We start from the raw sequence: 71,420 nt of genomic DNA, 5'->3' as shown, positions 1-71,420 counted from the left end.
TCAGTGCTATCGGCTCAAAGGAAATATCATCTCCAGAGAATGCACTTCCTCAAACCAGGCATCTTGGCACATGACCACCATGAGACTGATGCTTCTTTTTGTGGAAACTGAACACTCAAAAGAAGCCATGACTGGGGATCTGAATGATTTCTTTATTCATTTTAGAGCAGAACCTGGCCACGTTCAGGCTTCTAAGGAGCTCCAGTTCTGCACGTGCACTGTGCATTTTAGGAGTATCTATTTCAGCTGCATGCTGTGAGGACAGCAGCATGCCTGAGTGCCAAAGATCAGCAAATGGAAATGCAGTCCTATGGAGGCACATATCCAAAGGCATTTGCCTTGTGGAGCAGTGCTTTCAGAGGAGCAGATAGCCCACAATGTCAAGCTTCACCACAGCAGAAACAAGAAGCCTCTGAGAGGCTCCCCAGAGCATCAAGGTAACAACGAAGTATTTAGGAGCATAAAGACCTTTACAGCAGAGTTAAAGGATTTATTAATATCAGTCTGCACCACAGAGAATGCTGGGAAATATTGGCCCCAGATGTATTTTTTCAGGCTCAAATTGTAGACAGTGAGATGTTAAAACATGAGGTGTTGAACAAGCTAAAGAGCCACAAGCTGCTAGGAATGAAAGGTATATACCCCAGGAGAACTGGAGGAATTTAGGGAAAGAGGAGCTGAGTTGCTAACAAAAATATGCTGCCTCTCATTTATGTCATATCTGTGTTTTAGAAAGAGCTGATCCTAGGATGGGGGACCAGCGAGCCCTTCTCCAGTGCCAGCTGCATTGGCTGAAACTAATCAAAACCAGAAGTTAGTTGGATGAACATGACAGAATGGGGACGACTCAGTCTGGATTCACTGAAGGGAAATTGTCTCTAATCTAGTTTTTCTAATACATTGCCAGAAGAGTGGATGTGACTTTCTTAGACTTTCAAGAGACATAGGACAAAGTCCTCCACAGGAGGCAATCTGGGAAAAAAATACCCTGGTATATGAGACCAAATATTGTCACGGACTAGAAATTGCCTAAGAGAAAAAAAAGATCAGTTACAACAGGCCAAAGAATGTACATGAACCTTCCCCTACAATATTCTTAATAGGACTGATGAGTAGTATTTTTAATAAGGAATTAAAGAACTGAGAGAACTGGGAGACATGTTGGATGTGCTGAGGCTGTGAGTAGGGTCCCACCATTGGGATGTGCTCTGTCTCCTGCATAGTGGGGTTTGGAAATGTTCCATGCAGAACAATACCACTAAGCAGCTACTTGCAGGTTTATGTGACACCTGTGTTGCAGAGACAAAATGCCAGCACAGCAGTTTTTTAATCCTTGTTTTCAGTTGCTTCGTAACTGAACCTGGTTTAAATTAGTTTTTGTCACTTCTAGGAATAAATACATCTTGCAGCCCTTTCTCAAAACCAGTGCCCTGTTAAAATCTCCATGCAGAATTCACCTTTCTTGCAATCCCATTGACATACATGCAATTATTCCATGCAGGAATAAGGACTGCAGCTCAGTGGGGTAGCAGGATTAAGCTGTGATTCAGCTCTTACCCTTCTGAGCTGCTGTGCAGCATAGTTAACATTACAATTCCTCAAGCTCACTGAGTGGTGCTGGACATTGCATAATTCCCCATCAGCAGCAAAGTGGCCCCTTCATCTGAAGTTTTTTGTATTTCTTCCATCTGAAAGATCTTGAGAACCAAGCATTAACAGAGCTCTTGTTTAGGAAAAGGAGCCATAAGTCATCTTTGAGTTGAGTATCAGGTTCAATTTCTTGATAAGGATTCTGCAGATGTCGTATCTCCTGTTCCCAGACACTTTTCTCTGCACTGTGTTTTGTGTCTAAAGGCCTTTTTTTCAGAAAGTATTTTGTTTACAGTAGATAAACAGGCACAATGAGGGTTTTCCAGGTACTAATTCTGTAATTAGCTAACTTTGCCAGTTCTTACAGTCTTCTACTGTTCAGACATACTTTATTATTCCTTTTGTGGTATCTCCTTCTCATCCAGAGATACTGGCAAATTAAAAAATGGCAGAGAAGTGCCAGTAATGAAACAGATGACTACTTTTACCATGGTTATAAATACATTATTTTAGCAGTTAAACTGCTCTGGAAACTTTTCCTGTGAAGGAAGTCTAAACTTCCTGAGCCATTAAGTAAGCAGAAGAGAAAACTGTATCTTTGTGAAAGAGTAGCCAGATTCCACCAAGTTTTTTATTTGTGAGCTTTGACAGGTCAATTTGTATTCTCAGTGAAAAAAAAAACCCTAACCCTGTAACCACCCAAGTTCTTTAGGCCAAACAACTCATTTCATGTCTAAAATACAACTCTACTGACCAACAGTATATAAAGAGAGATGATAGAATCATAAAATATTTTGGGTTGGAAGTGACCTTTAAGGATCATCTAATCCAACTCCCCTGCAATAAGCAGGCACATCTTTCACTAGATCAGCTTGCTGAGAGCTCTCTCTGATTTTTCAATATAAAAGGCCTCTGATTAATGTTCTTAAATGGATCCATGGATACATTCTCAGCACCTCATCAGCACCAGCACTGTGACTAGAGAGAAAAGGACCTTAATATTTTTAAGATACTTTTGTTTTCCCTGGAGATCTTCAGTGAGCTCTCATATGCACCACTCACCATTTGACTTCTCACAAATATTTGAATTAAGTAGATTAAAGAAGAAATTTGGTTTTACTTTGCCTAATGCTCAATCACACACACACACACACATATGCAAATACACACATGCACACACACACATCTACAAGACTTAGGTTCATATAGTTAAATTGAGTAAGGCCAGATCAATTTCTGTTGTAGTCCTCCCCCATTAATTCCTCACTCTTTGTCAATTTACAAGGTACCTTCTTTTTTTTTTTAAGACTGAGTCATTGATAAAATACTAAACTTGATGAACTCAAGAGAAGTATTGTTATCAGCATTCACAGGCTTAGGACACCTTATATTTTTGTGCCTCCTGCAAAAACCTAGGCAGTTTTGGGCAATGGAGATGATACTCATTACAGACACAGAACCCTACCCAGCTGGGTTTTCAGTTCTTTTATGCAATAGCAGGACTGTACAGGAGCCTTGCACTCTGGTCCCATAACAGGGGTGGAGATGAGTGGTAGGACTGTAGTTTTTAAATGTGTTTATCTCATTACAAAGGGTCACTTATGGTGCAGGAGTGCAAAGGTTTGCACATCAACCATCACTCTTGAGTTAGGCAAAAGAGCGTATTCTCTCTTATGCTGTCAAACACAAATCATCATGAGAGGGCACTAAAGAGCTGTCAATAGCAACACACTTTGAGACAAGGGTTGTAGTGAGAGGTAATTGTCAAGTATGAAATCATCAAATATTTCCACTGAGATCTGAAATTGTGTGATTTCAAAATGTCTTCAAAATACAGGGAAGCTGAGCCTTTGAAGATCCGGTTCTCAAACTTGAGCCTATGAAATATCTGGTCTATCAAGATGAGAGGGGATTTGTGAAAAAAGTGGACAAGCTCTTTTAATGATGAATTTCAAATACTTCCTGTTTTGGAAAATATTCTGCTTGGGAGACTAGAGATATCATGAGGCCTTAGAACACCTGGCAGCACAAATGAAAAATGAATGAATGAAATGCAAATTGGACATCTTGACTAGTAAAAATGGACTATTTTCCTCCAAACTCTGAGTTGTGAATTGAGTGCCAAAGCTGATGCAGTTGGATTCAGCAGAGTCAACCCTGACAAATTGTAAAGAAAACCCTATCTCATAGACAAAGCAGAGGATTTTCAAAATTAAAATGGGCTGTTTCACAAGTGACTTGTGAGCATTCCTGTGGGACAGTGCTGCTAACAGATGTCCTCAAAATTCTCACAGGCCCCCTTGAAATGGAATGCACATATGGCACAAACTGCAACCAGACACTCGGCAGCACAGTGCAGCACAGGCTGATCACTAATTTTGCAGTCCTGGTCTAAATCTGAGCAACTGACTCAATGAAACAAGGTCACTTGACATCTCCCAAACCCCAGGAAAGCCAATAAGAATGTGTTTGGGATTTAGATTAAGCATAGCAAAACCAATATCTGCTTACTTGCAAAATTAATTTTCCTTCTAAGACATTTCTATTCCTCTTTAGGGAACATTTGAGGGAAGAATATGAAGATGGTTCCAAGACAGGGGCATACAAAGACATGTTTGATTAAAATCCAGACTCCAAATTTGTTTCTCATAAGGCCAGAACTTTGTGACCCTAGTCTTCTAGTCCAACACCTCCCCTAAGGTGAGATGTGAGCCTTCTCAGAGTTCTGTTCCAGCAAGACTACCTTCTTGGAAAAAAAACCCTTTCTCTTGATCCAAAGACTTTAAAGACAAGAAGCAATGAAATATGGCACATATTTTTTGTCAACTGTTCTAGTTGCCGGTTTCTATCACAGGTAGAAACCTCTATTCTGAAGTTACCTGGCCTCAGCTCCTCGTTGTTGGACCTCCTGCACCTTTGTCCATAAAAATGAAGTCCTTTGGTGTCAGACTTCTGCTAGACAGTGATCAAAAAACTCAGTCACCTTCCATTTTTTTTCATAAGTCACAGAGATGGTTTTTCTTATGATTGTTTTTCCAAGCCAAATGCTGAGTCAACTATTCCTGCCCAAAATTATTGACACTTTCTTGGATTTTGGACCCCAAAAAGGAGATCACCAAAGCAAGAGACATCTGGCATGGACATTCAGTCCCATTTGCCTTTCTAATCACTGCATCAACCCATAGGCCATGGCTGGCTAAACAGCTACTGCTGCTTTTTAATGCTTTCCCAAGGCAGTTTTCCAGAGAACTGTGTCTTGGGTTGTAAAAATTTCTTAGGCTCTCTCACTCAAAGTACAGTATTTGCATTCAGTCATGGTAGAAGTCATCTTGTCCACCCAATTTCATGTTTGCTCAATACCTCCACTCTGTGGAGGTGCTTCTCTGGGCAACCTGTGCCAGCACCTCACCACCCAATGAGCTATAGAAACACATAATAGCATGGGGACAAGCCCTGTGCAGCCTTGGTAGAAATTTACTTCATTAATTATGATTCTTGTTATTCTGAGATTGTCCAGTTTGGCCAGTTTGCCTCCCTTTCAGTGTATGCCGAGTGGATTTTTTTAATCTTTTCCTCAAAACTTTTAAAATGATCTTTTGTTTCTATTGTCAATTGAAATTGTATTTATTCAAAAATGAACTAATTACTTGATTTTGCTTCTGAGTAAGGTTTTCAGAAGCTCTGATTCTTGACTGCAGGGTTATGAATATTTCTTGACCGTTTTAAGACAAATCTTTAAAAGCTTGAGCTAACAATCATATTTTCACATGCTTCTTTCCAAGTTATTTGGATTATCACTGTTTCTATTTGTAAAACACTTCTCAAAGGGATTGAATATATGTATCAGTTCACTACAATAATCATCTGGGCTTCATTTTGCCTGTATACAAGAAAGCCAATTAAGTATAACCGTTTGTATCAAAGCCATCACTAAAATTAATTCTGTGGTCAGTTCTTCTTAGACTGTCAAGATGAGCTTTAATACTCAATTTCCTGGATTAGATGTAACAGTTTAAGTAAGGAGATTAACTTCTGCAATTTTTAGAAATTCTAAGGCTGTTTAGTTTTGGCAGAAGATTGCCTCCAGCATGTATTAGAATAAGGATCTCCTCCCTTTCCCTCCAGCTACATTTGATACTCGTGAATTGTGTATCTACAAGCAGATAACTAAAGTGTGAATGGCTGGTGTGTAGAAGACACCTACTCTTACCCTCTTTACTGGTTAGGACTCAAATCACTGACTGTCAAGGACTTGTTTCTGAGCTGTCAGAAAGATCCCAGCAGTTCTGATCATGTCATTGCCTCTCCTTTTGGCCACTTTCTCAATATAATTCTTCCCTTTGTATCTCAGATAATTTGACTAATTCAATTCTCCATATTTTGATTTTCTATTAAATGATTGCTGACTGTTTCCTCACTTCTCCCTCTGCTTTTCGGTATGAGTTTTACAGTTAGTGCAGTCAAACCAGTTCTTGGAAAACTGCTTGTCTTCTTCCTTCAGTCTGTTCTTTGGATGAAGGATTTGGTGCTACAAAGTCATGGCCCTTGGATTTCTAACACTGGCTTGGCCGCTGACTCACCACCAGTTCTTCTCCATCTTGCATTGTTTACAGGAGAGAGAGGTTTTATGACATCTCCAGGTGTTCCTGTCCATTCAGACCCTTTCAAGTTCCCTGAAGTATTGAGAACATTTTCTCCCTGTTCCATTCTGAGGATCTGGCAATTTGGGAGAGTTTTGAAATCCCACTGTGGCCTCCTTTCTGCAGGCTAGAGGGAGTCCAAACCACAGGTGGGAAATGAGTGTGGTCTATCGAAAGAGGCCTGTCCTTTTAACCACATCATAGAGAAACAAAGTTCAGTTTTACATTTTCCTGCCATCAGGAGTGCCCTCACATCCATGACATTCCCTCAGCAGCATGCCCATTCATTGGCATTAGTTTAGCACCAAACCACCAAGGGCTTTGTTCTGTCTCTTCAGTCTTTTCATTCACAGAGCTAAAATTATAGCTTTGTAACAATGAAAAGTCCCATGAGGTAGATTTTGCATGATTTACAGACATTAAATGAGTGAGTTCAAATGCCTTCACTATACACACCAGGTATAGTTCTGAAGATATAATTCTTGATTTTTCTGAATTTTCCAAGCTGCTTCCCCACAGCCATGATCCATGCCCACTTCACCTATCTAAGTCTTTATTGGTTGCCATGTTTTTAGTATCTATTATAACCTTGCTTTTCCTTATTCAGTCTTCCTGTTATTTCATAGGGATATAACTCAGAGCAGTCACTGCCAAGGACATTCTGATTTTTATCTATCTCATTATAAAATTATATTTGTCCTATTTCTTTTTTCTTCTTATGTACACTTAATATAGAAACTAGTAGAAGAACCTTACAATTAGCAAGGTGAGATGATTAGGTTGGTTAAGGCTACAATAACGTATTATTTTGGTGATGGTTGAATGAAGCTTTATTGTAGGTGAGGAATATAGTATTTGTTCAAGCCAGGTGGAAGAAGTGGTCAAGCTCTGTTTAAAAAGAGCAAATTAATACAGCCTTTGGGCAGTCAACCCCTACAGCTAAAGTAATCTCTCATCAAATAACATTGTGTTGTATGGTTACAAGCTTTTGAGTCCAGATTGAATCTAAATGCAGGGAGTTTGGCATTTTTCAGATACTTGAGTGAATGAGGAAGAGAACTAGAGGTCTAAGTCACAGAAGCTGATAGAAAAGGCAGAAAAACTGGTTATTTTAAAAAGAACAGTCAGAGAAGCTATAGAAGGAAATCTAAGAGATGTTAGTGGCAGACTTAAAATCATAGCTTGGAATACTGGCAGCTGGTGTATGTCCAGGGTATTTTGTGTGTTCATGTGCACTAACAAGATTATCCCAAAGAAGGTTATCCCATGGAGAACAGCACTTAGGATCCCATTTATAAGGTATCTGCTTGCATCAACAGAGTCATAGTCAAAGAAGAACATACTTTAAAATATTATGCATAATTTTGCCTGGATAATTATTTTTCCCTCTAATCCTACATAGTTTCAGTTGTGGTTAGACTGTTGCTGTTTTTCAACCCAAATTGCACCAGCATCATGGTGAATAATTCCCATGGGTATTGGAATTGTGTTGGAAGCTTTCCAGACAATGCTGCCCCAACTCTTCCCAGACATTCTCTGCTCTCAAATGTCAGAGTAAGCTGCAGCAATGACTGAATGTGTGCATATTGCTCTCACAGAAAAGTAACCCAAAGTCTGCCTTTGTTTGGGTCTGTAGGTGACTCATGTTCCAACTTATGTTTTTACTCCACATTTCAAACTGCTTCATGAACCCTGTGCAGGTCATGGACCCTGGGTGATTCTCACCTGCTCCAGATTTAAAGAAACCAATACTGTAAACCAAAGATTACTATTATTAGCAACACAACTAATTAGTAACATATGTCATTTCCTTAGTGAGCCTTTCCAAGGGAGTTATAAATGTCCATAGAAGATGGCACACTATCAACCTACAGGGCTTCACATATTTTGTCTATGCATATATGATTATCACCATGCCTTTGGCATGATGTTGATTCTAAAATTAGCCAGGCATTAAGGGGTATAAGGCATGGTAAGATGCAATCAGAGGGAGCAGAACCAGGGTAGTGGGAGAAGAGGCCAGGAAAGAGAGCAGGGAACATATTTCACATATCAGCATTCACTTGATCCAATTTAGGAATGAGCATCACCCTGCTGTGGTCATGGTCATACAGTATTTATAGAATGCCATCTCCTGCCTCACAGACATCTAATGGCAACTAAGCATTTACTCCAAGAGTAAATTTGAACCAGCTGGCCTTTGGGACCAATGGGATATTTTAGAGAAAATCAAAACAATTTGTTTACTTGTGTGATCACCTCCTAAACCAAGTGTTTAATCTTTTAGAGTCATTAATGGAAAGCTCATCAAAATCAATATTATTCCCTGGCTCAGGTCCAAAAAGGTACTTAAGTGAATACCAAACTTCATGTATGGAAATAATCCCTCTGATGAGTGTTCCTGATGAATTGGGACTTTCATTTTAGAATACTTACCACTTTTTCACTCTATGGTGCTCATCATAGCGTTATTTAAGTCTCAATTTAAATTAGCATATACATTAAAAATACTGCTCTCTGTTGCATCTACTCTGTATAGCCTTTAGAAGAAAAGGGAATTGTGATTGCATGCAGGTTTTTGTGAAAAGCAACTAGGTATGCATGTAAAAAATTAATCTTCAACAGCATCTGGAAACATAAGCCCATCAGCCTGCTAGGCAGGCTCACAGACCAGGGAGGACATTTCATTTTCAAGCATCACATCACATTATTTCAGAACTGCCATTTTCCAAGAATTTTCAGCTTGTGAGAAGCTTCAGACAGCTATAGCTTCAGCACACTTCAAACCACAAACTAATTTCCAGTGAGAACATCGAGGCCATTTATCATATGCTAGAAATTCTGCTTTCACATATGGTCTGGTATTCCAGGAGCAGCCCAAGGTCTCTGTTAGGGTCAGAGAGACAGCCACTGTGGGACTAGGCATCTTTAACACCTTCTATAGCTAAGTTTAGCTTTTGGGATCATATCTGGGGGACACCTGAGGTGGAATTAACTGAGCAGTTTTCACCAGCATTGCTCTGCTTCCTTAGGAGGTAAATACCCATATCCATACCCTGTGCCATTGGGTGGGGTGACCCAAGGCTCTGGCAGGACAGTGGCCTTTGCCTGCCAGCCTCTCATTCTGTGCCCTGCAGAGAGAACTGAGCACCACCTTATGAAAGTGCTGAGCATGAAGCTCTTGTATTTTAGTATTACCTTTTCATACAAGGCATGAGGGCTGGCTGAAACACAGTCTCCATCCTGGCCCTCCCTGGCATTGACTCTTCACCTGGCTCTGAGCACACCCCTGGAGCTGCTGCATGAACCAACAGCAGTGCAGACCTGAAAAAATCTTCATTCTGCCCAAGTGATGTTTTCCAGCTGTGGTGCCTCCCTGGGAAAGCTCTGGGACTTGCAGCATGGCTCCACACAGGCAACAAAGAGCACATTTAGGGAAATGCTGGTTGAGAGACTGTGGTTTTGCTCTGCAAAGGAAAGCAGGAACTAAGGTCCTTGCACTTCAACAGAAGTTATCTCTGTCTTCTATTAATATCTGTTCTGTAGCTGTTGGATAAAAATACATTACACTCTGAATATTAAGTGTACCCTCAACCAAACCCACAAATTTACAGGTTAGTCATTGTGGATACAGAAATGAGATTTTGTGGAGAGGGACTCCACAGAGAGAAAACTAACAAAGCTGCAAAACATAAAATACTAGAAATGCTTGTGATCCAAGGCAGAATACCAAAATCCAATGCAAAGCAGGATGCCATGTAATGCCTTTGACTGAAAGAAGTAATCAATATGATGGGGTTTTTTTTAATCTGCTGGAATTACACTATCTATGCAATATCTGTGTCTACTCTTTAGGAAGCTGGCTGGGGGAGTATAAATATAAGCATAGGCTCAAGGTTTCACACTCTCACATAAAATGTTTGGTATCTGGTAGGGGAGACACAAGAACCAAAATGTTCATGGTTACAGATTTCAGATTATGGTGCACCAAATTAAAATATTCTGAAGTCATGAATCAGACTTCTCTAAAGCTTATCTCAGTGTGACACTGAGCAGTTTCTGTGGAGGAAATCACCTATAATTGCCATATTATAAGATTTACAAGAGTCTTTCATTTCAAGACTGATTTCAAAATAATGAGATACAGAAAGAAGCATTCTTCCAATTTATCTTACCGTTCACAAACCATTGGGATATTTTAGATCTGAGTTTTAAATTTGCTTGTAACCCAGAGGACTAGAAACTTATTCTTTTGAATAAAATGTGGCATTCTTATGTAATCAGTTGCCCTGGAAGCAAGATCTTTAAGATAAATGCTGAATTTTATGAAGCTTCTGATAAGCTCCCAAGAATTGGAGTCACTAAATCAAAGAATAAAAAATGTAATCACAGGGTCATACTATAGGGCCTGTGAGAAGGAATTGAGTGATGTTAGAAAATCAAAAAAACAACTTCATCTTGCAAAATTACAATTATGGGTGCTTTCATCCATACAAATTGTTCAAATGTCACAATGTTTCAAGAAGATTTCGAGATGTTAAAAGAGTACCTCAAAATGTCCTTCTCTGAAAATATTCTAATGGAGCAATTCCCCCTTGGAAAGAGTCAGTTCAGGTGACCAGTGATAGACTTTTCAAGGCATTTGGGTGATTAAATTACAGATAATCATCGTCCATCCATTTGTACTGAGGCTGTCCTACAGTACAAGCATAGGAGTCTCTCTGCTGTGTTGAGGTCTACACCTTTTCTGACAATTGCACCAGAGTTGCAGGTGGTTCTTTTTGCAAGCCTGGTGACTCTGTCATTCTCTGTTATTCTGGCCAAGAATGAAAAATTGACATGGCACAATAACTGGTGGGGTTTTCAGCAATCATTCCTGAAAGCTGAGGGACTGGCATGAAGGATGTTTTGGTGTTTTGGTGTTTCGGTGCCATACATAGAGGAGTGCTGACTATTTCAATTTGCACTGGACAGTCTACTCTTCCTCTCAAAGTATTTTCCAGACTTGAAGTTTAGCATGACTGGAGAGGCTAAATTCAGGCAGGCATTATTGAGTGGAAAATATATTCTGGTGATGTATCACTTTCTTTCCCAGTTAGTTCCACACATACTTAGCTGGTTTCATCATTCTAGTGTGCTGACAGCTCCTCACAGGAGTGAAATTATTTGTCTGATCTAGTGCCTGGGCTGATTAATTGGTTCACTATGCAAAATGGCCCTACTGAGATCTGGGTTTATTGAGAAAGAACAGGAGGCTCATTTTGTCCCTGTTTCTGCAGCAACAGATTTCTACAAACACTACTTGTGGTGTTGGTAGAGAGATTCAGAATGGTTTCTGCATCATTCTTTTGGAACCATTTCCCTGGATGTTTCCTGCACCAAAATGAGTCTGTGCAGCACCCTGCTGGGGTTATCAGCCCTGTGTTTGTGTACTTCACTGCTTCTCACATTATCCTCCTGCCTGGAATGGCAGCAGTCAATCACAGCCTGAGGTAGGCACTGCCTCAGTGAGCTTGTAAACTCAGCCTGGGAGCTCAAATCCAATGCACCTAATACTGATTTACCCTTTGCAATCAGTTGAATTTGGTGCTTCAGATAACCTGTGAGGAGAGGCTGGTTTTCCCTAAAACAGTCTTTTGCCTTTTTATATTTATTAAGTAGGGAACTAGGCAGCTCCAGAACGTTATTCAGTCCACGTGTATTAGACATACACACAACATACATCTTCCTAAATGTGTCATGAAAATCAGTAGCTTTGAAAGTGCTTCCCTGTGGATGTACCAAGGGGTATTGGAGCTGCAGATTCCCATCAAAGTGCTGTTGAAAGTTTCTGGTGCCATATCTTCTGGCTGTCATTTCCCAAGGAGGTCTTTGGGAGTCTGAAGAAGGCCAAAAACCCTGCTGGTCTTCACAGGGTGAGCCCATCACACAGAGCTGATGGAAGAGGGGTTGCCTCCGTGAGATGAGTTGAAGGCACTCAAGACTGAAGATAATTCAGTCTGAAAGGGATCCCAGGAGGTCTCTAGTCCAACCTTCTGCTCAAAGGAGGGCCCGCTATGAGGTCAACCTGTTCCTCTGCTGTCCTCATGACAAAAGAATTTCTCCTTTTTCCTCGTCTGAACCTCTCTCATATCAGCTTGTACCTGCTGCATCTCATCCTCCTTACATGCATGGCAAAAAGCTTGGATGTAGTATAGCTGAAAGCTGGCTTTGAAATGTACACAGAGCATAAGGAGAACAAGTAAATGTAATGCATGAGGAGGACATTCAGATATTCAGTATTTCTTTCTCTGTTTGCACATTACTATTAATTGTTTTGTTGGCTAAGGAATGATAAGGTGCTCCCTGTCAGAGACTCATAATAGGCTGAGGTGCAAACACTGAACAAAACCAGCATTTTCAAAAATCTGAACCTGTTTGTCAAATACAGAAATATGCAAAAGTCATAACTGACATTTTAAAACTAATTGACTGTAGTTTGGAAGCAAAATATGACTTCTAGAGTTTGAAATATATAAGTGCTTTCCCTAAGCATACAATTTTTTAACTACAACAACAATTATTCCTGGGAGGACCTCAGACCTAGCTCATTACCTTGCCATGTCTGATGGTCACTTCTAACAGGACCTCCCTCTCTGTCTGTCTGTCTCTCTCTCACCAACCCTGTCTTGGTGAGTGAGAGTCCTGCTCACTGCCCCTTGTGGAAGCCCCGCTCTTGCTGCTGCCTAAAACAATTTGAAATGAAAAAGTCTGATTTTCATATGCAAACATCATATTTTTTTAAAAAATCAGCTGTTTGCTTCTAGTGAACCCAACCTGACTGGTCACATCCTGAGCAAATGACATGGCTTGAAGATTTTGTTTCTTGCTGTTGGGCAAGAAATCTTAGATCGAACTCAAAAAGACAGACTGGATGTTTGAAAAACTTTGTTTTCTAAAAAATTTAGATCTGAGGATGAAATCTCCATCACTAAAGGGTTTCAGGTGTAGGTTTGACAACTAACTGTCAGGAATGCATTAAGTTGCTTTTATCCTGGCTTTGGATGAGGGGATGAACCCTTCTGGTACATTGCCATTTGGTTATTCAGTCACTATAAGGTAGTGTCTACCTCTTATTTGACTATAAACAGAGACAAGGAGTGAGACTCCAAACTTGGGACCACAGTTCAATGCCTGGAGCTAGGTGAGGAGAGTTCATACTTTAGCTGCTCATCCTGAGCTCACTAGTTAGTGAGTTACTAAATCTGCCACTTGAATAATTTTGGGTAGGAACAAGAGAGATGGTGTCTGGTGATGGCCATTCACATTCAGCTCATGTTTGAACTTTTCTAGCTGCACCTCTGGATGATCCAGTTCACCAGCCTGTTTCATGGATGTCAATCCTGATCATTGGGATGCCTACATGAACCACAGGCTGTAACTTCCAGCCCTATTATATGAATGTATTGGAGAATAGGTGAAGGCAGGGGAGGAGGAGGATGTGATCATCAGCCTTAGGTTCTGTTTTAACTTCATTCTCTGCTAATTCAATAGTTTTCCAATTGATCTCAGAGAGAGCAGACAGAGATCATGTTTAAGAAAAAGTCCTCTTGCTGATGTTTATGACAAAGTGGAACCTCTGGTGGTTAGCTGGACCCAACCTAAGTAGTTCATCTCTCCACTTCAGAGCAAATCTCAGCTGTTTGCAGAGGCCATTTTCATCATTCCCTTAGGACACAGAAATGACAGGAAGGTTCCTGTTGTATGTGTCAGAAAGCAAACCCAGCTCCTCTGACAATACTTGATCAATCTTCAAAACACCATATTGATGCTACCTGAATAAGTGACATTGCTATTTATCAAATTTCTGCAGCCTGCATAACACAAATTGCTGGAAGACTTTAATACGTGAGGAAACCCATCTGATCCTATGGGCAAGCAATTTGTCTGAGATTTCTAATAGCAGGGAAGCTCTCAACTTTTGCCTCTTTGCACTCACCTAATTACCTGACTTTCTGCACCTAATTAATTTGCAATGCTGTCATCAAGGGAATCCGTGATATTTCCAAACAATTTTGTGGCAGCCACAGATAAACCCTCTATAGAAAAGACACAATCTGCTTTTTAATTGTTGTGTCCATTTTTCTATATTCCCCTTCTGTATTCTCTTTCAAAAGAATCTGAAGTGAGGAGAAACAAAATTGAATGAAGGGCAGAAGAAATGCCATGTACTCCTGAGACAGCATTGTGTAACACTGAATCCTAAAGAGATCATATGTACATGAAATGTAGGTTAAATTCCCTTCACCTTTCATTGCAGCAAACAGCTTTTGATTATTTAGCTTCCCTTTACATCTGATGGATTTGACCAGGGCATATGAATTTTCACATCCTTTTTCCATCCTTCCAAGGGTGGTTCTTGAGATGATGTTTTCTTGCCTGACCAAAAAATTTCAAGAACAAACTCCACTTGACATCTTCCAGGACACTTATGGACTTTTATACTTGAGTGTAACATTGGGAGTCAGGAGTTTTGGGAACTATTTCTGTCTCTGGCACTAAACACTAGAGGAGGGACTCAACAAAAGGCTCTGACCTTTTAAAACAGAAGGTTAAACTCAAGTTTTCACGTAGACCTCCTCTGCTGGAAGAAGGAAGAGAAATACACTTGTGGATGTATCATTCCACACCAAATAAACCTGTTTGGGTTAAGTAAAGTAACTCATCTTCAAGGTAAATACTGACTGTAGTAGTGCCTCTGTACTGCAGTGATATTCTATGTGAAATGGAGACAATAAGGTTTATTAGGTATGATATGAGGGCAACCATGAAATTTTAGCTGCTAATTTATGACATATATATTTTAAGGCCCTGTTCAGGAAGCTGAATTGAATTTATTGCCATTTTTACGCAAAAAAAAAGAGAAAGCAACAACCTGTGCAAAACTTTTCTCCAATGAGAGAGATTTCCAGAGGAAAACTACAAGTACCTCTTCTGAGTCCAGACAGTGATTATTCATTTAAGCAGGGAGCAGGAGGATGGAGAGCTCTTGTAACTTATGCACAGCTGTGTAGGCTGTTCATATTCACTTAAAGGTGTCAGCATTGCCTTGCTCCCATCCATTGGTGAGCATCAGGTGATGTGGGTGGCAGTGTAGTTAATCCAAATGCTGTGTCACGCTCTCAGAACTTTCCTATTTTCACTTTTTCAGCATTTTAATTCTGGTGCATTAATTTTGCTGCCCGTGACAATGGCTTAATAAGTGTTTGTTCAGCCTTCTCAGCATTAGCCTTTATTTTTCTATCTCTGCCACCTCTTTGCCTCTCACACCAATTTGCCTTTTTACTCTCAACATTCCTCTTAAGACAAGCTGGGTGATAATAATTCCTGGTAGAACTGGACTCTTACAGTAATTTTCCCATGGGTTTGTATTAAATCTCTCAGTCTTGGCTATCCTGAACATTTTGAGCCAACATTTTAGCTCCTGGCTGGGCAGTGGTAAGTAAACACAGCACCAGTCTGCAATACTGTCCTTGCAGCTATCCATGATTAATCTCTTTCCATGCTAAGAATTGCCCATTTGTTCCTACTCTTTGCTCCTTATCTCTTCTCCAGTTTTTAATCCATGACAAGACTTTACCTTTCACCCCTGGCCAAGTTTCTCAATAGGCTCTTGTGCAGGACTTTATCAAAAGCCTTTTGAGAGCCCTTTGAGTCCTGACTGCTCTGCAGCTTTGTTAACCCCTTCAAGGGATTCAAGTTGTAAAACAATAACGTGAGAGAAGGAAGATAATGGCTCACAGTTTGCTGGATGACACATCTATCACCATTTTTGTGTTTTCTTGGCTAAATGGATTCCAGTTGCAGGAGGGATGTGAACCTGCTTTTAAATGAACTTGCTTTTCTTGGAGGCAGTCTGGCTGTTTGCTCCTTCACCACATTTTGGGAGGGAAAGGCCACTTAAGATTCTATCTTAAATCATGGACTTATTTTAGTCTCTATATGTTCATGTCAAACTCTGAATTGACAGTCCCAGATCCTCAGTCTTGGAAACAGATTTGTATGTATCCTGTCATGCCAACTGTGTATCCAGTCTAAAGGTACAATTTGGCTGCTTGAATGTGGCCCAGCACCATTTAGGATGGCCATGAGTAAGTGGTTGTGTGCATCATGGAACAGCCATGTAGGCAGGTACCAAATGGGCACCGTGGGAGATCTGGGCAGTGCTGGACAGACAGCTGGAAGTGGGCATTTCTGCAGAGCCAGAGTACACAACTTGCAGCTTGAGGCTGGGCAAGAGGCCTCCAGAGGTCCCTTACTACTCCATTTTCTTGCATATGCTCCAACACAGTCTTGGGATCACTTGGCACTCCCTGGCTCCTTGCCTTCCCCCCAAACCCTTCTGCAGAGTGGGGCAGCAGCTCCCAGGCCTGCAGGGCACTTCCCATTGTGCAGCCTCAGCGGGTGACTGGTGGGGCTGGCAGAAACCAGGCCCTTTTCTCTGTTCAGAAGTTTCTATTTGCCCCACATGAACTAATCCTGGTCACATTAGTGTCCAGTCCTCAGCCAGCCCTGAACAGGCTACCCTTCCTGCATATTGTTATCACCATGAAACTGAGAGACAGAAGACAATATAGGCAGTAAGAGACTCTCGGTAGGTCTCGCTTTGCTTGTGAGAACCATGACCTTTTCCTTTTTCCCCTGCAGCTGTGATTCTTCTGCACTTGCTTCCTGCATCCATGCTCCTGGGAGTTCAGTCATACATGTTACAGAAGTATTCATTTTGTAAAAAAAAATCAAAATTGTAAGTGCATCTAGACAGCAGTTTGCTGGGTCCTTGGGGCAGACAATGGAAATTTCACCATTTGCTTCCTTGGTTTTTTACTTGACTTTTTTTTATATCTACTCCTGCCTGTAATATATACATAAAATAGTAATACAAAAAGTACTTTGACTACAAATAAATATACAGTTTTGCTTTCTGCATCACTGTCACCTTACAATGAAAATAGCAGGAGTTGCAGACCCCATACTGAAATCTCTAACTTTTTTGAGGCATCCCACAATTCCCAGAAGTAAAAAACTTTTTTAAAAAGGAGAAATACAATAACATTTTTCAGTCACTACCTGTAATCCTTAGGGGCATCAAAAGACTCAGGAGGGATCTGCTATATATACTGAAGACTCTGAAGAAATACTGTCATCAAGAAATCAATTCCCAGCTCGTAAACAAGCAGATAAAAGTTCACAAAGGAACACTTTCAACAGGGATATATGACAGTCCTACAAAGACAGCTACCTCTCCTGAGGCAGCTGCATTAAGAAAGCTTTAACCCTTCAGGCAGTGATCAGAAAACCCAGCCAGTCTTTGGACATGTTTTTGTTAACCATTTTGCCTGCTTAGGAAGCAAACACCATAAACGTGTTTCTTGGGAGAGAGCCAAGGGCTTGCTGAGGACAATGATTTTATCCCAAAGCTCTTGTTCAGGATTCAAAGAAACACTGATGTTGTGTAAACACCATTTAAAGTTGTCATAACAAAAACCCTGACAACAAGAGACAACATAGTATAATATTATATAATTGCAATGTAATAGCAATAATAATATAAATGCAATGTCATGCCCTCCTGTTTGAAAAGAGGCGAGATGTTCAAATCACTGCTCATTCCAGGTTGATTCCCCAAAGAAGAGCAAATCTATTATCACCAGAGCACAGGGAAGTGCCCTCTACAACGTGACCTCCTTGTTCCTTCACCTTTTGTCAGAGTTTGACAGCTTTTTATTAAATTTTGGCACTTAGCTATATTCATGTTACAGTTGCCTTGCCTTTCTGAAACACTGCCGCTGACCAGGGGTACAGCAGGTCATCGATTTTGCAAAATACCTGCATTTTGGTAGGATTTTTTTACAGGAAGTTCTCTGACAGTTGTAAAAACAAATTGTTCTGATTATGCTCTAACTTTTCTAACAGAATCAAAAGCGTTAATCTGGAAATTCATTTGCATACCATAGCTTCTTGAAGCCAGGAAAGAATTAAACAACAAGGTATGAAACCTATAATGCTGTACTTACCCTGCTAGTGAAAGATTAGGAAAAAAGTAGGTAACATTTCCTGGAAGGGGAAAGGTTTTATACACAATGGGGAAACCAACCATCATTTCCTTAAATGTCAGCAGAGTGAATAATCACATAAAATAAAACTAAAAAAACCTCAAACTCTTCTGCACCTGAAAAAATAGAATACTGCTGTGAGATTCCTGCAGGAACCATATGACTTGGGGTTAAATCTGAGTAAATCAGATTTTGCTCAGCTCAGCTTCAGAGCATCCAAAGAAAAAATGTGCTGCTTTCTTTTCCATAAAAACACAGCTTTTCTTCCATTTAATTTTGGGACTAACAAAAGAGGAAGATTGTATGAGTCAGAAGTAAATTGCTATCATATGAAATAATTTTTGTTAATCTCACTCACCTCAACTGTTTTCATTTCGCTTTCTTAAGTGCAGCACAGAGAAACCTTATCTAACCTTGATGCTCTGGTGTCTCAGAAATTATATATCAAGCTCATTTTAAATCACAGATTTAACACATCATGTGTTGGCTTTCAGCACCTGATAAATGTTAAGGTTTTCCTAATGAACCTGCAGAATTGGAACCACCAATCCATTGGTTCTCCTACTGTTGTTTGACTATGTGGCATTAAAGGCTGAATATTTTATTAACAAAAGGAAAACCACCCTTAAATTAAAATAAAATACTCTACCCAAAAGCCCAGCTGCATAATGCTCAACCTCACATCCAATTTGTGCTCCTAGCTGCCTTCAGAATACGCAAATTGGGTAGTTTTAGCAACTGAAATGGTTTTCTAGCAACATACCAAAGATGGATCAGATTCAATCACCTGCTACAATCTAAGGAAAATAATCATAGCAAGAGAGTTTCAGAAGCTAAAATAATTAAATGCTGAACCTGAGTGGAAATAACCCTAGAACTGTGGACACAGTGGTTGGAAGGGAGCTCTGGAGGCCTCTTGCCCAGCCTCCTGCTCAGACAAACAACTGACAGCTCTAGATTAGGTCAGATGTGGCTTTACTACTAAGATTTTGAAAACCTACAAAGACAGAGGCTGAGGTCCCTCTCTGCAACCTCTTTCGGTGCTGCACTACATTCCTCATGAAATTATGTTTTTCCTGCTGTCCTTCCCAAGCTGCAGACCACCCATTCCCCTCTCTTACTGCCCTGTGCTCCTGAGAAGGTTTTGTTTCCATCATTTTTATCATTGTCTATCAAGGAATTGTGAACAGCTGCTGAATTTCTTCTTTCACTCTCTTTTTCCAGACTAAATGAGCCCACAAGGGAGGAGATCCCTGCCCGTGTTACTAGAAATGTGTTTTGGCATCGGGGACCCAAAGAAGCTTCCATTTGGAATGCAGCAGGCAATACTGGTTTAATGCATGGGCAGAAGAAGGTCCCATAGTCCTTTGGAGATCTGCCCACGATGAAAACCTCCAACAGGCCAAAAAAAATTGCACAGCTTTTTCTGCAGAGCAGGAATGAGGTTGCCTAGTAGAGAAGGGGAAGAGGAGGGTTTGACAAGGCCATCTCCTCAGGAGAAATTGCCTCCTGCCAAACCTTTCATTTCTCTGAAAGCTTCTCAGCCCAATTAGCTTGTAATTTAATCTCCTGTGTTTCATCTCAGGGTGTTTCAGCTGCTGTGGGTTTTATTTGCACATACGTGGTTTGTAGTTAGAGGGATGCCAGCTCTCTCTCTCCAAGAGGACTGAGAACCAGCTGAACATTAGTCTGGTGTAGGCAGGCACCTGCAGCACAATAAATGCATCCCCTGATTTTCTAAAACTCCCTCTTTCATTCCCTGCTCTTTCCTCTTTCCTCACTAATTTTTCTGCATTTCTTTTTTTCTTTTTTCTTTCCTGGCTCTGTGCTCCTCTTTTACAAACAAGCCCCTCTTTTTCCATTCTTGGTTCCTTTCCCCATCCTCCCTGCTCCCTCCCTCCACAGCTGTGCATTAAGCCTTGATGCCAACATTTGAGCCAGCGTGCGAACCCGTGCAACTTCACATCCCAACTGCACTTGTGAGCCACAGGAAAAACTCCCACTCTCTGCAGCAAGCCTGTCAAGCTGAGGTGGATTTATAAGGAAGGTCTATGAGAGCTAATGACAGAAAGCACTTGCTACATGTGCACAAAACATCACAGCAAGGGAAGGGCAGCCAGCTCTCTGTGTTCCTGGGGACATGCTCTCTGTCTCAGCCATGGTGGTATTTGTAGATTGCAGCACATTTCTCCATAATTTACACATGTCAGGCAGCCTGACTGGGGCACTTAATCTTACCAGGCAAGCAGATGTCCAGAAATCCTGACATACCCACGGAGCATGGGAACATCTGTGCTGTAGGGTCAGAGCACTCAGATGGAGACTCCGGGAAGCCACGAAGGACCTGGGCTGTGGCAGTAACATCAGCTACTGAGTGACCCCAGCATGGAGGGTCTGGAGGGCACATCCCAGTGCTCCTACAGCCTTTTGCAGCTATAACAAGCAGACAGTGCCAGGGCAAAAAAGGAGACGGATGAGATTTTGTTTGTGCCAGAGGCTTGTCTTGTTACTGTGGATGTCACTGCATTTTTTGTGCCTGGGTTTGCTACTTTCAGCATGGAGATTGTGTTCCCTTTCTGCTTCTCTATTTAGATGATCAACAGTGATGCTGAGAATTTCTTGGTGTCCCTTAGCCCAGCAGAGACACAATCTTCAATTGAACATTCCCAGAGTGATGAGGGAAATCTGCAGCGCAGTACGGAAGTACATGGCATTCCTTCTTTTTTCTGGACTGAAAATAAGCAGGTTTATTCATATAGATCTGAGGCCTTTTTAACCATTGTGGAGGAAGAAACATGTCCCGACTCTAAATTTCACCAAATCCCAAGTAATTGACACTGAACAGAGGCAACATAGTTCCAAAGCCTCAGGACTGCTCTCAGAGTCAGTGGCACTCACTCTTTCTGCTCTGGTGTCCTGGCACCAGCAGCTCCTGTGCAGCAGGATCCTCACTGCCCTCTCAGTCCCTGCACAAAGCAATCTCACATCTCTAAAACCAGAGGGACAGAATGGAGTCCTCATCCCCATCCTGTTGTCAGTTTTGACTGAAGCTTTCAGATGTGGGGATTAGGATATGAAAATCCCAGTACTGACACTGACACCACATTTACAGGATCTAAGGCAGGGCCAGTCTGCAAGGCACTGTGACATATTTACCCAATAGGGACAGCAAAGCAGAGGAATGAATGCGTTGTTACCCTGTGGCTTCCTGAGAAGAGTCATGACAATAATGGTGACATTCTTACAACCACATATATCTGTTTCCCTGGGGAACCAGGCAGCTAGGAGTAAAACTTCACCATATAGCAGACAACACACAGGGAGCAATGCCCACCCCAAACTTCCTAAATCCAGCAGCTTTGATCCTCACAATGGCTGTCACTGGAGAAGGTGGGAGACAGACCATGACAAGGGCTAGGGGACACTGTTTCAGCCTTGCCAAGTGTTGTCACAGGCCATGTGTATCTCATGCTGTCAGCACAAATCCAGTGCATTACAACGCTCTGGGTTAGACACATGTCCAGGACAAAGAGAAACTGATCAGGTCATCTGATGCTGATGCCTCTGCTGTGATCTCATTACTGGCATCTGTCAACACCATACTCTGGGAAGTCCCTCACTGATTAAAGGTCTCCACTCCCATCATCCTTCCCAGGCCAGATGTGAAGAATCCAGCCTCCCCAGATTGGTTTCCTTGTTTAGTCTTCTACTGCAGTGGAAGAGGTTTTGCCTCCACAAGGGAGCACTGAAGGGAGCCTGGGTGGCTCTCCTTATGTTGAGGAGCTCCCCAGCAACTCCTAAACCAGGGAGAGCTAAAAAAAAAGGCATCTCCAGTTGGAGACAAGCACTTCTGTTTTCTTACCTGGGCTTCACAGACAGGCAGGATGCTCTGACTCTGACATGTAGGGTCCAAGTCTGATCCAGCTAAAACTCTCTTTTAACTGGCTTAAAGAAAGGGTAGTATTTATTATAGATATAGCTATTTTTATTGTAGATGAAAAGTTAAATGTAACTTTGCCAGTGTGGAACAGTAAACATGACTTTGCCCAATTTTTTCTCTCTGCTTTTAATATTCAGCATTTTTTATTCTCTCTGACTCTTGGAAGAAGAGGGAGTGGTTGTCCTGCATTGTGTCCCCAGAATTTTTGTGACAGCATCTTCTGTAGCATATTTGGCCCTCCTTGGAGGAAAAGTATCACATGAAGGAAATCACCTCAGATAGGACTTTCAGAAAGATAGATGTGCCACTCTTGACAATGCCATATTAATAAATAGTCCCTTCCCTTCCTAGTCCCAGGGAAGAGCTCTTTCCTAGATGGGAAAGCAGCTTTCCGTGTCACAAGCAGAAGATCCGAAATTAGCTGAGGGGTTTGAAGTCTTTGCCAGCAGTGCTCAAGCAGCATTAACTCCTGGCAGGGTGCCTGGGCCCTCTCTGTCCCTGCTGGAGAGCCACAGCTGGCAGTGGCTGTTAACCCTTGAGGCCATTCCCCACTCCCCCCTCCAGCATTGGAAGTGATGGGGGGCTTTGGCTGGAGAGGTGGGCCAGTGTAAACCTCCTCAAGTTCAGCAAAGCAAAGTGCAAGGTTTTGTATCTGGGTCATGGGAATTCAAAGTTGATAAGAGGAATGGAGCAGCTCCCCTGCAAAGACAGGCTGAGAAAGTTGGGGCTGCTCAGCTTGGAGAAGAAAGTGTTGCATGGAGATCTCATAGGAACCTTCCAGTACCTGAACAAGGCCTGCAGGGAAGCCAGAGGGGGACTTTTCGTCAGAAGCTGTAGTGATAGGACAAGGAGTAATGGATAAAAATGGAAAAAGGGAAAATTTAGGTTAGACATTAGGAGGGAACCACTTAACATTCTATGATTCTGTGTCCTCAGTCAAAGCCAAACCTGTCCAAGGAGCCCTGTGGAAAAAAAGTTAAACCACAACAGCCCTCCCACACAGCAGCTGTGTGGGAGAGGAGCCCACAGACATGCCAGGTCCCAAAAGGCCACACCAGAACTACACTGCAGTCAGAGAGGCCCCAGAGGAGAAGCAGGTCTGTGCTGCATTATGTGCTTTAGAGATGCAGTCCAGGGAATTTGTCATCCCAAAGACTTTAGCATTCAAAAGGAACTTATAAGTACTGCTGGGATCTCAGCTTCACTTGATTATTTTTTTAAAGGATGAGGATTCTCCACAAGCAGCATAACTTGAATCAGTGAGTACATCCTCAACAGCAACTAGAGATTGCAGGAGCAGTGGGGATACCTTTTTTCTTCCCTTGCAGGGATATGGTTGGGATCTCTGCTCTTCAGCTGCCTTGGCTCAGTCACTGTTCCTGTCCCCATCTGGGACTCTCTCCATGACTCTTTTGCCTGGCAGGATACTAGGCCTGACTGCCATGCACAGACTCCATTCACTGTTCAATAATGCTAAATATTAGCTCATCTCAGGAACTGATTTCATTCCATGCTTGACTTCACATCTCAGACCCGCGAGAAGCTCTGCAGGTCTCAGAGCTCATCAGAAACCCATGATCCTTTCAGATGTCTAATAACAAAAATGACAGCCTCTGTCTTGTTCCCTGACCAGACATTTTCCTCATGCACCAAAGTTAAATGCTCCCTTTGAAATACATCTTTATGAAATAAACTTCCAAGTGCCACTAGCTCCTAACTCCTCTGTGCTTCTGGTTCCCCCAGCCTTGCTGTCCTCCTCTGATGTATCCTCCTTTTGCTGCCACAGTCAGAGCAGGCTGGTGGAGGTGTTGGCCTGACACTGCTGGGCAGGTAGGTGGGCTGACACAGACACTTCTTAGCCCCACTCCTGGCTCCCTTTTCCACACTCATCACAGTGACAGGTTGATCTGGTGTGGGTGGGCTGGGAGACAGCAGCACAGATGGGAGACCCAGACAGCCCATTTAGGAGCACAGCAGTAGGGCAAGAAACAAGAAGATTCCTGAAGAGTGTTGAAACTGCAGGGGAACTGCAACCACAACTGGGAAACACAAGTGAACTTGCATAAATCACTCCACACGCCACATTTATTCCTCTAGTGCTCACAGAAATGGCAGAGCCTAGCTACCCTTTGGAGTTTATTGGATTGCTGCTGGGCTAACAAGATTCATGGGAAAATTAAAAATTGATCAGATGAGCTAAAAACATTGTGTTCTGCTGGAAAAAAAAGTTGGCTTCGAGTAATTTTGCAAGCTGCAAAAGTATTTTTTTAACCACACTTGACATTGCTGAACACATATTGTTTTGCAGCTGGAGTGGGGTGACAGGCGATTGCTGTATTCTTGAAATGGAAGTGAAACATTTCAGTTGCACACTCTGGAATCTTTCTTCAGGTTTACAGCTGGAAAACACTTTGGTGATTGTGGCTTTTCATGGCAACTCATAACAGATTTATTATTCTTTTCTTTGACACCCTAACAAATTTCACAGGGAGAGAAAACCACACTCTACTGAGCTCTGGCTACACACGCTTGGGGGTCAGGCATTGTTCTGCAGGGAAGGCTGTAGTGTGTGCAGCTAAAACAAGAGCTACCCAAATCCCAGTTGTGCAGCTGCCTGTTTAACCTAAACAGTCACAATAACAGTCAATAATCAGATCAACTGGAGCTGCTCCAGTCTCAAACAATGACATCTTGGAGTCTGGGTACAAGTGGCCCCACCAGGCACTGCCTACCTGCACCAGGGTCTGGTTTTGCAAAGCACAGCCAGCATGGGCCCCATTCAGCTGCCCATGCAGAGGCACAGAGCACAACTGAGGGTGTTCTGTGGACACTGGACCATCTGTAGGGGAGTGGTAGCTGTGACAGGGGGCATGGGGCAGGTTCCTCCCCATGCAGAGCAGCTGGAAACCAGATAGGCTGTGAAATGGCATCACCTTCCTCTGTTTAGGCAAGAACACTATACTGTCCTCATCTGCTTAAAGAGAAAATATTCTCTACCCAAACGTTACTGGGAGAATGAGATCATGGCTGCATTCATACTCCTGCTTGTTGAGCTTCTCCCCACTGCTGAGGCAGCCAGGTCTGGTGGGTGGATGCCAGCCCTTTCCTGACATTAAGCACCATGATTAAACTGGACACGTAATGTAAGACCTCTAAACTCAGACTAAAGTTCTTGCAGAGCTCCAGCACCTTAACATTCTAGCAGTAGAATTCAGTGGCTGACAACCTGATCTCCCCCACACAATGAGCCAAGGCTGGCTCAGGAGGAGAGGCAAAGATTTGCAAAGTGCCTTGGGGAGAGAAGCACCAGCAGTCTTGGAATATCCCCTGCATTGGCCACCTGCCCCTGGGCTGAGGAGATGGATGTCCCTGGAGGAAGCAGTACCTAGCATGATATTTACAAGGATTTACAACCAGAATTTACAACAGAAATTGCCTCTGGTAGAAAAAACTCAGCATTATTAGCAGTACAGTAAAATACTCTGGGAGTCTCTGAGGATCAGAGCAGGGCACAAGGGAAGCAGGGTGCTGGGTCCTTCAAACAGGTCCTTTACTGTGAGGAAAATTGGTTTTTAAAATTAAGGCTCTGACTTGCATTTGCTGTCATCTAAGTGACTTGCTGGGGTGGCTCAGTTTTGGTTTGATCTGCTGGAAGGGACAGGCAGGCTGGGACCAGCTCTGTTCAGTCTTACTCATCTGGCATCGCGCTATCGCGCTTCTCTCCTGGCCGGACCAGCTGTTCCCTACAATCAGCCCCTCTGAGATAGCAAAACAAGCCAAACGTGCTGTTCCCAGCGTGTCCCTCCAGCCTACAAACTGCCTCATGCCTGCCACAAGTGATGGAGGGAAGTCCCTGAGCAGGATGTGGATTCCTCTTGGGGCCTCTGAGACATGCAGGGAATTATTGAAAGCAGAAATGAAGTGAAACTTCTCAAAACTTGTCCTCAGCACTGGGGACCCAGGGGGACTTCAGTGTAGATCCAGCCATAAGGAATTCAAACCTCACCTTGGTATGGATGTGATGTCTGGGGGCTGACTTGCCTTTTGTTCTTCTCCTGTCCTCCTTTTCCCAGAAGGTGCTGGACATCTGGCCCAGGTGGCCTTCTGTGACAGCACACCAGTTACATAAGCTCCCACCTATAGAGAGGAAAGGAAACCTCTGGGAAAAGCCCAAGGAGAGCAGATTTCTACCTTCTCCCTACAGGAAGAGGAGAAAAGTATATCCAGGCATGTTTCCTCAGAAAGATGTACTACCAGCCCAGGCTGCCTTGCTCAAGGAATGTTGCACAGGCTTTCACACTGAGCAAAGACAAAGCAAAAGCCTTGAAGATTCTGCTCCATTTCCTTCCCTGTCCCCAGCACCAAAGCAGCCAAAACCAGCAGCAAGTTCAAAACCAAGGACACAGGTTGTGTCCTTTCCTTAGAAGCCTCCTGAAGAAGTTGGGACTGCCACTGGGAACCAAGGCAGACACACACTGCAGATCACAATGGTTGCAATAAGGAGATGAATCTGGGTTTCAAATGGGTCTTGGCTTGTTTAGTCTAGAAAAGGAAGCTAAAATGCCAAAAGAGGATAATCATCCAACATGGAAAAGATTGCTGTAGAGCTGGAGATGGTCAGACATTGTCCCTCAGCTCCTGACAGGGGAACAGATAATTGGAGTAATATCCAGCAATAGTGGCTCAAGTTAGACAAGTAACTAAAGGAGATTTAAACACCAGACAATAAAACAGAGATAAAAATGCTGAAGAAAGCTTCAGACTCCCCATCTGTAAAGGTTTCTAATGACAGATCAGACTTACTTTGCCCTAGAATAGTATGGAGATACGCTGTGCTTGATGAAGGAAATCTTCATAAACTCTGGCATCATCTCAACCAGAAACGCTGTTTTAGAGGCTGAACATGGGCAAACAGATGAACAAAAATAAAAAATAAAGCTACTTGGAGAAATCACTGCCCACAAGAACAAGTCACTCTATGAAATATGACATCCCAACATTTTTCTCTTTCCTTACTTCCCATCTCCTGTATTGCAGTTATGTATATTGGTCAGCCACTGACCCTGTCTTTCTATCCTCCCCCCTTTCCCAAGCCCTGGCCATGCTTTCCCCCAGGGCTGCTACATATTTAATAGGTATTTTTAGTACATGCATCCCTATGGCATCTCCTCCCACCTAAAGAAGCTGAAGTCAGTACCTGGTCATGCTGTGATGTGAACCTGTAGTTCCCAAGTTCAAGGGGGCATGAGCTACTGAGCTGCACATTCCAAATGACACAATTTACTGAGACTTCAGGGCTAGACTGATTTATGGATGCTTTCTTACCTGAAGCCTGCAGGTATGGCAGTGACCTTGTGCTGGTAGCAAAGGCCAGCTGATCTTTCAAGGTGCTCACACTCGAAACAGGTGGACGAAATCCATCCTCACCCCAGCAGAATAGCTGTAAGCACTGAGCCTGTTTCAAAGTGGCAGCCAGTGACCTCCTGGTAACCAAGTGCTGAACCAGCTGAAAAGGTCAATAGCATATCAGCCAGAACAGCTGGATCTAATAGAAAAGGAGTCAAGATGATACATAGCTGGCATTGCAGAAATAACAGATGTCATCTGGGCCGGTTGTACCAGCACGTTGATGTGCTAAAACAACTGAAAAGAGACTCACATGACCACAGCAAATCACCCTCTTCCCAGCCATTGAAACTGAGATGACCCACAGATGTTGCACACAGATTTTCTGGAGACCAGGTTTCTGTACGTGGCAGATACAAGGCAGATCCCATGGCGAAGCATGGTCTTGAGAAGGGCTATTTGCAATGAGGGATACAGAGATGGAACAGATTGCAAGGTTACAGATATCACCCACAGTTTTGACTTACATTAGGACTCTGAAGTTTTCAGTCCCAGGCAACATTGCTGCCATCCTGGATCAGACATACCCAAACCCCACATTTTCCATTTCACCTTCTCTGCTATAGTTGAAGAGATGGTGATGTTTGCAGATTTAAAAATAATAATAGTCATAAAAAGCAGCTGCTTAGCTCAGAGCTTCTTTTATTGTCCAAATTACAGGGGCTCATGGGGGCAAGGTGAGGAAAGCAAGTTGCAAGGAGTGAGGCTGAGAAGCCAGTAAGTCTTTCTGGGGGCCCTGCGACGCTATACCTCACTCCCAGAGCTGTAAAAAAAGGATTAACTTAACAAATTTAGAAAGAAAAAGAAGGCTAAAATAGGAGTCTAAAATAAGAATCAGAATCCCTCTGGTAAATTGCTGAGTTCGCTCCCTGCTGTAGAGAGCCAGTGGTGTCGGGGGGAGTGAGCTATTTTCTGGAGATGTACTGGAAATAGCACGGGGTAGTCAGGGAACAGCAGAGGGTTCTGAGAGCAGCAGCAAGGGAACTTGTGGACCCTCAAAAGTTTTCCCACCAGGCAGGGGCACCCCAGAGTACAGTGGGAGGATACAGCAGGGACAAGGTGCACACGGGATGGGATGGGATGGGATGGGATGGGATGGGATGGGATGGGATGGGATGGGATGGGATGGGATGGGATGGGATGGGATGGGATGGGATGGGATGGGATGGGATAGGCTGTTGGCTCAGTGCTGCTGATTCAAGGCTCCAACCCTCAGCAACCACAAGGCACTGAGACCCAAGCCTTGATGTGCCACTCATGGAGTGAGTGCATGGCTGAGTACAGGGCATGCTGACCCAAAAGCATGAGGCTTCTTGCAGGCCTGTGACTTATGGCACTATCCCAGCACCACATCACAGCTGCTCTGACCCCCCAGCATGCAGGCAGTGATGAGCAGAGAATTGTCTGACAAAGCAATTACTGCCAGGCCCAACATGCCACTGCCAGTGCAGAAATTGAATTTTGAAGCAGTCAGCAGCACTCCCCAGGGAGCACCAGCAGGTGGATGGGGGACAGCAAGGAAGGAGGTTTTTCTTACCAAGCTTCAATCCTTGCTTGGACATGCTGAAATTAGACACTAAGCCTTGAACTCAAATCCTCTGATCTTCCCTTTTGTGCTCAGCACAGCTCTTGATTTTCCCCTTATAAAACTTGTTCATTGTAGCCACTCAAGATACCTCATTAGTATCTAAATAATTTGTCCTAAGTTTTGAGATGATTCTGCTTCTTGCAGAGGGCATGATGGGAAGGTGATGGGCATCAGAAAAATCAGAAAAAGCCATGGAGGAGACTGGGGCTAAGAAATTAGGCTAAGTAAAACCAGCCGTGTGGTGCAAAGGGATCACAGAAGAAAAAAGCCTCGAAGCTAATTCCTTGGTCATTGTTAAACCCAGGAAATCATCACCAAACCCTAGGGGTTTGTACTGCTACTTTTTTTCCTCGCAGGAGCAGCAGACTGGCACGTAGAGAACTACCTTGTAAATGAGTAACCACTCCTTATGGAGGTGTTTACAATAGAGGCACATGAAGAAGTGGTGGTTGTTAGAAGGGCTTTGATGAAATCACATGAAGCTGATGAGTTCAAGCCTTGTGCCTGTCTGGATGAGAACACCAGGAGGGAGGATATCCATGGGAAAGACCCTCTGCATCTCAAAGAAGGAGGGAGTAAAGGGGAGGGAGGGAGGGAAGCCTGGAGGCCCAGGGTTTCTGTACTGCACTGGTTCCTGTGGGTGGGAGGTTATGTGTGATGCTTGTCCCAGTGATGCACTGTAAAGATCATTAGGGCAGACATTTTCTGGGCCTTCAGTGTTTCCCACTGAGCATTCCCAAGCCCCGGTCCCTGCTTGTAAGAAAGCATATGGTCAAGTATGGGAAATGAAATCCCTGACTGTCTCACCTGCTCTCAGGTTCTGTGTTTCCAAGGAGCAGCAGGGGCTGTAAGCAGCTGAGCCCATGCCGGGTCCCAGGCTCACATTAGGACTGGGCAGGTTTATCTGCACTTCCAGCGGCCTATCCCTGAGAGCACCCTCCTACAGAAGCTGCAGGCTCTCTGCCTCAAAAGTGAGATGGAGCCAGGGCAGCCCTGGGGCAGTGTCACACAGTGCTTTCCTGCACGGGCACTGTCCTGTCTTCTCCCCGAGACCCGAGGCACAGCCTGCAGCGTCCGCCAACCTGATTTATTTAACCCTAAGGCGCTGGCCACTCGCTCGGGATACAGAGTAGACGAGGTTGACTGATGAGGCAATTAAAGATGGTTTATTGCAAAATCAGCCTCATGGAAGGGTGAGACCGGAAGGTTGTAACATCCACTGAAGCAGGGAGGAGAGGAGTGACTCTTCCATATCCCTTTGCTTTCCTACAGGACCCCTCTGTGTGCACATGAGCTCTTGTTCACTCACTTGCAGGGGCGGGGGAAGAAGAGGCGCCTCAAGCGAGGTCCCCGTCCCTGGGGTGGCGGTGACAATGACAGCGACAGTGCCGTGCAGTACTCGGGAGAGCCACTGGAGGTCTGCGTGCGTTCGCTTTCTCCTGCTCTCCGCTCAGCGCGGGACGAGCCCCGCTCGCTGTCCCTCAGCCCGGCCCGCACAGTGCCCGCAGCTCCCCAGGCCAGCCCTGTCCCCCGGGGCGGCTCCGCTCCCCTCCTGGCATCCCAGCGCAGCCTGGGGCTCCCTCTGCCTCCACGGTGAAGCAAAAATCCAAGAGCAAGACTCGAACGTGGGGAGATTGGCTCGTCTGGCTGCTCTCCACGCAGGAGGCACTTTGGGCAGCTGAAGCTGCTCCGGCTCTCTGTTTCCCAAGGAATTTCTTGCACCTTTCCCAAGTTCGGAGTGAATTCATCCTCGGGCCAGACCAGCATGGAGCTGTCTATCTTCGGGACATGAAAACCTCCTTCCTATCCCTGGCTGGCTGGCACCATGGGCTGGTTGTTGGAACTCAGAACATCCCTCTGGCTGTCATGGACAGCCAAGACCCCTGCCAGGGGGCTCAGAGACCCTGGCACAGAGCCCAAGACACTTGTGGTTTTGAGTATGACCCGTGGAGCAAGGTACCAACCTTAGATGAAGATCTGCAAGCCATGACAGTTTAAGTAGAATGATAGTGAATTTATCATGGGGTGAAAAATAGATTTTTGGGGTTTTTAGACTGGGGGTTCAGGGGGCAAGATGGAGGAATCTGGGCGTGTCCAGCCTTTCTCCTTCTTCTTCTTGGCCTCCATCTTCTGCTGTGATGTTGGCACTTTTAGACTGGTTTACAGTAGTAGCTCACTGTCTAACATAGGTGATAGGTATTGGAAAGTAATTGTAAATAATGTACATGTAGTTTTTAGTATAAAAAGATAATACCACCCCAGGGGCAGGCATAGTGCCTCGGACTGTCTTACTAAGCAGACCTCGGCTGGACAGGAGAAAAAATTTTATAGATAAAATACAATAAACAACCTTGAGACCGAGAAATTAAGAGCTCTGACTCCTTTGAGCACCAGGCTGGGAAAAGAGACTTTTTAACGTTTCTTGGGGTCACTGTGACCAGCTAGAGACCCCAAGAACTGGTGATATTGGTATTCTCACAGCAATGCTCCTTTTTTTCCAGGGTCACAGGTTGCTATTTTCTGAAGACAGCTGGTGTCATCCAGCCCCTGCAGCTTCAGCCCTGCACCTCTCGCCTGTATCCATCATTGCTTCACTGGCCCCTGCTGCATCAGTTGTCCTGATTTTGTTTTTAGTCAAGTTCAAATTCATTTGTGAGCTGCAGGATAATGGCATGAGTGTGTGTTTGCACAGTGGTTTTATTCTGGGAAGGTGCTCACCCACTTTCCCAGCTGGACAAACAGACAGGCACAGCAGCTGTCTGACACAGACAGAGCAGCTCAGCGCCAGCACTGAGGATGCAGGATCACAGGTGATTCAAGGCTGGCTCACTTTGGCTGTGTTTCAGCCCAGTTTTATTCACCCACAATGGCAGGATGGCATCTTCCTTGCCCTGGCCTCTGCAGGGTGCCAGGCAGTGCTCATGGCTCTGGACTGTGATGCCATGGGAAGGCACTGTGTTTTTTGAATTTCCTCAGTGCATTCAACGTAACAAATGAACAATTTCACCACTATGAAAATGCCACCGGATCTTTCAAACTTCACAAGCTTTTAGGACTTCAGTTTTAAAGGAAATAGGACACACAAGGATCAAAACATCCCCACTGCAGCAAAATCAGAGCAGAACACACAGAAAACTAAACTGGACTTCTCAGGAGAGCCTAGGCTGAAGCTGCTCTAACTTTATCTACACAAGGAAAATGGGGACTCCTGGTTCTCTGGGCAGGTCTGCATCTAACACTGGAAACCAGTGTGCGAAACAGATGTGTGGCTGTGTCCTGCTCCAGCAGGTCTATCCTCCTGCCCCACCAGTGAATTTTGGGGTGGAAACTTCCTTGGGCAGATGTCCAGAATGCCCTTTGCAGGGGGCACATGTGAGCCCTGCTGCCTGTGGCCAGCTCAGAGTTTGCCCAGGGCTCCCCCAAAACATCTTTGTGGACCCTAACTGATGATGCCCAACACCTGTCCCCATGCACAAGCTGTCCCTGAGGAGGATGCTGGACTCCTGGATCTCTGTAGAGAAAAGCACCAAGCATCAGGCAGCTGTGGGAAGTGTGATTTTAAGAATTTGAGGTCCCCCAGACAGAGAAGGGAGGATCAGTCACAGAGAGATGCCTCTCTCTGTGACAGGTGTTGCTTCTCCAGGTGCCTGTCATGTGGAGTGAGTGTCCCCCTGCCCCACGTACAGAGGGAAGAGGATCTGTGGTTCTTGTCTTGCAGCAGTGTGGCTTGGGGGCATCACTGAGCAGGAAAACTGGAAATACCTGAAAATTTGCCTCAGTTCCTTGCTGAAAGGCATTATGAAAGGAAAAGAAATCCCAGCCTGGATCAAGTGCTGGAAAAACCAGTGTAAAGTCAGCTCTGACATGAGCCCAGCCCATATAGGGGATGATCTATATTGCCTCCCCCGAGGCTACACACACACTGCTGGGGCATTTGCTGGACCTTGCAAGCAGTTACAGGGCAGGCCAAGCTGAAAATGTGACTTTCCTTTGCTCAGCAGCAGAACTGACTCTCAAATGTTGCCAGAAAAACTTCAAGTAACCTTGCCACATCTTTTTCTGCCTTATCATTGCAGAGCTCATCTTGAACCAGGGCATTTAGTAGTAGTATTTTGAGGTTTTTCTACCCGTGGTTAGTTTCAAATCTAATTTTCCTGTCCTTGCTACATAATATCCTCATATCTTCTCTGCTCCAATTTTCTTCCTGTTTTCCTTTTAACCTCCCCTTGGTCCTTTTCAAACTCCTTCCCCCCTGCCTGCTGTCAGGCTGCAGTGTCTGCCATGTGGAGAGTAAATAGGATGCTCCTCATCCAAGTCCAATCATAAAGCTACAATTGTACTTTGGTGATCATTAGTTAAAACAATCATTGTTTAAAACACCAGCAAAATAGCTGTTGGTCAAAAGTGCAGTCAATAACCTCATGTTCTCCCCTTCTTCCTTAGCAAAGATGGATACACATTGACAGAGTAGTTCATGATACAGCAGATTTTGTAATAGTGCTACCCTGCTGACCCAAGCAGGTAGCCAAAATTCAGGTGGCTGGAGGTTATTTACAGCAAAAGAAGGAACTGGCTGTGGAAGAAGGTGATTTTCCAAAGTGGTGCTGCTAATTTACAAAGAAGGTGCAAAGTCCTGCACTGAAAACCCCAAGAAAAGAGCATTTCCAGGCTCACACCACCACATGCATAAGAGCTCTTGTGCTCTCACTTTTCTCAGGACACACGTAGTCCTGTCCCCTCCTTCATGGCCTTATGTCCCCAACACAGCCCCTGGACAGCCTCCCCTATTCATCATATAGCTTGGTCTGCTTGCACAGCTCTGTCTCCTACAGCTAATTGAAGTGAAAGTTTCTGGTAATGTTTGGGGGGAAAACCAAACTTTTATTAAAAAAAAAAAAAAAAATCTAAGCTTGCAGCAAAAATATCATAAGAAAGATATGTCGTCTCCCCGGTACTCCATATCCAGTGTCAGAAAATACTACTCCTTAAATGAAGATGCTTAAAATCTCTGTAGAATCATGGAATGGTTTGGATTGGAAAGGACTCTAAAGATCATCCACTTCCAATCCCCTTCCACTAGACCAGGTTGCTCAGAGCTCCATTCACTTTGGCCTTGAACACTTCTTTATTTGAAAGTATTCTTGATGGCTGCACTGAGATGCTTTAGATAAATCTCCAGGTAATTGCTACATAGCTCAGATTTTAATGTTGCTTTGATCTGGAATGGGGTTTCTTCACCATAGATGTTATTGTACATTAAATGTACATGCAAGTTCCAAAATCCCCATTCGACAGAGGATAAAGCCAGCCGTGGGCGTGCACTCTGTTTGGGAAACATTCGTATTTAATTCACAACCCACAAAATTCTTTCAGCCCAAAAAATTTGTAGGAAGAGATTAATCTTCAGAGATCCCCCAGGGAGACTTACACAGCTAAGCTAGTCACCCTTAACTCCCTTTTATATATAAACTCAACTGCTTTTAGCACATGATTCATTAGATCTGTTTGAGATCCACATTGGGTTGTGAGGCTCCATGACTCCAAAGGAGCCTGTTTTCTCACTTTGCTTGCCCAAAGCAAAAGCCAGCCAGCTCCAACACCAGCAGAGATCTGTGTGTGTCAGCAGATCCCACCTCTGGCCCGGGTCAGGGAGGGAAGGAGGGAGCCTTCATCACTGCTTAGATGGGTCACAGTCAATGGCAGGACTGGGGAAACCAAGATGTGTGTGTGGTTACTGCCAGACACTCACACAGCATGGGAGCTGCTGCCAGTGTTGGCTCCTGAGCAGGAGATTTGTGCATCCTCAGCCCTGGGGGTCTGTGCAGTGGGAAAGGGGCCAGCAACACACTCTCAGCAGGAAACCAGCGTCCCTAAGAGAAGGTGCTGCAGAGCTGCTGCAGTCAGAGGGAGTGCAATGAGAAACCTTGGGATGCTAATTAATCCCCCTTTGGGAAGATGTTTATTAGGCAAATGCCTCACATTCACATGCACATCTGCAGTCAACAAAGAGGCTTTTACTTTTCCCCCAGCCCAGCAAAGCAGGAGGGTGGGACATTGCTGTGACCAAACAGCCAGAGGTGCTGGGGGTGCTCAGCCTGCTCTGGGCTTCTTGGGTCAAGCATGGAAAAAACAGCTGAAATTACCAAGGTCCAGGTTGAAGGAGAACCTGGAGGCAGTTGAGAAGATCTTTAAACCTGAATCTCTTCTCCCCTGCTCACTGATGGAGACATTGCAAAAGACAGGGTGGGAGCCATCCCTGACAGACAGCCTCATCCTGCTGGGTTGAGCTGTTACAGAATCACTGCATTAATATAACCTGGGGCAGCTTTTGCTGTCAACCAGTTAATTGCTGAGGTTGATAGATACAGCCCCTAATAAGCAAAGGATTGTGGCTGCTTGCAGCTTTTGCAGAAGAGGCAGCAGGGCCTCTCCTTGTCCAGCAGACACTGAGCAGCAGATGACAGAGGTTTGCCTTGGTGTTCCCCACTCCTTAGGTACGGGTGCTTTGGGAGAGCAACTGCTCTTCCTGAATTGTTTCCCTGATCTGCAATCACACTAATCTCACTGCTTCAGGAGCTACAGTAAAATCTGGCTGGAAGACGTTTCAAGTCATGCAAAGACCAGGGCTGCACAGAAAATCCAAAATTTCAGACGAAGAGCAGGGCATGATCTTGTCAGCAGGGGAAGTGGTAATTCTGTTCTACATTTGCTGGGTGTTTCCTAGGGCTCATGGGAGGGAGTGACTCCCCTTGACCCAAGATGAGAGCTGCTGATTTGGGAAGGATAAATAATGGCATTTCCAAGGCTTACTGGTTTGATATGCTAATCCAAAGCAAAGTCAGCCTAAAGCAGACCTGCTGAAGGCAAAGCATGATTCTTACTGAAATACTCAAACCTCCTCAGCCCCCAGAGTCACACAGCCTGCCCTCATTATCCCAGGTTTTTTTTCCCCAATGTACCAATGGATCTAACATCTGTACAATCTCCTGTTTTACACTGAGCAGTGAGAACTGCTGAGAGCACTGGCACGACACTCAAACTTTAAACTGTCCATCTTAATTAAATTAATTCTCTCCGTGAGGTTCAGCAGTCGGTCATGGCATGTGGGAGATTTACCCTCAGGTCCTGAAGGACCAGAAGTAAACTCAAGAGTAAAATCCTCAGTGACTTGGGATGACAACTGTGTTCTTAAAGACCAAAAGCTCCTGGCAGAGCAGTTGCCTTGCCAGCAAGCTGCTGTTAACAATATCCTTTTCATTCCAGGGACCCAAATCTGCCGTCTGTGAACCTGACTGGCTTTTGCAATGGATTTCAGAGAGGCCTTTAATTTTCACTGACATTTGCTTCAGTCAGTCACAGCTTTCAGCTCCTCCTTCCCTCCTCCCCACTGTGCAGAACCCCCAGAACCTCCCCTTCACCCCTATTTACAGAGAAAGCTGATTCCTGGCTTTGCAATAATAAAGGTGAAGTTTGGCATTCATACAGTGAGGAAAGACTCAGGAAATTTGGTCCAGTACTTTGTGTCTTCTTTGAGTCACTGTATGATGGTGCACAAATCACTGGTCCCTCTGTGCCTCAGTTCCCTTGCTGTGGCCAAGGATGACACCCCCTTATCTCAGGGGAACAGGAGATATTCATTACTGCTCATAAGATGCTCAAATGTGGCAGCATAAAAAGTAAACAAGTATTTAGTGCTTTTCTAAAGATAACTCATCTGCAAACACTCAGGTCCACAGCCCAGAACTGGGAGCTCCCCTGGCTGTTACATAACTGCAGTAGGTTATTTTTACTATTTTTCTTTTTAAGGAATGAGTTGTTTTTATTACTGTAGTAATTTCATAAATAAGGAATACATCTGACTAGAAAGGATGAAACAAAAATAAATGCCTGCTTAACCCAGGCATATGGGAACTAAGCATTATCTTAATTATATTTCTGAAACAGCAACCTTCTATCTTTGGCCGAAAGCTTTCAGAATTCAAAGGCAAACGCTGCCCTGATTTTTTCAGCTTTTTCCTCCATTCACTGAATCTTCGTGTTGGTGAATTTGGGGCTACCAGGTATCTGCCAAGTGCAGGAGTCCAACTGCTCCTTCCTTGCTGAGAGGAGATGTTAGAGGGCATGCAAGGGTGCCATGTGCCTTGCCTCTCCTCATTGGGGTGATCTCCCTCCCATGGGAGGCTCCACGTTTGAGCAGGAGGTGCTCTTTTGGCCAACTCATCCACTATCGTACCTGTGCCACGATGCCTTTTATAATCCCATGTTTTGATCTCCAGTGCAGAGGCTTTGGGAGCTGGGGGTCACTCTGGCTGCAGTTGCAGGCAATGCTCGTTAGAAAGGAGAGATCTGCAGGTACCCAAGCAGCCTGGCAGCTCTGCAGTGCCTGGCCACGAGGAGGTCCCACAGCCACCCGAGGAGCAGCTTCTCACCAGGGATGCCCAATGCAGCGCAAGCCTGTGGGGTGCTGGCACCGCTCCTCTGGGTGGGAAGGCTTCCAAGTCCTTATCTAAACCTTCCCCCCTCCCTCCCTCCTCTCATTCTCCTGAACTATTTTTAATAGAAAAGTGAAGCAATGAAACCACTATGAAATCATCACAGTGAAATAAAGCTTTAGCTTGAAGCCAAGATCCAGTCACTGCATCTTCCTGAGGACCAAAGCATAGCCTGTGAGCTCCAGGAAGGCAAATCCCGCAGAGTTCCAGTGACACAGCCGCACTCCCTGACGACAGAGTGCATCTCCCAGGACATGCAGGGACAAAACTTGTAGGGAAGGTGCACGGGTGCATCTGACAGGGACATGTGCATCTGGCAGGGGGCACATGAATGTTAACGAAAGATGACTGCACGGGGGGTGCACAGAGCACCTTACCGGAGCAAGAGGCACAGATGAAACTTTCATGGGGCGTATGGGTGCATCCTGCAGGTGAAGGCACGGCTGAGGCTCGCAGGAGTTGCAAGTCCCGGGGGGATGCACAGGTGAAGTTTGAGAAGAGGCACAGCTGCTACGGCTGGCGGCTGTCACCGGGCAGGGGGAGGCGCAGACGGAGCTCTCGGGGGATGCACCTCACGGGACTGGGGGGTCCGGGCCTCCCGCCTCCCCGCCCAGCATCCCCCGCCCACCCCGTCCCTGCACCGGCCGCACACGGCGCATGCCTCGGGCAGATGCCGGCCGGTTCCAACCGGGAGAGGCCGAAGCTTTTCGGGTCCTGCGAAGAGGAGGAGCCCGTCCTCTTCCATGCGCATCCCCCCTCCCCTTCCATCTCTTCTCACCGCCCCGCGGAGGGGCGCGGAGGCCGCTGGGCCAGCGGCGCCCTCCGCACCGCGCAGTGGCGTGGGCACGGCAGGAAAAGTTACTGACCGAGGGGCGCTGAAGGATGGAGAGGGGCATTTACTTGGCTTTGGGACGAGCCGGGGCCGCGCGGCTGCACCCCCCAGGCCGTTCCGCCTCCGCAGAGCGTTCCGCGCGGGATGGCGGAGCGGAGGCGCGCTCCGCGGAGCTCCACGCGGGGCCGCGCAGAGACGCGCCGCCGCGGGGAAGGACTCACGGGGGAGCAACCGCGCCGCAGCCCGCGGGGACGCGGTGCGGAGCTCGTCGGGACGCGGTGCGGAGCCCGCCGGGACTCGGTGCGGAGCCCGCCGGCCGGCCGGCCGGCCCTCCCTCCCCGCGGCTCCGCGCTCCCGCAGCGCCCTGCGCAGCTCCGCGCACCCCCAGCGACTACTCCAGAAATCTGCTGAGTGCACAGTGCGTTCGCAATAGATAAACAGATACATAAAAAATAAATTAATAACCCTCTTCCGCGTGCACCGATGCATGCGGGCAAGGATGCGCGGCCCCCGACTCTCCGCGCAACCCCGCGCCGTAGTAATTTGCAAGGGGCGGTGCAGGGATGGGGGGGGCAAGGGGGAGATGTCCCGCCCCCCCGATCACATGGCGACCCCGCGCAGCCAATGCGGGGGGCTCTAGGACCCCGGGGACCCGCGGCCCCCCCGCCCTATAAATGCCTCTCCAAAATGCAGCGAGGCTCCTTCCTCTCGTCCTGCCCGGCCGCGCTGCTCTGCGCCCCGCTGCCCGCGGGTCTCCGTGCCGGCTCCGCGCCCCGCTCCTTCCCCCTCCCCTTTTTCCTTTTTTTTTTTTTTTTTAATCTTATTTTTTTGTTAATTTTCTGACATCTCCCCTCCCGTTTTTCTCCTCGCCCCCTCCCCGCGGCCGGTTTGCATGCATTGTCTGTCTCCCAAGATGGTTTGTGAGACCAAGATTGTGGCGGAAGATCATGAATCAATCCCGGGATCCAAAAAAGACACGATCATTGTTTCCTCCTCCCAGATGTGGCCCTCTTTGGCGGGCTCCCCTCCCTCACCCCCACCTCCCCTCACCCCACCAAAAGAAGACCCCAGGCGCGACAATGTCTATATCCGCGAATTCCACCCCTCTGAACAGGAGGTGGTGCGCCGCATCTTTTACGAGGGGATCATGGAGCGAATCCCCAACACGGCGTTCAGGGGGCTGAAGCAGCAGCCCCTCACTCAGCTGCTCTACGGACTGCTGGCGGGTGAGTATCCGCTCCCTTTTGGGGAGGGGGCGCCGGGTTTATTCGCCGCTGTGGGTCTTCACAAAATGGTTGGAGAGGCGGGAGGCGGCGGGGACCCGCGGGCGCGGTGCGGCCGGGGGAGCGCCGCAGCATCGTGCGGGGCGGCCGCGGAGCCGCAGCGCTGCGGCGGGGACAGGCGGGCTGGGAGGGGGAACCTGGCGCCGCCGGGGGTGCGCGACCCTCGCGGGTGTAAGGGCGGGGAGCAGTGAAGGGGAGGTCGCGGCGGGGGTGAGGGCAGATCAGTCATTCTGGTTATTGCAGGGCTTGGGGGTGCGCGGAGGGGAGCGGAGCGCGCCGGCCGCCCCCGCGCAGCCCGGCGAGGGGGGGCACGGCGTGCCGGCGTTGCCTGGAGACAGCCGGGCCCGCCAGTGAGCGGCCCCCATTTCGCCCCCGGCGTGGGGAGGGGGTACCCCTGCAGCCGCACCGAGCCGCGGGGTCACCTCACCTCCCTGAGTTAAAAATAGCGCTTGCAAGGTGTCCCCTCCCCGAGCCAATAATTAATAATGCGCGCCCCCCGCCCCGAGAGGGCTTTGGGGTGGTCTCCTGCCCCCGGTGGCTGCAGGCTGGTCGCACCTCATGTCCCAGACACCGGGGAGGACGGGATCCCACGCTGGAGGGGAACCCCCGGCAGGCTTTGGGGAGCTGGGGGACGCAGCCGGTGGCTCTGGGCCGTGCCGGAGAGAGCCGCCGGCTCAGAGACACCCGCAGAAGCCCCCCAGGATGGGAACGGGCAGGGTGGCTGTCCGGGGAGTCGCTGCTGATGGAAATAGCACTGCCGCAGTGGCGAACACATGGCTGCGGAGCGGTGCCCGCAGCGCGGCTCCTCCACCCGGCCGCGTTCCGGCCTCGCCGGGGACAGCGAAAGGGGCCGGGGGCGTGCGGGGCTCTCGGGGTCCCCACGGCCCCGCTCCGGAGGGGCTCGGTGGGCCCTGCGTGGCGTGGCGGCATCCTCCCCACCGGCTCCTTCAGGACCTCATAAACTTCTCCGGGTTATCTCGTCGCGATACGCCGTCCCTAAACACGATAATCTCGAGAGCGTGAGCTGTGTGTGTACTGCAAATGTATATTTTGACTGTGCTTGTTTTATTGATTTATTTTTATAATGAGTTTGTATTCCGAAATCAACACTAAATTCTCTTTTCTGACAGGTGTCGTTTATTTCTCTTCCTTATCTCCATAGTAATGTGCTTTGTTGTGACCAAGTCCTTCCTGCTGACCTGCTGTTTGCCCATCTTTCTGATGGGCATGAGGTACTACTTCAGTAGAAAAGTTATCCTGCACTATCTCGATTGTGCGCTGCACACGGACATGTCCGATATTGAGCAATATTACATGAAACCGCCAGGTGAGTACGAATTCCCCGAGGGAGCTTTCCTCCCCCAGCTTGCTGGGGAACATGGCTGCTCCCTGCTGCTGGCGCCTTTTCCTCCTGTCAGCAGCACTGAGCAAGCTCAAAAGTCGCCAGAATGCAGCTCTTTAGCCACACCAGGCACAAAGCCATCTCTGGTTTTGGTTTGGGGGTTTTTTTTGGCTGATTTTGGTTTCTTTAATTTTTTTTTTTTCATTACTCCCCCTCCCCCAAGTGCCTAGTCATCCCAGGCAGCCTCTGTCCACCCCTGGAGTGCCGTGCTGCTGGGTCCCACGGCCATCCCGAGGGCTGGGCTCAGGTGCCTGAGGACACTGAGACTGGAGGATGTGGGTTATTCCCCAGCCCTTACATCTTCAGCTCGGTGGTTTTTTGCTCCATGCATTTGGTATTAGCTCTGACTGCAGGAGGAAAGGGAGATGAAAGGCCTTTTAGCCCAAATGCTCAGAGGAGCCCATTTTAGCTATTGAGCCCATTTCCCCAAGTCATTCAAGAACATTCCTTAATGCAGGTGTTTTGGAAGAGGCATGGATCAGGTATGTAAAGGGCTGCTGCCACATAAGCTTGCCCTGATCTGGGTTCATCCCTTTGTTCCATATATGCATACAATTAAAAATACAGTATCTAATGATAATATTACCTTGTTAAGCTGTAAAAGATAACTTAGGTAATCAAAACAAAAAAGTGTCTTTAGAGCTGTTAGGTGCTATTTCGCTTTTTGTAGGCACTCATCCATATTGAGGACAAGAGCAGGGGGATGTCTGGGCAGTCAGTTGGGGTTTGAGGTTTGCTTTTGGTGGTCACAGAGTGCTAGTGGTGAGCTGGAAAAGCAAGGCTAGGATGGCATCCCATCTGAGTTCCATCTTCTTGGGGTAACTGCTCTCTTCTCAGGTACCTACTGTGTTGTTTTTCCACGTGACCATGTTTTTGCTGTATCATTTGCTGTATCATTCCTGTTTTCCCCAGGTGTGACCAACCTCTCCCTGGGTACTTCTAGAGAACTTCTAGGAAGTGTAATAGCCACAGGCCTTCTCTCACTTTTAATATGCAATGTTACATTTTGCTAAAATGTTGCTTCTCTTACAAAAGTCATTAACTTGTTTAATTTAGCTTTCTCTTCCCATCATAGTGCATCTCTTATACAGATCTTGTCCCATCTTGCACACACAGTGTGTTTCATTTACAGAGTTTGTTTTTGTAAAAATTAAGTGATGTGTGACTTGTATTTAAAAAGCTCAAGCTTCATTAAAGGTGGTGTCACAGAAATAAAAGGGTTCATGGGAAAATGCTTCTGTACCTCTGTAGTGAGGCCCAGCAAAGTATTATGGTGGAGAAAACAGCAGAAGATTCCAGTAGAATAAGAATGTGTGATATGGAGTTAATAGGAGAGCTGCTGCTTAGTTTGTTAATGCTCAGGACTTGCTTGATCACAATTGAGAGGGATCACAGTGTCTGTATTTGTAACATTAGCAGACACAGAAAATAAAGGGAAGGGACTCAAAGTAATGCCCTCAATTTGTTTAGGGTCAGTAATGTAATTTAGTTCAGCTGTGTTGCCAACATGTCTTTGAAATGTTAACATTGCTTTTATTTGGTACCTGAAAGAGCTAATTGCCATTTTAGAGCAAATGTGTGGGCTTTAATTTTTGACAGAATTTAATCATGTAATTAGGCTTCTGCCATGCCATAAAAAGCAGATTTATGGGATTGTTGGTGCTTATTAAAGGTTCTTGATGATGGTGGTGTTGGATAAAGGGACCAGGGAGGCTTTGGGGTCTGGAGAAGGGTGTCTGTGCGTTGGAACCAGCACTGTGTGCCATGAGTCCATGAGGTGCTAGTTGGTGTAGCTGTGCACAAGGCATGAATCCAGTGGTTTGCTCCTGTTTTCTCCAAAAATGCAGTTGGTGAGGTTTTTTTCCTATAGGACAGCAGTATAAGCACGGTCATCCTAGAAAATGCCAGAGTTCTGTGCACTTTGAAGGCTGGCTGGCTGAACATCCAGAGGACGGCAGCAATGTGCCACACTGGCATTGCCTGTCCCACCCAAAGGACAGAACAATGGCAATAAAACAAATTCAAGCCCTAAGTTTGTCTTTTATTTGCCTAGTTTACAAATTAGCACCCAGGCAGAAATTATTGCAGTGGGAATGAGAAGGGCTCCTTGTATTGCTGCAGCTGAGATATTTGTGAGAGCTTTCTCAGTGAGGTGTTAAGAGAAGAGTAATGGGGTGTGGGGACAGGGTCCCAGAGATGGCAAGAGCTTGACTAGACGAGTTAAACTCAACCTGATATAACTGGAGCTTGGCCTGGGAGTATGACCAGGCAGCTTGCTGCTCCTTCTTTAGAGAATCCGTGTTTTCCTCCTTCAATATCTTTTTTTCTCAGCACAGAAAAAAGAGAAAGGGAGCTTTTTTGTGGTGGGGTTATGAATTCCTGTTTCTCAGGGTGATGAATGGCAAGGTAGAACTGGGACATGGTCTTAAGGTCATGGATAAAGATGCTGGTTGAGGCTTTGCTGAGTTTTTCCCTTTGTAATCCAAGATACCCAGGCACAAAAACCTGTTGTTTGCAGCCAGCTCTGCGTGGTGCCCAGGGCTGGGGTACTGTTGTAGTGAGTATCTACAGCAAATAGCTTCTGGTGAGGCAGGCATCTACAGTGAGGGGATATTTTAACTATTAAAATAGATCATTCTTGGTGATATTGTGGAAGCATCCACAGAACATGGGGGTCAGTTTTATAACCAAGCCAAAAGGACCAGGTTTGCAGTGGGACACCATGAGCACCCAAGTTAATGATTAGTGTTGAACAATTCCATGAGTTGCACCATATTAGGGCTTTTCTTCTGCAGTTTTTTTGAACCTCTTGCCTCCAAGTTACTTATTGTTTGAATTTTCCTCTGCTGGGTTTTGTATGAACTGAAAAATATGTGCTGACAGTGATTTTTCAGAAGTACACTAGCCAAAATTCAAATCGTTGTTTTCTGTTGCCCTCCTACACTTATGCCAAGGGTCTGGCAGAACATTTGGGCCAGTGCTTAACTTGGAGCTTGTACACAGCAATGTGAGTTGAAATTGCTTTCAATGTGAAAGGAATTGTTTGTGTTGTGCATGCTGGGGTCTTTAAACAGGAGGTTGAATGGTTGAAACACCTTCCTGAGCTCTTTGTAAACTCACATTTTTCATTTTAAAATAGCACTTATTGGAATTTACCTCTTTTTTTTTTTTTTTTTTTTTTTTGTTCAAAGGCTATGAAAAAAGACTAGTGAAATGGTGAAAAAGAAAGGAATTGGAAAATGGGCTTAATTGTCAACCAGAGTAACAAGCTCTAGTAAACAGAAAAAACCCCAACCAAAACCAACCAAAAAAAAGGAATTAATTTTAAATAGAGCCCTGCCTCTTGCATTTACCCACACAAAAAAAAGATGAGCACAGCTGGAGCTTCTTTTATGGTCTGATGATTTTGATGACTAATCAATTTTACAGTGTCTCTTCAAGCTTCTGTCCCAGTTGGTTGTGTTGTATGTTTTTTTGCAGTGGTTGGTGTGTTAGAGAGATTCTTGTGAGGCTGAGGTCTCAGCTGGAGAGCTTATGGAAACCAAGACTCCTTGTGTCCCGTGCAGAACTGCTGCTCCCCAAAGCGACAGGAGCTGGGGCTTTGGCTGATGAATTTATGAATTTCCATGTCTCTGTGGTTGTTCAAAGAGTTGCTGCTGGCTGTCCTGGCAGGGTTTGCTGAGGTGTGTGCATACCTGACCTGGTGGTGGTGGCAGCTGGGCCGTGTCAGGGTTTGGGAGCTGGTGACAAGCTTGGTGGCTGCATCGCAGTGCCCAGTGCTGCAGGGGAGGGTGGACAGACAGCACAGATGGGCACCCTGGGGAGCTGAGGCTGCAGCACCTGGGGGGTGTGGGGGCCCTGGTGATGCAGCAGCTGAAGCTGCAGTGCTGCTGGTGTTGGGTCACAGCAGCCACCCATGCTGAGGGCTGTGGCAGCTGCACAGCTCCCACTCCCGCCCTGTGAGCAGCCAGGCACCTCTGGGTGCCTCAGGCAGGGAGGGGACGGGTGCTTTGCTCTCCTGCCTCCATCCTGGGTGAGCAGAGCCTTCCTGTCCTGCTGCCCTTTGTCCCATGTGTGTGACAGTGCACTGGAGGAGCCTGCACAGATATCCTCACCTGCCTGGGGCACAGGGCCCTAAGGAAGAAGGACTGCAGGGGATGGCTCGTTAGGGTTCAGTTTCTGCTGCTCTTGGGTGGCACATTGCTCAGCTGAGCCCAAAGGGGGGATGTCCTGCCCTTGGCAGAGGATCTGGGATCATGCCCTTCTGGCAGAAGGACACCAGTTGAGGCAGGTTGTGAGCAGGTGAGATCCTGTTTGCTACCTCTACCTTTTGAGGTTTCCCACACCTGCAGTGAGGTGTCTGTCTGGGTAACAAGTGAGTATTTGTGTCTTGCATCAGGCCATTTGGCAGTGGGTTTTTCCCCTCTGGAATGATGTTTGCAAGGGGAACATCTGCTTGTGAGTCCTGTGGCTCCTGCTACCTCTGCTCCATAAGTGCTGAGCCTCGGGGAAGCTCAGAGTTGAGCACCAGTGACTTTTGGAGTGCAGGGAAAATACAGGTTCTACCTTGGGTGGAGATCCTCAGCCCTGGAGCTGTGGTTGCTCTGCCATGCCTAAACCCTTCCAAAGACACAGGCAGAGGGGGTGGGGAGGGTATTTCTCCTCACTGAGCCCCCGGGCAGAGGGGCAGCCACAGAGCCCAGTTCTTCCACATTCTGGATAATGCTCAAGCTGCTAGATAAGCAGGAGGGAAGCTGCTGAATGATAACATTGTTTGGGAAGAATAGAGCAGCTCTTGCTTTGCAAAGAAACAGCTCAGTTACCTGAGCCGGAGAGGGCTCTGGGCTGCCTCTTCCCAGTGCAGGAATGTGTTTTTGGAGAGCCCTGCCCCACTCCTGGTGCCCAAGAGGCAGCTGGAATCTGAAGCATCCCTATCTGCATTTCTTGCTGGCTTACGCAGTGCCCTGACCTCGTGTATCTGCCAAAGCCCTGAGCTGCCTGTCCTGTGTTGGGGTTTTCATGCTTGCCTTTCCTGCAGTGGGGTAGGGTGGTGAGGAGTTCTGTGTGGGGCTGGGAAACCCACGGGAGAGGCTGTGTCCTTATATCCTCCTGGGTGTTTCTCAGCTCTGCTTCCTATCACTGCTGGGAACTGAGGTTAGGTCTCCTCAGCAGAGGAAAGTCTGTCCTGTGAGCATATCACTGCTGGCATCTCTCTGCAACTCCATGAGAGTGCTTCCAGGTAGCAGAGAGAGCCTAGAAGATTAGGACTACAGGCTTTTCATATACTTTATAGTGAGAAGTATTTTGTTAAAGTATTTCCAAAGCTGACCTCCTGCAAGTGGGACGGTCAGGGATTCTTCAGCTCAGCAATTTCTACTGTTGATTTTGGGTTTCTGCAACTTAGCAGCATGGAACTGCCTGGTTTGGCATCTCTCATCTCCAGAACAGAGTCTTTTGGGAAGCAAGATGAAAAACAACTCATGTTTCCAAGTGTTAGGGATGTGCTTTGTCCAGCATTTGTAATGGGCTGAAATATTTGGGTTTTATTTGAGTAATGTAAAATGTCTTTGGAGTGGGATTGCCTCCCAAAACCCACCTCCTCTGGCACTGGCACTCCATCACTCGTGGCTGCCTCATTTTGCTGTGCTGGAGCTTTGGCTTTTCCCTCTGGAGGCAGCCCTGTCCTGCAGGCATGGAGCATGGGCACAGTGAGCAAGGCAAGGTGCTGCTGGCACCAGCTCTGCCCCCACCTGAATTCCCAGAGCTGGCCAAGGGCTGTCCTGGCCCCAGCAGTAACCACCATGCAGAACCCCAGTGCTGCAGCCCTGCTGATAACAGCCAGGGAAGATTGGGATGTGACACAGCTTGGGTCCCTTGCAGTGCTGAGCCATGGGGGCCAGCTCTGCTCAACCCACTGGAGGACCTGCAGAGCCTTTCTACCTCACAACATCTTTTTTTTCCTCCCCCACTTCTGGGGACTCAGGTAATACAGAGTAGAAGTGAAGGGCCAGCATAGGAAAACTGGAGTTGCCTGATGAGGGGAGCAGTCTGTGGATTCAGGGCTGTGTCATCCACAGCCAGTGGAATAAACATGTTTTTGGGCAGGCTGCTGCAGCCTCCCCCCCTTCCTATTTATTTATCACAGGAGCAGGAATATATGCAGCAAACCCATTGCTCAATGTGTAACATAAAAATAGCTCTCCCTTTAGATCCACAAGTTTGGCACAGTCCCATGTCAAAATTAGATGAAAATAGATTTTATAGTAAATTTTGCAGAGTAATATGACCTTTCCCCCCCCCCCCCAATGTGTTCAAGCATTCTCTCTAGAAGTAGCCAGTCCCTCATGGACATGACCATCTCTCAGTGCAGCAGTGTTTGAGTTGTAGGCATGACTGGGAGGATGTGGTGCTGCTGAACCTGAGCTCATCCTGCAGGTGTTGAAGATCCTCAGTACATGCCAGTGCTGGTCGTTAATCTTCAGTGCAAGAGGTAACCACTTGTGTAAATGGAACATCAGTAGTCTTTTAGGTGCAGTTGACTTCTCAAGACCAGCAAACAAGCCACATTAGGACTTAGGAACGTGAAGGAGGCAAGGACATCAGGTGTTCTGGGATTTTTTTCCTAGCTTTGAGTAATTTTTTTAATGTTTTCTCCAGTGTTAAATGTTTTCTGGCATGGTTGTATGCAATTTTTCAGGACTGTCTTAGTGAATAAACCAAAACAGGTTCTGACTCCAGAATTTTGTTCACAAGTTTAAATGCAAATTTATTACTCTTATAAAGGGTTTTGGCAGCTCTTTTTTCTCTTGCTTTCTTAGGAATGGCCAAGATTTAAAACAATTGCCCAAAAGTGTTTCAGGTTAAGATTTCATAATAGCCTAAATTTAGGCTCTGTGTTGGATATCTGACTAGTGGCAGGAGTTTTAGAGGTACAAAGCTTTGAGCCCCTCTTGACACTGAATTTTGGATGTAGGGACACGAACTAAAAGATCTTATTCTCACACTGTTGTATTTATTTATTATAGTCAGCCTCCTAGGATTACCCAAGTGTGGTCATGTTCTTGCCTCTCAATGTGCTCCACAAGTGGTCTTAACACTTTAGAAATTGCCCTGGGGGTTTGCTCTCTACTTGAAGACCTCTATATATATTGAAAAAAAAACGGTTTTATGTGAAAGTCTAAATTCATGGCCTGATTATTCAAGAAGGCAAAGCATTCAAAATCTCCCTGAATTTCAGAGTGGATTTCTGAAACTCCTTCTGTAGGCTTAGATCTTGATTCAGGCAGGTTATATTTAATTTCTCAGGATGGGAATGACCTTTGGGGTGGCCATGAGCCCCTTGGGGACTCCAGGAGCTCGCAGCATTGTTTGCTGGTGTATTTGCTTTATTTTGGTCATGCACTGCTGGGGATCTGTTACAAATAATCACATACTTGATGCTGCTCCCTTCCAGGCTACAGCAAAAAGAGAGACCTGGAGTGTTTTGCTATTATCTGGTTCTGTGATGAGCTGAAGGATGTATGAGCCTTTGTTGTTACTTTCTGCATCAGCAAAACAGGGAGCTTCAAAGTGTATTTTTAGATTTTCTTTTTCTCTTTTTTTTTTTTCCATTCTGTAGAAAGCTGAGGCATCGTTTTGTTATCCTGACAGGTGGCTAATGAAAGGAGTCTTAAAGAATATCCAAAGATAGCAGCATGTCTTACCTAGTTTCTATTGACAAATTTATTCCTTGTAACCAAATAATAGGGTTTAGGGGTTTTTTTGGGGGGTTGGATTTTTTTTTTTTCCTGTTTTTGTGTTTTGATAAGGGGGGCCACATGCAATCACCAAGAAGACTCATGTCCTTCATTAAGGATGCATCAAAAATTAGTTCATAGTGGTCTGGTCAGAGCCAGGTGCAAGCTGTGGTGTCTGTTACAGATGGCTTTGAGCCATTCTTTTAAGTCATCTGTTGACCCATTGGACCCCAGCAATCAATTAACAATTTATGACAGCACAGTACCGTATCATTCATTGTCTTCTATAACTGTTTGAAGAGTGTTTCTTTCAAAAGGAGAAAATTCTATTTCTTACAGGATAGCTCTAAAATGTAGACCTGTGTTTCCCAGGGCTTAGTGCCAGGCTGGGCTTCTGCTTTAAAATGGGATTGTGGGAGTGAAAGGAGACCTTTCAAAATTGGTAATGGGAAGCATGTATTACAGTTGTATTTTTAAGTGGCTACATGAGATATTGTTATTTAAAGTGGGATTTGCTGCAGTGTAAATGCTAATGGAATAATTCAAGGTATTAGTCCCACCACAGCGTGTCCTGCTTGAAATTGTAACTAGCAAGTAATATTTGTCACTTACAATTCAGGTGTTGTTTCTAGGGCTTATCCAAGTGGCAAAACTGAAAAACAGGTTTTGTGAGAAAATGATTTTTCAGTTCAGGAACTGGAAAGTAAAAGCAAGGATATTTTGGTCCAAAGTAAGCTGATTTACTATTCCCTCTGTTTTTTCACTATGATGAAGGAAGGATCTGTGTTTAGTGGGAGGTGTAATGCAGTTTTCAGCCCAAAACAGAATGGTTGGCTGTTAGAGCTTTCCTTAAGAAGCACAGGTCAGACCCAAGTGCATACCTAGGAAATACTGACCATGATAGAGCCATGCTATGGTTAAGTGTTGGCTACCCCTCAGGCAGGTCCTGCTTTGGCACTGTTGAATCTATACTGAGTGCTGGGATTTCAGGCATCCCAGGTCCTGTTTGAATTACATATTTTGGTATTTTATACCAGTGCAGTAGCTGAAGAATTGGTGTTGAGGGGTCCATCTCTGAAGTCCTGCCTGCTGGGGCATCCATTCCCTGTGATCCTTGGAGGACTGAGCTATGTGCCTGTGTCCTGCCAGTGCTGGGGGCTGAGCTCTGTGCAGGACTTGTCCAAGCCTGGCTTTCCTCTGCCTTTCATTTTCCACCTTTGGTGATTCAGGACAAATGTGTGAATTATTTTGCATTGACAAAAACTGTGTATTTAAGTGAGCTGCTTGCCTAGATTTCCCCTCAATCACCAGTAATTGCTATACAAGCTGCTCCCACTCTCCCTTGCCAGTGGGCTGAATCCTGACTTGGAAACCAGCATCAGCAGTGCAAGTTTGTTTGCTTTTTACAGCTGCAACTCTTGGGCTCTGTGCTAGTGCTGCTAATTGAAATGGGGGTGCTGGACCAGCTGTCTGGTCATGAGTAGCTCCCCAGTGCACCTTGCATTCAATGCTCACTTTAACAGGTATCAGATAATCATCAGTGATTCCTTGAGGGTTTTTTTTTTTCCCCATTTTTTACCCCTCTTCCATCCCCTAGGACAGTAGTTTTGTATCCCATATTTCTAGTCTTGGGTCTAACTGCAATACTTGCATTCCTTTGAGTTCTGCTCACCTCCCTTGTCCATCCCTATGTTGAATTCTCCAGTGATTTTTGGTCTGATCTACTTCTTGCTTTACTCATCACTTTTGGCATTTCCCATGGGTAGCCCAGGATCCCTCTGTATCTCTGATTTTCCTCTTCCTCCCATCAAACTTTTCCATTTATGTGCCTTTACCTAATTTTATTGTATATGTACTTTCTTCTCTTCTTAGTTTGTCCAGATATTTAGCATGGTAAGTGCAAGTAAATACTTGCAAGTATCTTTCTTTTGGTAGAAGAGTGAGAATAACAAAGATGAGAAAATAAGTAGAAGTCAGCAGCATGAGGATATTGTGTCTGCTAAGCTGCAAACATTGCACAAACCCACATGTCACTGGTGGGGGGAGAATATTTTACCTAAAGGCAAATGAACTGCCAGCAACAACATTTCTTACACCTTCTTCTGAGCATCTGACCCACATCACTTCCAGATGTATCCATTGATCTTTTCCTCTATAACTTTTCTTACAAGCCTAATCCTTCCCATTTTAACTAGAAATATAAAATTCTTATTGCATTCAGAGTGTGCAAGGAAAAAATACCCCAAACCCAACCACTTCATTTTCTGAGACCAGGGTTTTTTGTTCTTATTTTTGGAGGTGCCAAATCTGTTCATCCTCCCTGGATCTAGATAACAGCATCAGAAACACTGTGTAACACTTCTAGTGGGAATCCAGGGAAGACCTAAATCTGTAGTCTTCCAATTTAAAATAATGTTAAATAGTAGAACTGCAAAGAGAAGCTTTTGAAAACAGCCTGGTTTGGAGCACCTGCCATTTCCAAGTGCTAATTCAGATGATGGTTAGTGAGAGGCAGAGCAATGAAAGCACAGCAGATACCTGGCTGCTGAGCAGCACTGAGCATCCTGATAAAGTCCTCCTTGGTGGAATTACATTGGTATTGTGGGATTTGTTAAAAAAAAGAGAAAGCAAGCAGTGAAGAAGTTACCCTACAATAGGGATGCTAATGAGAGGGATTTTTTTTTTTTAATCCAAACTGTTTGAAATGGGTATTTGTAAAACACCTTTTCAAGCTTTTGCTGCTTGTAAAGTCAATTAGATTCACTTAATGTCTCTGAAAATGTATGTCTGGTGGGGTTTCAGAAGCTGTCAGTGTTCAGAGGATAACATCAAGCTGTGCCTCTTGGACAGTGATTTTTGTCTGGGAATAAGCCATCATCGGGTTTTACGGGGCTTTTTTTGAGCCATCAGTAGTCTGAGGAACATCAAAGCATCTGCAAGGATTCTTGAGAAGTGGGAACATTTTTCATGGATAACTCAAATAGCTAAAGAGGATTCCAGTGAAATTCTAAAAAAAATCTTCACATAACCCCCCACATTGACTGAGACTGAACTCTTGGGACAGTTTGGCTTAAAGATTCAGTGGAGCATTTGCTTTAACTTAATCATGGGCTTAAATCCCTCATCTCTTGCTGGGAGTTTAGCATATACTTAGGGGCAGTATAGGTCCAAGTGCTCTTTGGATAGTTACAGGGGACCTGTGACATACATGGTGGTAAACCTTGGGTTTGCTGTATGTGCTATCAGCTCCCTGCAGGATGAATTTATGATGCTTTAGGGAATAGTGGTGCACTGGAAAAAGGAGCTGTAGTTGTGAACCTGCCCTTGGATATATTCATTCTGCCCTGTCCTGGCATTGTATGTGGAGGTTCAGTGTTGTCTTTGTAGATGGGACAATCCAACAGATCCTCAAAACACTGCAGTTCTACCTAGTCTTGTGTGGATTTTCATCTCTTCTGGCTCTGGTTGCTGTAGTGCAGTTTGTACTCAGTTTGTATCTGTAAGTTGATCTCCTTTCCACAGGTCCTTCGTGAATGAGCCTCAGTCTGAGGGGGCAGGCACAAAGGTGTCTGCTTTCAATAGCCCTGAGCAGCCTGCCCTTCATTTGCCACGTGTCTTCCTGATGGAGTGAGACATGGCCCTTACCTACTCACTCCAGTAATTTACTTCACAGATGTCTTCCAAATCCCCAGCTCTTGTGACTGGTCTGGAGGCTGGGGTTCACATGGATGTGGGGTGTAACAAGTTGATAGGTGGTCATCACAGGAGATATGGATTAGGCTTCTGTAGGGACTTTTTTGGCCTGATTGTTCTGGCATGGTAGCCTGAATGCAAGGCAAAGGTTGGTTTATTTGTTGGGTTTTTCTTTTTTAGTTTTAGAGATGTAGAGAGTTACACATGTAATTTCCATTTTCTGTTAATGCATCATCCATACACATCCATTGTCTGTGCCCAGCCTGACAGATGTTTGTGTATTTATGGATGTGGAATTTCCTTGTGCTGCCACGTTAAATGAATGTGCTGGTTTGAGTCTGGGCTAGTGGAGCTCAGCAGAGCTATACCCAAGGCACATTGGCTTTGATGTGCTGGGAGAGGGATGTAGAGAATTGTTGGCTTTCACAAGAGTGGCCATCCAGGTGTGTGCTTTTTTTCCATCACTTTCCATGATAGGATGAGCACCTCTGCAGAGACAGCATGCTGCCTTGATGGGAGCAGGGCAGAAAGTCTGGGATTGGATGTCCAAGCTTGGTTCTCCTTACCAGTTTATCTTTCCCAGTTTCCCTGTTTAATCACATACTACTTCCCCAGAGGTTAGGGGAATAGGTTTGCCCAGATGTTTGGGGGGCTCATGCAGGTCCAGTGAGAAATGCCCAAGTGAGTGCCCTTGGTGAGCAGCTGGATAAGACAGAGGTGATGAGCTCACTCCTCACCTCTTGATCTCTTCCCAATCCATTGTAATGGATTTTAGGGGCTCATCTGGGTGTGGCAGCTGGTGACAAAGTGGGTTTGTCCCAGCTGATGATAACTGGTGTCCTTGTTTGATGCTGTGCTCTGGAAAGATTGTGTGCAGCACCATTTCAAGGTGTTACACTAGAAATAGGGAGTATTTATTGCTTGCAATAGCCTTAAGGAGATCAAACCATTTACCACCTGACTTCAGCCTGTAGCTTTTTACCAAATCTCCACCCTAAACCTCTTATTTTTTCCTGATGTCTTCCTCAATATTGAGTAATGAATTTTTCACTGTGGTTTCGGAGAGAATACAACTCCTTGTGGCTGCTGTTTCACTCCTATAGATTATGAAAAGCTAGAGGTCAGGGAGGTTTGATTCATTGTGTCAGCAGCAAGGTGGGATTCTTGTGAAAACACTGTCATGTGCAGAAGGAAAGGCTCTGAGTGCAGCAGAGCCATGTTTATTGTGGGTGTTAGGAGAGTGTCCTGGTCACTTCTCTTTGCTGTGCAGGATTTGGTGAAGTGCAAGTCCCTGTCTGTCAGTTCCAGTTTGTCCTGGGAAGGAAAGCAGAGGGGCTACCCTGGGATCTGAGACTCTTCTGGTCAGTGTTTCTGCACTACAGATATTGCCTTGTCATTGTCACTCCTCGGCTGCTGGGGTAGGAAAGTCCTCATTTAGACACTCATGAGGGCAGCAAGAATGTGGCAAGGGAGCTAACATCATGCTCAGAGGCACTGAAACATACTGTGCAGCATGTTTTGGTTGAATATATGCCTATATATATATATATATGGATTTTTACCCTTTACTTGACTTGGTCTGTTGTGGTTTCATTTCCTGGGTGGGTTTTTTTGTTTGTTTTTTGTCACTTTTTAAATATGCAAATATTCTTAGCTGCTCCCTTTTTTACCTTTTAGGAGAGGCACCTCTCAGCCTTGTTTTTGACTCTGATTTAAAGAGTTGGCATGCACAGATGAGTTATTCTGTCCTGATGCATCATTCTGCCATATCCTAAGTTTGAACTTACATCTTGGCTGCAATTCATCTTACCTAAGTTTCTCCTGACTGAAAGCAGTTGTTTGCAGTGAGCTCTGTAGGCTTTAGCTGTGGTCTTCTGCAGAAGAGGGGCTCTCCTGAAGAGTGACTCATCTCAAAGGCTGTTGACCTCACAGCAGCATAAAACCCCCTGGAAGTCTTTGTACAGCTCAGAATTATGTTTATTATTTAACCTTAAGTAAATGAACCTTAGTTTCTCCCTTTGCTGTGAAGCATTTGGTGCAATACCTATGTAGATACGGGCACTTCTGTTGAATAAAGGGAGTCTTGGCTAAATTTAGACCAGAAGAGTAGTGATGGATGGTACAAATCAGATTGATTCTGCCCATTTTCCCTGTTTGATTTATGGCTTGGTCAACTGCTAAGCTAAAGAAAGCCATTCAATGGTTATTGCTCAGTTCCTTTTTACAGTAAAGCATATAAAGTAAAAGTCAGCCACCAAGTAATGAATTCTAGAACATCCAATAATTGTAGATTTCCCAGTTTGTTCAATGTTTGGAAGCAAAAATTGCTGCAAGGCAAATTCAGTACCTTTTGAAAGCAATAAAGCCGTGTAGTGAAAGATTGATGTAGAAGATGGAGACCAAGCCTTAACAATATCCTTTTAAGGAGCTGGCTCAAAACACAACCAGCAGCACATTTGATCTTGTAAACTAATTTCACTAACAAGGAGCTAATTGTTACATCAGTCTTTTTGGAGCTGGCACAAACCAGGCTAGCAAAGGAGCAGAAGAGCTTAAGTTCTTTTGTCCTTAAAACTTCTAACTAAAACCCAGTCTAAATTCTAGAACATAGGCTTATTTAAGGCCTGACTCTGCAGTTGATCAGCTTAGTGTGTATTTTTCATGCATAAGGAGCACCTACCCTGAAAAGTTTAAACACTTTTTTCTGGTTTTGTCCATTTGTGTGGACCAGACTGTTCTGCTGAGCCAGCTCCATTGCAGTGTCACTCATCACCCAGTCAGCCTGGAGGACAATGCCCAGCCAAAATCACATATCCCAGTCTTTATCCACTCCTTTAAGCTGTTTAATTCCTTGCTTATCGATAACAATTGCTCACATGCCAAAACCACAGATGCTGCCTCCTTTCTCAATCTGTGCTTTCCCCCTGGTGACCCAGCAGCAGGTAGACCCCGGCTGCTGCATCTGTGGTTTTGTCTCTGCTTTCTCTGTGTCACGTTGTCCTTTTCAGCAGCAGAGAGCAGAGTGATGGGCCAGGCTACATCTGTCCAGATAACCAGGCTGCTCCTAATCCCCCACAGCTGCTTCTGCAGCTTTTGCTTGAACAGTTGTTATACACTGCCTTTGTTACAGTCTTTGCTTTTCAAGGTGCAGCATGGCCAGCAAAAAGAGTCTGATAGAAGATTTTTAAAGTCCTGCTGTTACACTTCTTAATATAGCAGCCTCTGAAATGTGCTGGAAGGGCTGTCTTTATCCCATCTGCAGCATCGCCTGGGTTTCTAGCTGTCTCATCAAAAGCCTGCTCCTGCGCTGTGCCAGTGCTTCGCGGGGCTTTGCTGAGCACCCCCTCGGGTGCTGTCACACGTGGTGACACCCTGGGCCCCAGGGGACTTAAGGCTGTGTGCAGTGAAGTGCTGACATGGGGCACGGCCACTAACAGCTTGCATTGATCCGGGCTGGGCGCTCACAAGGCTTTGCCGGGAGTAAGGTGCGTGGGCAGGAGCTGGTGTGAAGGTGCTTCAGAGGAACAGGGTGAGGCTTAAAGCAAAGGTTTAAGAAGATTAGAAATGCCTGCTGGGTTATGTCCCCAGCAGTGACAGCAGGAGATGCTGTTTAGGACCAAACCTGGCCGATTCCTGAAGTCCCTTTGCCGCAGAATCTTTTTCTTTTTTCCTGTCAAAATAGGAGAGTGAAAGTAAGCTCTAGCTAGCCATCGGCATCTTAAGGGTTTTCTGGGGGCTTTGCACCCCAAAATGGAATACCTGTGTTGTAGTAGCTGGGTGCTTTCGGGGCTGTACCAGCTCCATCAGAAAGCATGGAGCTGGCACTGAAGTTTTCATACTGTTACTTTAAACTGCAAGCCCACCACCCTTTCCACCCCGAGGTGCAGGTAAAGCTGCAGTGGGGCCATCACCTTCACAGCATGTGCTGCTGCTCCAGGTTTATCAGCACTGGCATGGTTCAGCATATACCACTCTGAATGCAGATATGGTTTGGGGTTTGCACTGGTGCTTAGGGCAGCAGTTGCCTGCAGTCCAAACCCCATCACCCTGCCTCTCATGTCATGCTCAGGTTTATCAGTCAGAGGCCAACTCTGCACTCCTGTCTCCTGGGGCAGTTTGAGACCCACTGCTGTGCTGGATTGGGGTCACAGTGTTTCTGGTAGCAAATGTCCATGGATCTGCCCTGTGGCTGTGTTGCAGACTGAATGCTGGATGTCACTGTCAACCCACTGAATCCCTGCTGCTTGCAGCTCCAGAGGCTTTGGCTGAGCTTTGGGGTTGTTGCAAGTATCTTCAGCCCTTGGTAACAGCATAGGTGAAAGCTAGCTAGGATGGAAAAAGAGGTAGATGGAGAAGTAGATGAAGTGGTTGCTCAGAGCCAAACCATCCATCTCTTTTCATGCTTTGTAGGTGATCTCATTGCCTGCTGCCCAGATGCTCCATGAATCAAGGGATGTCACCCACCCTCTGCATATAGATGCACTGCCCTGTGCTCTTCCAGCCAGGAATTATTTATAACAGGGCAACGTGTCCTGCAGTGGTAGATTGTGTGGGGTTATTTATGGGGAGGAAGGTGTCCCACAGGATTTCTCATTTCATGCATGAATAATTCCTGTGTCCCTGACATATTTTGTTCCCCCACACCTGGGCCTAGTCTTGTGCATGGATGTCAGGAGTGCTGGAGTCAGGATCTCTTACATCTCACCCAGTTTTCATAGCCATAAACTATACTAAATGCCATTATTTTGTAGGACCCCTCCAGGAATGCCTTTTAACTGAAGTCAAGGGTAGACTTACTAGCAGAACTTGTGGGAGCTGTTATGCAGCCCTGCTTGAAGCCAAGGCAAACTAGAAAGGTGGAAAGGAGAGAAACTCAACACATGGGAAAGATGGAGGGAAGGAGGGATAATAGGATAATGGCATGCCTCATAAACACAGAGGTAAATCCCTCCCATGCTGGCTAGCTGAGCAGTTGTAGTCAGTGACAGGAACAGCTGCTGCCTGTCCTTGGTTGGTCCCTGCACCCAGGCTGCCTGTGTCTGGCTGGGTGGCAGCTGATGTGCCATGTCTGTGCCCTCCTGCTGGCAGCATTCACCTCCCAGCAGCCAAGCTGTCCCCAGAAGAGCCTCCTTTCTGCCCTGATGCTAATGTAACTCGGCCTCTCTGCTCTGTGTTTCACCAAGGATGAAGGGGAAGGAGGAAGGAGTGTTGCCTTGAGTGCTGGGCTATTCCTCTTTTCCTTCTTCAAGACCCAGACAGAATAAAAGAGCAGAAATTTAAGCAGCATCAGCAATACACAGCCACAGCACAGCCAGCTTTGGGCTAGGGACTCTGCCCACTTGCTGCCATGTCCAGCTGGTCTCTTAGAGTGATGTATGTAAATTGTGCTGGCAGGATGAGAGCCCAGACACTGAATTTTGGGGCTTTTTAACAGGTTACTGGTGAATAGGTAAAAACAACTCTGCACTGGGTCCTGTTTCCCTCTGTACTGCCTTGCTTGGGCCACCCCTGCTTAGCACAAAGAGCTGCTGCTCTGGCCAAAATCACACCAAAAGGTGGCACAGCAGGCTGAACAAGTGACTGCAAGGGCAAGTACTCCGAGCTCTGTGATGTGACAGCATGTTGTGCCTCCTCTGTGCAGGTGTTTGTGTGGTGGTGTCACACCAGGCTGTGCTGCAGTCAGGGGTCACAGGGAGGAGTGAGGGAGCTTTTGGATCTCTGGGATGAGTAAGTGTCACATTTGGCAAGCCTTTATGGAGATATATTAAGAGCATGGAGCACAGGCAATTGCAGACCCTGTCCTATGAGAAGTTCAGAAATTATTTTGAGCTTTTTGGTATTTGGATTTTTTTCCTTTGCTTTGCCCCTTCATAGCAGCCTGGGGAAAAATGTAGGAGAGGGGTTTGCCCTGTGCAGGATGCTTTCCTGCCTCTGCTGTAAGGATGCAGAGGAGCTGGTGCTGTCCTGGTGGGTTCCCAGCAGTGGTGATGGAAACTGCCAGTCCCTTTGCTGGATGATGCTCCAGGGACATCACCTGTGACAGCTTTGAGCCAGCAGGGGAGTTGCTCACATTTGTGTTGCTGTGACATGCCAAAGCAGAATTGAAAGTCACAGTCTCTGCTTGAAGGGATATTTTCTTAAGAAGTTGCATGTCTGTTCTAGAAATTATGTTCCATGCATAAGCCTCTAAGAATTAATGAGAGCTTGGCTGCATAGATAGCAGTGCCACCCTTTAGGAAAAAGAGAGAAGACTGGCATGCCTCTGGGCAAGATTTCCATACTTGCCTGTGCTGAGCTTCCAAGGAAAACTCCTTCCCACAGGGATGCATCCATGGAAAATTAACACCAACAGCCAGTGGGGGCTGCAGCAGCTGCTCTGTCCTCTCCCCAGCCCTAAGGAAAACAGGGATAGGTTTTACCTGTCTCAGCTCTCACCCCACAGTGTGCAGGTGCTGGCACTAGGGAGCACCCAGGTTTTGGGGCAGCAAAGCCTTGCTTGCTCTTGTGGGAATGCTAGAATTTTCTAGAAAACAATGCATTTGAAAAGTGTGGAAGACAGAGCTTTGCCTTTTCAGAGCAACACAATTCTGGGGCCTGGGCTAGTGGCCCTTGCATGCTGAGGGCTTAAGAAAGCTGTAGGACCCTGCAATAGTCAGTCATGTGGGACTCATGCTGGTGAGGAAGGCTGATGTCCCTGTCCCCCCTCCCTTCTAGCACTACTCTGCTATTGCTTTTGGCTCCAGTCTTTCCACCCATCCACCCACTGGCCTTTTATTCATCAAAAGGTGTAGAAGAATTTGCAGCAAAAATAAATGAATTTATTTTCACCCACCATCCATCCTCGTCGGCTGCGTGGGGGAGAGCTGTGCAGCTCCTGACAGTGGAGGAGGGTGGGAGAGGAGGCTTGCAGGCACAGCCAGAGGATTGCATGGCATCCTGGGCAGGAGGGGAGGATATGTGGCCAGCGTGGTGCCTCTGCTGCAGGGACATCCCTGGGATGTGGTGTCAGCAGGTGTGTGGACTCCGAGGGCAGCCCTGTGCTGTGGGAGTTGGGTGGATGGATTAGAAGAATAATCTAATTCCCTTTCCCTAAATTTAAGGGAACCATCCTTTAATTTAGAGCAGAAAGACAGTGCCATCTTGTGTGCTTCCAGGCCCTGGGTGCCACCAGCTGAGCGACCATGTGTGACCTTGCTGTGCAGCATGAGCAAGCTGCAGTCGTGTTCCTTGGCATGCACATCACAGCCATTTAGTGCCTTTGTCATAGGTGTGTTCATCACAAGGTGGGGTTTTTTTAATATATGGTTTGGGTTGGAAGAGACCTTTCAGGACCATCTCGTTCCAACCCCTCTGCCATGGGCAGGGACATCTTCCACCAGACCAGGTTGCTCAGAGCCCCATCTGACCTGGCCTTGAACACTTCCAGGGACGGGGCAGCCACAGCTTCTCTGGGCAGCCTGTGCCAGTGCATCACCACTCTCATGGTAAAAAAAAAAAATCTTTATTGTATCTTTTGTTTGTGATGTGAATTCCTGATGTCAAGATTGTGTGGTGAGGCAGCAAGCTGAGGAAGTGGAGAGAGCTAAGGAAGGTGGTAGTGAGTTTTCCATGGCTGCTTCTCCTCACTTTTGCTTTTGGCAGCACAGAAGGAGGCAGGAGGGAGTGCTTGGTGTTTGGCTGGGAACAGCTAGGACCTCTGGAAAGTGCCTCCAGTGCTTCAGGGTGGTGTTCCCAGGGCAGCTGTGGTTAAATGCAAGAGGTCCATGAAGAACAGATCCTGGAGTGAGCGGGAAGGGCTTTGGATGACCATAATGATGGGTTGCCAGAAGGTGGAGGCAAGTGAGGGTGAAGGCAGAGATAGAGATGCTGCCATGAGATGAGTATCTGGAAGGACAGGGAGAGTTGTAGCTGTCAGGGTCTGTGTTTATCTTTGCAGCAGTGATTATTTTCAGATAGCATGTGAGAGAGTAAAACGTCAGCTCCTGCTAATAATAGTGCTGCAAACAAGGCTGTTGCTCATTACTGACAGCTGAGATGAAGTTAGTTTTGTTTCATCCTAGGTATGAAAAAGTGCAAAAACAAGCCATGATCTGAGTTGATATCCTCAGCCCAGAAAAGGTCAGGAGGAGACCCTCTCCCAGCCCTGGGATGTGGCAGTGCAAGGTGGTTTTTCCAGGCTGCTTCCACACTGCTCCAGAGTTAGGTGCTGCTGGCAGAGTGGATATGGTGAGGAGCTGCAGCTGGCTGGCATTGTGGAAAACGTAGCATCATAGGATAGGATAGTTTGGGCTGGAAAGGACCTTTAGAGGTCATCTACTTGAGTCTGGGTAAAAAGCAATCTGAGGACCTTCAGTGTTCTTGCTGTGAAGCTGGAGGGTTTTCCTAGAGGAGAGGAAGTCCCAGCCCAGGGTTGGCAGCATGTGGTGTGATCCCAGGACAGCTGTCAGGGGCAAGTCCCCATCCCAATGGAATGCAGTTGCCTGGAGGAGGGATTTGACAGCCCCATGGGGGAAAGCTGTTCCTGGGCTTGTTCCCACCTTTGGGAGCTTGAGGTGTCTTTAGTAGCCTGAAGGAACTGGCTGCTGGTGATCCTTGGAGCAATCAGACATGAGGAGGACAGCAGGGTAGAAGTCTTGGGGTCTGATGGCACTGGTGTAAAGGAGAGCTGAATACAACTCATTGTTTGAGCAGATGTGTCCTGTCTGTGGCTAATTATAAGTGTTGTGTGCACAAAACACACTGGGACATGTGCCAGATACTATTTCTTTTCGTGTTGAACTCAAAATCATTATAATTAAGCTTTAAAATTGTAAGTAAAAACTAACAAGGAATGCAGGTTTGCTGTCATGCTGCTTGTAACAGAGTCCAGTCCCTGCTGGGCTGGCCAGGTGTGGGAGTATGGACAGGGGCTGGGAATGTCAAGGGTTTGGTGGCTCTGCAGTAGCGGGTGTGTCCAGATTTGGGTTTTAAATATTCAGAATACCTCAAAGTACCAGAAACGTGCCAGTTTACAAATGTGGGAAGTGTTGCTGAGCGAGCTTTAGCAGCCTCTCAGGTTTGGTGGGCACAGAGAAGAGGTGCTTGCTAAGAAGAGAAAATAAGGAATAAAAGTGGGAAGCAGTCGTGGAAGCAATTGTGTAAGCTCGGGTTGAGAGGAACCTAGGTTGTTTCTCTGGTTTGAGGGGAAATGAGGCAGACTTGCTGAAGAAGCAGCTCCAGGAGGAGTTGCTGTGCATGGGGCTGGATGAGGGGGATGTGACGACTGTGCCACCGTCTGCAGCCCAGTGGACACCAGTTGATGGCTGCTTCATGGCACTTTTGGGGGCTGCCCTAGGAGTGGAGCCCCAGCTCCCCAAGCATGGGGAAATTCCTGAACCTCCTTTTTGGAACTACACTACAGGAGTGGTAGCCATGCATGTAGGGTGAGGATCACTGTGGCCCTTATGTTTGGTGTGCTTGCCGTGTGGCCAGAGGTGTGATGGATGGGCTGGGGAGTGAATTGGGCTCAGCCACCACGTCATGAGCACTTTAAGACCAGCAGTGAGCTCTCTACCCTGCAATTTGTATGCAGAGGGAGGGTGGCTGCTTGATTTCAGTGCTTGTAGGTGTTCGTCTGGGGTCGTGTCTGAATAAATCACGTTCTGAGATCCAAGCGAGCGCTGGGGAACAAGTCGCACTGTCAGCGCAGCAGTGGAGCAGAGACATCTCCACTGCTCATGATAAATGGGTCAAGATGGGCCCTGGTGTTTTAAAAATTAGCTGTTGACCTAGATAGCAGCAGCATGATGACTTGCTCACAGTGGGAACAAGAGTGAGTGTTGCTGGAGCTGCACGTTGCTCTGAATGTGAGGATGAGTGTGGTGTGCTGAGGTGAACCTGGGCTGGTTCCCTGCCCCTTGTTTGTAGCCATCTTTTCCTTGGAAGCTGAGCTGTGCCACAGGGAAGCAGGGAAGACCTTGGGCATCTCTTTAGGATGCCTTCATGGAGTCACAAGGTGCATTTTTCCTACAGCAGCTGCAAAGTCACCTCCCACCACCACCCCATGCTTTGCTCTCCTCCAGTGACAAAGTGTACTGAGTTGTCTTACTCATGTTTCCCCTGGTTTTTCAGGAGGGGTGGTCCTTTGCCCCCCTGAGCACCCACCCCCAGGCTGTGTAACTCAGGTCTTACAGAGATGGGCCGTGCATTTGGGTTTGAGCAGTTGGCAGGGTTGGTGCAGAAGATGGAGCTGCTGCCCAAGTCAGGTTCTCTTCTGCTTAGCAGCAGGGAAGAAGGCCATTGCCTGCACCAGGGGTTTCTCCTGTCATGGGGTCTTCTTCCTCTGGATGAAGACATATTGCTCCAGAGCACTGAAAGTCAGAGCTTTCATCTGGGCAAGAGACCTCTCAGTGCCCATGGTTGGCTGCTGTATTGAATAGTGGCTTTCTTGAGTGATAATTAAGCAACTGGGCAGGCCACGCCTGGAGTACTGTGTCTAGTTCTGGGCCCCTCAACGACGCTGAGATGTTGGAGCGTGTCCAGAGAAGGGCAACAAGGCTGGTGAAGGGTCTGGAGCACAAGTTCTGTGAGGAGCATCTGAGGGAGCTGGGGCTGTTTAGGCTGGAGAAAAGAAGGCTCATGGGAGACCTTCACATATTCTGCGAGAGGAGGTTGTAGCCCCTGTGCATTTTCCTTGGGAAAACATCATTTCCTTCACGCTGTCAGGGAAAGAGTGTTCTTTATTTAGGGAGGTCATTAGTCACCACATGTGACATGGTTTTGGACCCCAGGCCCTGCTCCCAGATGTGTGTTTGGCAATGGCCGCTTGTCCATCAGGGGTGACTACATGTGCTGCTTTATCTCCCCCAGGCTCCTGCTTCTGGGTTGCCGTCCTGGATGGCAACGTGGTGGGGATCGTGGCCGCGCGGGGCAACGAGGAAGACAACACGGTGGAGCTTCGCCGCATGTCCGTGGATTCCAACTACCGCGGCAAAGGCATCGCCAAGGCCCTGGGCCGCAAGGTGCTGGAGTTCGCCATGCTCAACAACTACTCCTCCGTCGTGCTGGGAACCACGGCCGTGAAGATGGCAGCCCACAAGCTCTATGAGTCCTTGGGGTTCAAGCACGTGGGTGTCATCGAACATTATGCCCTGCCAGGGATGACGCGCTCCTTACTGGAGAGAATGTTTTTCCAGGTCCGCTACCACCGCTACCGCCTGCAGCTGCGGGAAGAATAAAAAAAACCCCCCCACCAACCAAAACAACAACAACAAAAAAAGTATTTTTTCCCCCTTCTCCCCCTTCAAAAATAATAAATTATCCTTCTATTTCTCATCACCATTGATTTGCCAATTTTGGGTTAGAGTTTTTGTACCCTCACGCCACGTTTTGGTTTGCTCCGTTCAGCTCGATGGGCCAGCCGAGCAGCGCCCCTTCCTCGCATGCTGTAGGTGGTGGTGCTGGGAGTCCTGCAACCCAGCGGGGCGGAGCGGAGCAGCGGCCTCTCCTTCCCAGGTACCTCTGTAAAGCACAGAAACTTACTGCAAAATAGTACAACTGCTCTGGTGTACATAGTCCTCTCCTTTTCCAGGTGTAAGATAACATAGTGATGCATTCATAATAGTGCAGAAATATTACTTGAATGCTGTTTTCAGTATTTCACGCACCAGTAAGTAGAATATGCATTCCTCTTACCGTAATCTACTGGTTAATAGTTTTCAGAGAAAAGGTGGGGGGTGCACCCTGCCCCTCCGCCCCAACCCGCTTGCTCCAATGCATGAAGAGGAAAGCGCGCGCACGCACTCAAACACATCGCACTGCCACCACGGCACTGGTGTTGCACTTTTTTTGGATGTGCCTCATTCTGCCAAATGTCTGAGAGACCCCGGGTGCATCCGGTAACCACGACTCCGCTCCACCTCCCCCTCCTTCCTAAGCCAGCACAGACTCGGACCGGCTGAACTGAGCCCCATTGTACCATAGTGTGAAGTTAAGATCAAACCTAAGTATCTCCTGCGCTGTCCGTAGCCACGCGTAACCTGCAGTCCTGGGCCAGACTCCGCATGTGCGTTGGACTTTCTCTTTGCTGCCTTTTGGGGGTTTTTTTTGTTTGTTTGTTTTCATCTTATTTTTATGGGTTATTTTTTTGTTGTTGTTGTTATTTTTAGTTTTGGCTTTTGCTGAATGGTGTCGTTGAGGCGTAATGGAGGCTGCAGTTCCTATGGCAACACATTTGCATATTAATGTGCGCACCAAATCTCACCACTTCAGAGAAGCAACGTGTGACAGATAATAGCATTTTGGGGAGCGCCAGGGTGGGGGGGAGCATACTTATTATCTTAACCAGCTGCTTGTTTGATAAATGTAGATGGCCTCACTGCAGCCTTCCATCAAAGGTAATTAACTGCTTTAATGATGTCAGATTTGTGAATTGTACAATGCAAAAAGCAATGCAAAGCAGATTCGGCATGTGTCTGTACCCGGTATGTATGTACAGTGCCTGCCAACTAAAGAATAACCAAGACTACAGCTTCTTCTAGCCTGAGATATCAACTTTTATAACTTATTTAAACAAATAGCAACTTTGCATGAATTACATCTTGGGGAAAAAGAAGACTGGTAGGTTTTAATTTTTAAAGCGTGGTATCAGAGGTATTACAGAAAACCATTTCTGGCTGCACTTAATTTCAGATGGGTAGAGGGGTTTGGCTCTGCTGATACATTTAAAGGGAAAACCCCTTTATTTACTGGAAGAACAATTATAATTTTATGAAGTATTATGCATGTGGTGAGGGGGGAAACCCCCGCACCTCACCCCGATGAAGTTGGTGAAGGGGTAGAGCATGTGTTAACCACGCTTGCAAATACAATGGAAGAGTCAGCAGGAGAGCTGCAGAAGGACGGAGCCTTGGGGTGTGGGGAGAGGACAGGAGCCCTGGGGCAGATCAGGGGACAGACAGCACAGACCTTGGACATGGGGTGCTGTCTGTCCCACTCCTACTAGGAGCTGCCCTTTCCTCTCCAGCTGGAAGCTTTCCCAGCACTGAGATGTGGCTGGCAACGCTGATGGAGAGCAGGGGGCAGGGGGCTCAGCCCATCCCTGCAAGGGCCATGGGCCAGGCACTGGTGCTGGGGATGGAGGAGCCATTTGGCACAACCCCAGCTGCCCTTTCATTGCTTGGCTTGGGCTCGGTCCAGCCTGTGAGGAGTTGGAGGGGCAGAGTCCCAGCGTGTGTTCCAGCAATAAGGGGGTAATGAGGATGGTGAAGGACGCTGTAGCAAGAGACCATGAGTTTAATTAACAAAATTTCTCTATGGGGCACTATATTTTTAAAAGTCTTTCTATGCTGTACATTTCTCCTGAAGCTGAAATAATGTACTGTTGGTAGGGGTTCTTGTATAGTGTACAGAAATCGGCAGAATATTTTCTTGCTGCATTCAGTGATTTATTAACCGAAGTAAAACAGACAAATATGAAGTGTTAGCAAAAGCTGAAAGAAAAAACACAAAAGTTTGTGCCTTTTTTAGTTTATTTTTCTGTTGCTATATAATCACTGCACTAAAACCTTTCCAGAGGGGTAAAAAAAAAACAAAAAGCAAAAACTAGTCTCTTAATAACGGAGGAATATGTAAAGTCTAAATTGAGCATTAACTTTTTTTATTAGGCTATTTAATTAAACTAATGTTGCTGGTTTTATTTGATACCTGTGCCTTTGAAATAAAACTCCACATCCTGTCAGAAAATCCAAACCTGGAATAAATCCCACCAGATCCCACAGACACAGAAGTACCATCAGGTTTACCAGTATTTTCTTCTAAAACGTGTAAACTTTAACTGATGATATTACAGTATCTGATTGTAATACCTGTTGATTTTCCTGGGGAGGAGGTGCTTTGGGAAGGTGTGGCTTTGGGGGTGCTGTCTGCATTCCTCCCCAGCACATGGAAATGCACTGATAAGGATTGAGTTGTTGCCACTTGGCTGGTAGCTGCCAAGAAAATTTATTCCCTTAATGCTTCTGCCCAGTTGCTTTGTGACCAGGCTTTTTGGAAGAAATCCAACTGGTTGCTCCCAGCTCTCCAGCCAGGACAGCTTGTTTCTGAAGGAAAGGGCTGGCTGCCAAATAGGCTGGGATTTGCTCTCCTTGGAAGATGGTGCAGGCTGCCAGAGCTGCATCCCTGGTGGAAGCAGTGGGACAGGGATGCACAACCTCCTGTGTTGTTGCTGCTCTCCCACCCAGGGCTGCCAAGGTTAGACTTAAAAGCACCACATGATACTGTTGTTCTGTCTGCATTCATGGCAAGTTTCCCATGCACAGCTCTGGGGTCAGGGGTGTTGGGTTCTGCCCATGCCAGGCTCACCTGCTGCCAGGGAAGTGTGTGGGCAGACCACAGTGCAGCTCACAGGGTGACACGTTGAGGTTGAGCTGCCTTTGGCAGATCCATCCCTCTGCTCTGCACCTTTCAGGGTGCACTGGTTTAAAGAAAGTGCTTGGAAAAGATCAGCACATCCCTTTCTCTGGGCCTGAGCATCATCTCCTGACTCTCCCCATTGCAGCTCAGGGCTGGGTGGGTGAGGAGCAGCACAAGGTGGTTGTGGGATTGGTCCCAAGCAGATGAGGTGCTGATCTGGAACTACTGCCAGTCCTTGAGTCTTAATTCCAACAGAGACCCACGTCAGTGTGAGATGGGAGGGGATTTTCCTGACTGATTTTGGGGGTTTCTCTTTCCAAGGACAACATTGGCAAGAGTGTGAGGAAGAGTGGAGCGTGTCTTGGGTTTGAGCCCAAGGCTGGTAAATGTGGTGGTTAAGTAAGACCAGTTCAGATTTAGGTGGAGGATGTTTTAGACATGTGAAGGCATTTCCCACAGCTGCTCTTACTCTGCAGTGCAGGTGGGCTCTCACAGCCCCTCGTGCTGCCTGCAGAGGTGCAGTTTCCTCCCCTGGTTGCTCCCTCCTTAGACTGGGGCTTTTTTTGCTAATCCCTGTGCACGAGACCCTGCTCAAGTGTCCTTTGCTTGCCGGGGCTTGGGACAGAGCCCTTGCTCCCTGAGGAAAGCACTAGGTGTCATGTCCAAAAATTAAAAAAAAAAAGAAAACAGGAAAGAAGGGAAAAATTGCATTACTGTGGCTGAGGTCCACAGCCTTGGGGTTGCCCCAGCCCTCCAGCACAGCCTGGACCATTCCCTGTGGAGTGAGTGGGAACTCCCTCCACACCCTGAGCAAACTGGCATCTCAAGCACATGTCATATTTGGCAGTAAGCTCTCTGGGAAGCTTGGCCCCTAAACAGATCTAGGCTGATAATGCTAAGCAATCAAAACAACAAAGAAAGTGGTTTCTAGTCTGACTTGAAACCCTTAAATTTGTATTTGTTGTAAATTCATGCTGTGTTTTCCCTCAGTGAAGCAGACAGCACCTGCAAGATGCTTAGGAATGGCAACAGTGTCTCTGCTGGGAGATGCAGAAAAGTCCAGGGCATTTCCATCAGTGGGAAGCTGTTCTTTTCCCTCCCCTCTGTCCCTGTGTGGGATGCTGTCTCTGAAAAAGCCTTTACCTTTCTCCGGAAGTGATCCTGCTTCTTGGTCCTGTGCATGGGTGCAGCCTGCAGGACTCATTTCAGAATTGCCTTTCAGCAAATGCAGGGGGCAAATGACCCTGGGGACATCTGTCCCCAGGGCTGGGTCCTGGCTTTGTCCTACCCTGTGTTCCTCCCCATGGGAAAGGAGGATGATTCTTCAGGTCATGATGTCAGAGTTTGAGTCCCTGGGTAGGGGAGGTGGGACCAAGGGTCAGCAGTGGCTGTTGGGGTTGGGATGTGCCTGGTGGGGTCCTGGTGCTGCACACCTGCAGCAGGAGCAGAAAGTGTTTGGTGCCAGGGGTGTCCTGGGCCCTGTCCTTGCTGTGGCCACCTGGAAGAACAGGAAGTCCCATGGTCAGAATTCCCAAGGGAGCTGTGGCTTTGCAGAACCTTGTCCCAATTCTTGCTGCTGCTGTTGCTCACTGATCCACACCAGTATGTGATGCAGGTCTGCTGCCTTTGAATTTGCCAGATTTGCTGGCTGAGGTGCAAATGGATAGCAACTGCAGGGACTTCCAAACTGCCAAACACACAAAGGCAGGAACCAGCTCTGGTTACCTCTGAATGAACAATCTCACTTTGGCTGAGCTGGGGCCTGTGTTTCATTAGTGCTGGTGTGATGCTCTTGGTATGCACTCTACTTAAAGCTTAATAAAGGCATTTTAATTGGGCACTAACTGGAGTCTTGCAGTAGAATATGCTGCACCACATAAAGAAAATGAAGTAATGCTAAGTGTTAAGTAAGCTTTAAAATGCAAAAGGAAAATTTTCTTTTTTTCTCCCTCAAAATAGATCCAAATAGAATCTTGAGGAAAAATTGGTGTGCTCTTGCATCCCTCAGTCATAGAGACTGTGCAACAGAGCTTATCCCACCCACCAAAACCTGCTACCTGAGTGGTGCTTGGGAGTACCTTTCATAGAAAATAAATCAGGAGATTAATTTGAATAACTGAGAGTTCAGTCAAAACACAGCATTGTTTAAAACAATTGTTTAACAAGCTCCAAGTCAGCATTTGGAGTTTGATCACAGTTAAAATCACTGTTCAGTGCTGCCTTTGTATTGCACAATGATCACCTGTGGGAGAGAACATGCTTTTAACATCTAAATAGTAGAAGACAGAGCCAGTGAGACCAAGAGCATAACAAATACATAATGCAACTGTAAATTTATTTACAAGTAACACGTTTGAATGCAGAAGCAGCTACTCCTGTGTAAGTGTAATGAACTTACAGCTAATATTGTTTCCAATTTCTTTTCCTCCAAAGCTTAATCCTTTTGCCTTGTAATATGTATATTTGATTTTTTTAAATGTAATTAGGTTTAACAAAGCATCAGTTGCTTTGTGAGTTGTACTTATGATTGTGCTGGGCAGTTAGCTTTAAGCAGTTTGTGTGCTTGTGTTATCTTATTAAAGCAAAAGTCTTCTTGAGACAAATGCAGTAAAGGAAAAAAATAATATTTTTGGTAGTGTTAAGCAGATGTGTGGTATGCATTTGGAAAATGTCCAATGTCAATTTAAAAAAAAAAAAACAACAAACAAACAGGCTAAATTGCTTCCCAGAACTGCTTGTGTTTAAGGCAGTGGCTTACTCACTCATGTCTAAATAAGAAACTTGGATTCCCCCAAACAGCCTCTTACTCTGCATCTCCTCCCCGTTGTACAAGACCAATGTGAAACGAGTCTTGTGTTTTCTATGTTCAGCATGTACTGTACTCTGTAATGGGAAGTGGCTACAAGTCCTCAAAGAAAAACGAACACATTCTAAAACAGCAATAATTACCACTGGAAAGCAGAAGAGCACGTGGGGGAGAGCCCAGGGAGATGGGTAATGAAGGTGATGCTGTTAGGGGCACACTGGCAGCAGTGTGTTCCTCAGGGGTGCTGTTGCACCTGGGGAGCAGGATGAAGGGAAGGCCATCAGTCTCTGGAAGTGGGTGTCACCTTGGCAGAGAACCTGCCCGTGTGGGGTCCCTAGAGCTGAGTCATTGTCAGCCCTGATGCAGTGCAGGCTTTTCACCAGTTAAGGGTGAGTTATTGCAAACACCATTCCTGGTGGGAGAGACAGACATAAGGAAGAGCTGTCAGAGTCACACAGAAGGTAAACACCTATTGCCACAGTTTTGTACCCCAGCACGCTCTGCTACTGCACTTCTGGGGCTCAGTAATGGCCAGAGAATCAATTTCTCCCATTTTCTGTGGAGGGAAGCAGGAGTCAGCTCTGTTGGAAAGCTGTTTGCATGCCATCAAGGTAGCAATGCAAACCATTCCCCAGGCGTGGCAGGTGTTAAGATGGGTACAAGTTATCCCTCGTGTGCTTCAGGCTTTTGAGCTGCAGCTTCCCCACGTGGCCCCCATGCAGCCCCGGGAGCCAGGCAGCTCTCCAGGGACAGCAGGGTGTCCTCAGGCAGGGGCAGGCCAGGTGCTCTGGACAAATGACTTGTAGGTACTTAAGTTCTGTTCCTGATGGCCGCTGTAACTGTGAAAATTAACCAGACCTGCTGTGATAAATTTGGTTATATAAGGTTTATTTGGTTAATTTTTTATAAGTGAAAACTGAAAAGATGAAAGAGAATTGTAATATGAAAGCAACTGCTGTAAATAATGTACGAATGAATAAAATCTAAAACTTATGTCAGTTTTTTCCTAAACTGTATTGCTGTCAAGTTACTGATGTGCAGATGGTGCCTGCATCTTTTCCAGCTCCCCAGCTCCAGATGGGCAGACACCACTCATTCCTGCTTCCGTTGATAATAGGGTTATCTTTTGGTGCTTCATGCTTGTCCTTAGATTGTATTTCCATGCTATTGCAGCTGCCATGCCCAGAAGCTGCACACAGGAACTGTGGAGACAGCCCTGCCGTGGGACCTGGCCTGGCCACCAGGTCTAGGACTGCTCCAGCCACCTGCCTGGTTGAGCACTCACCCCAAATCCCCCTGAGATCAGAGGTGGCCCTGAGGAATGTGCCACTGGAGCAGAGGACACAACAAAACCACACAGTGTCTGCTCTCTGCCACCAAGGCCATAAGGTGATGGGTGAGTGTTACTGAGGAGGAAACTTTCCTGGTGGGGGTGCATCCTGGGGGCTCCCCAAGCCACACAGGCCCCTTTTTCTTCCCAACACCTCTGCATCACCTTAGGTAGAAACCAGCATCAGATGGCTGTTCCC

At 46.3% G+C, this 71,420-nt stretch overlaps 1 protein-coding gene across 1 annotated transcript; it reads left to right on the top strand.

Annotated features, from left to right (window-relative positions):
- Positions 1-39,250: 39,250 nt before the first annotated feature.
- NAT8L (N-acetyltransferase 8 like) lies at positions 39,251-70,902 on the top strand. The gene is made up of 3 exons (XM_059845322.1): positions 39,251-39,806; positions 41,026-41,190; positions 63,543-70,902. The coding sequence occupies exons 1-3, from the start codon at positions 39,473-39,475 to the stop codon at positions 63,908-63,910; spliced, it is 867 nt and encodes a 288-aa protein (XP_059701305.1). The 5' UTR covers positions 39,251-39,472; the 3' UTR covers positions 63,911-70,902.
- The last annotated feature ends 518 nt before the right edge of the window (positions 70,903-71,420 follow it).

This window comes from Haemorhous mexicanus, chromosome 4, assembly GCF_027477595.1.
Source record: "Haemorhous mexicanus isolate bHaeMex1 chromosome 4, bHaeMex1.pri, whole genome shotgun sequence".
NCBI classification, from domain to species: domain Eukaryota; kingdom Metazoa; phylum Chordata; class Aves; order Passeriformes; family Fringillidae; genus Haemorhous; species Haemorhous mexicanus.
This window is presented reverse-complemented; position numbering and strand designations above follow the sequence as displayed.

Excerpts from the sequence above, each read along its gene's own strand:
- NAT8L (XM_059845322.1), top strand. The coding sequence starts at position 39,473 with ATGCATTGTCTGTCTCCCAAGATGGTTTGTGAGACCAAGATTGTGGCG. Across the intron at positions 39,807-41,025 it reads GCTCTACGGACTGCTGGCGG|TAATGTGCTTTGTTGTGACC; the intron begins GTGAGTATCCGC and ends TTATCTCCATAG. Across the intron at positions 41,191-63,542 it reads ATATTACATGAAACCGCCAG|GCTCCTGCTTCTGGGTTGCC; the intron begins GTGAGTACGAAT and ends TATCTCCCCCAG.